The 72089-nt window shown below is 41.5% G+C and overlaps 1 protein-coding gene across 6 annotated transcripts; it reads right to left on the bottom strand.

The window, feature by feature from the left end:
• Window positions 1–47913: 47913 nt before the first annotated feature.
• MACIR (macrophage immunometabolism regulator) lies at window positions 47914–70922 on the bottom strand. 6 transcript variants are annotated; one of them, XM_024994461.2, is made up of 4 exons: window positions 67572–67642; window positions 64647–64722; window positions 62054–62143; window positions 47914–50395 (listed from the first exon to the last, which is right to left on the bottom strand). In XM_024994461.2, exon 4 carries the CDS (start codon window positions 50370–50372, stop codon window positions 49749–49751), a length of 624 nt encoding a protein of 207 aa, XP_024850229.1. In that variant the 5' UTR covers window positions 50373–50395; window positions 62054–62143; window positions 64647–64722; window positions 67572–67642; the 3' UTR covers window positions 47914–49748.
• Between the last annotated feature and the right edge of the window lie 1167 nt (window positions 70923–72089).

The following is a 72089-nucleotide window of genomic DNA, read 5'->3' as shown; positions in this document are numbered from 1 at the left end:
CTTCTCCTCTTGCCCCCAATCCCTCCCAGCATCAGAGTCTTTTCCAATGACTCAACTCTTCCCATGAGGTGGCCAAAGTACTGGAGTTTCAGCTTTAGCATCATTCCTTCCAAAGAAATCCCAGGGCTGATCTCTTTCAGAATGGAATGGTTGGATTACCTTGCAGTCCAAGGGACTCTCAAGAGTCTTCTCCAACACCACAGTTCAAAAGCATCAATTCTTCGGCGCCCAGCCTTCACAGTCCAACTCTCACATCCATACATGACCACTGGAAAAACCATAGCCTTGACTAGACGAACCTTTGTTGACAAAGTAAGTCTCTGCTTTTCAATATGCTATCTAGGTTGGTCATAACTTTCCTTCCAAGGAGTAAGCGTCTTTTAATTTCATGGCTGCAGTCACCATCTGTAGTGATTTTGGAGCCCAGAAAAACAAAGTCTGACACTGTTTCCACTGTTTCTCCATCTATTTCCCATGAAGTGATGGGACTGGATGCCATGATCTTTGTTTTCTGAATGTTGAGCTTTAAGCCAACTTTTTCACTCTCCACTTTCACTTTCATCAAGAGGCTTTTGAGTTCCTCTTCACTTTGTGCCATAAGGGTGGTGTCATCTGCATATCTGAGGTTATTGATATTTCTCCCAGCAATCTTGATTCCAGCTTGTGTTTCCTCCAGTCCAGCGTTTCTCATGATGTACTCTGCATATAAGCTAAATAAACAGGGTGACAATATACAGCCTTGACGAACTCTTTTTCCTATTTGGAACCAGTCTGTTGTTCCATATCCAGTTCTAACTGTTGCTTCCTGACCTGCATACAAATTTCTCAAGAGGCAGATCAGGTGGTCTGGTATTCCCATCTCTTGGACTATTACTCCTCTATAAAAAAGAATGCATTTGACCTAGTTCTAAGGAGGTGGATGAACCTAGAGCCTACTACACAAAGTGAAGTAAGTCAGAAAGAGAAAGACAAATGTCGTACATTAATGCACATACATGGAATCTAGAAAGATGGTACTGTTGAACCTACATATAGGGCAGCAAGGGGGATGCAGATATAGTGAACAGGCTTTCGGACACAGTGAGGGAGAGGGAAGGTGGCATGATTTGAGAGAACAGCGTTGAAACATATACATTACCATAGGTAAAGCAGATAGCCAGCGAGAATTTGCTGTTTAACACAGGGGACCCAAAGCTGGCGCTCTGTGACAGCCTAGAGGGGTGGGATGGGAGGGAGGTTTAAGAGGAAAGGGACGCATGTGTACCTATGGCTGACTCATGATGATGTATGGCAGAAACCACTATAATATTGTAAAGTAATTATCTTCCAATTAAAAATAAAAGACTGAAAGACTGTCAAAAATCTAATCCTTAAAAACATATAGCAAATTTGACTGGGCTAAGTAATGTTTTAAAATATAATTCAGGACTTATGATAGATTTTTATATGCTAATGTGAGGTGTGCATGTCCAAGGGAGAATACATCATGTAACATTAATAGAGCATCTATTAATTTTTAGTGGAACACATTTTGGGAAATGCTGCTATAAGATTATGCCACTGAGGATTCCACCAGACTAAAAACACAAGAGAAGGCATTTAATTTTGCTTTGAATGTGGGGACTAAGATTTGACAGTTTATTAGGAAATGTTCAGATTCTCTGTTTAATAAGCTGCACACCCTCATCCGGACAGGAGAGAGGAAAGAAGCTAGACTGTATCAATCATTCTTTAAACTTCAGATTCTTCATGTGAAAATAAATCTGCAGGAATAGATGATCTTTAAGTTCCTACTAAGAGGACTCTCTGACCCTAGTACTAATATATCGCAAATATGGTACTATTTGATGTTAAGAAATTTCCTCCCTTTGAATATTATCCTCAAAAAATATCTTGAAAACAATAATATACCTACTTTTCTCCCCTAAATATGCCAACAAGAACAGATCATGTCCTTTTTTCTTTTGGAAGTAGCCACTGTGAGCCAGGTTGGGAGCAGTTAGGTTAGTTCCTGAGCTAACAAAACACTCAGGTTGCAGTTAGGTTCTTAAAGACAGTTGTCCTGGTGAATGGGATATAAAATCTCAAATGGATTTCAGAAACTGAGAAAATGTTTATTGTTGGTTTCATTCCACTTAAACCCAAGATTTTTTTATTCACTATTTACCCTTTTTCTCTAGACTTCCTTTCATTAGCAGTTTAAAATATTGACCGCAATTGAAAGTAAAATCAGGATATCTTTTGTTTTATACCTGTTTTATGATTACGATAGCAAGATATACATACTAAAGAGACATCAAAAAATACTACAAAGTGTAGAAAAGATCTTTTGGTCACTTTTAACTAATTCTTATCTAAAGGCACTTATTCAACAACTCCATTTTTTTTTTGACAAAAGTTCTACATTTTAGAGCTTGCTTATTCAATTATTCCAAATTATGGTCAATCTTCAACCTTTTTGGAAATATAAGTTCACTGAACCCTCTGTTTCCTGTCAATACATTAGTTGCACATTAGGAGCCTTCTCTCTCTCTCTCTTTTTTTTTTTCTTGGCATTTCAAAACCGGCTTAAATACTCATCAGAGGGCCGTGCAAAGGGGGCTGGGGTGAGAGCCTGTTACATCTATGAATGGGGGTTGGGGTGCCCTGAGAGAAAAGGGACCCACCCATCAGGGCAGCTGGGGTGCCCTGGGATTAAGGAGCAGATAGAATTCCCCTCTGGAGGTCCCATGGGCCAGCTGGGAGCCAGCCCTCCCTTCGAGGCAGATCATCGGGGAGGGGACCCACGAGGAGCGCCCGCTGCGGCCGTGATAGGGGGTCACGTCCTCAGGGGTACTGCTGCTAACGGGGGTAGCCTAGGGCCGGGGCACCCTCCTTAGGGGGGACAGCTGGCTGGGGTCCTCCAGGAATGGGGGTGCAATGCAGAACTGCTGGGTGGGGTGGCGCGTGAGAAGGATGAGGGTCAGAAGGAAGCCCCCCATCATCACCAAGCCCCCCATGTTCAAGGGGCCACTGCAGACCGCCAGCACCGCCTGGGTCAGCACTCCACGGGTGGTGGAGCCCAGGAATCTTCCTTGGCCCGCAGCCACAGCAGACCGCAGGCAGCTGTGGAAATCAGCGCCCCCCTACACTCCGCGAAGCCCCCCGCAATCTGAAGGGCTGCGATGCTTACAGCTGTGACAATGCGTCTCCATCGGTGCCCAGTTTCCACAGGACCGCCAAGAAGACCACCGCCGGTCACACCCGCGGTGAAGGTAGCACCACGATCACCCGCGGTGAAGGTACCCGGCAATCACTCCCAATTCGCCACGTGCAAGGCTCCCCGAGCCTTCTCTCTCTCTCTCTTTTTTAATATATGCATTCAGCATCAGTTTCTCGGTCCATCATCACTGAAAAATTCCCGCCCATGTTCTAAATTCACTTGCTTCTCACTGGTGGAGCCAAATCCCACCTCTGGGGGTTTTCTCTCTCCCTTCCGTGAGTGACCGAGCCCGGCTTTTGGAAAAAGTCCGCCGTCAGGGCCGAGGAACGTCACCATGGATTCATAGCAGCAACTTGAAATGAGCTCCACCGACCACCTACAGAATTCCTCAGGACCTCGGGGTCACTCGCTGAAATGACTGGCACCACCTTCCAAATAGTTGCTCAGACTGGAAACCTAGGAGTCCTCTTCAGTCTTCCCTGCTCCTTCATCTCCATGTATAAGCCATCATCAAGTCCGTTTCATGGTTACCCCCTAAATATGTTTTGATTCCATCCCTTTGATGCTATGTCTCCACCTTCATCTCCTTAATCCAAAGTACCATCACCACTGACCTATTCTACTGCCATAATGCCCTGGCTAGGTTCTCTGACTGTGCTTCTCCTCCTTCTAATCTCTTTTCTGCACTGCAGAAGAGGATGAAAATTTTAAAACACAAATACTATACTATGTTCCTTAACCCCTCTTCCCATAACACCACACTCATCCCCTGTCTTCAACTGCTCCATCCTACCACAGGGCTTCTGAAGTGCTGTTTCTCTGTGAAGGATGCTCCCGGTCCTCCTCCCCACGCACCTGCTAAAATCTCCTTCCCACGCACCAGGCTTTCATGCACTTGTCAATTCTTCCATGAATTAAACCCCACATTATGCTAGGCTCCCTGTCATGGGGGCTCTCAGTCTCCTTCCTTCTTAGCACTTATCCCAGTTGTAGTTTTATACTTATTCATGTTTTTTAAAAATTAATATGTCTTCTCCACTACGTTAGAAGCATAATGATGACAGAGGCTATTTTATGTTTGCTCACTGTTGAATGAACAGCTCTCTAGTATAGTGCCTACCACACATTAGGTTTTAACAAAGGCCTGTGACATGAATCAATTAACAAGGAAGAAAACAAATCACTCAAAATCCCAATGCCCCCCAAAATCAGTTATATTTGATGTATTTCCTTCCAATAATTTTAATGCTTGATATGTTGATATTTTTATATCTGGATAGATATTATAAACATAATTGTAATTATAATTCTTACATCAAATTCCAAGAATTTTCTAATATCTTTAACTATTCTTCAAAAACTCCATTTTTAATGGCTGCATATTATTCCAACTTCTGAGTCTAGTCTAATACTTTTGAGCACTCTGCTATTATTAGGATTTCATGAAAGCATTATTCTTATAATGTCATAGCAGCCATTTTGCACATTTTATGCATTTAAATTTATGGCCACTTGCACAGGACAAATGCCTAAAGTAATGTAAATTCTTAAGTTATGATGCATAGATTTTGTTAAGACTTGGGAATACCTGGTATTATAGTGTTTTCATATTTCTATGTTGAAGTATATTACTCCAATTTAGATTGCAAGGCGTGGATAGACTAATCAGTTCATTGCAAGCATTTACTCCACTTTTAAAACTATACCTTGTACACAGCTTACTCTAGGCAAATACTGACAAAATATTTTGCAGGATGACTTATTTTTCAGCACTCTGCCTCAGTACCCTGAAAAGAACCCATTGGAGAAAATATTTTCCCAGTTGGGGATTATTTTTTCTGCTTACAAATCTAGACTATTGATAGACTATTGTACGACTATTGATAGTTCAATGGGGTCCTTCACAATATTTTCCAGTAATAGTTACACTTTACAAAAGGAACATAAATACATCCTAAAGACTCTACTAATTGTATATGCTTAAAAGTTGTTCCAAATATTTCTTTAGATACATTAATCAAGGACCAGTGTTCTGACATGGGGTAAGATATCAATTAAAACACCAGGCACTAAGGTTTCAAGAAGGTTAAATTATCTGGAATGCTGTATATGCTCTCCCTGCTTTCTCCAATTATAGGATTTCCTTTTGGGAGGTTTCCAGACAAGAGTCTCAATTAGAAGAGTCCATTAACAAAAACAAAGCCTTCTAGACAGGCATTTTTTGCAAGACTATTACATTCAAAACAATTGCAGCAATACATTCAATAAATGTTTATAATTTTCTGATGCTTGATATGAATGTCAGAAGCATCCATTTTTCATTCTGAGAAGATTCAATTCTCAGTCTACTATGTGAGCACACATCAAGCTAGGAAAAGAAACCCATGCACAGCATGACCTATTTCTGATGTACTGAATTTCTTCTTGAAAAGAATTAAAAACTGTCATTAAAAAATCTAGACAGAGAAGCATGAATACAATGGATGTAAAAGCATATTTCAACCTAGTAAGAATGAGTTGTATTTCTCATGAGGTTCTACAACAATAATGTTTAGGTGTATTTTGCTGTCATATGCATGAATGTAAATCCTCTCAGTTTTCGGAATATACTTAAATTCATAGTCATATCCTTAGTTGCCTACTCCAGTAAATAATTCTTTTTGTAATTAAAAGAGCAGCCTTTATTAAGGTAGATTAAATTTTGGTGCTATGACTATCCATATTTTTGTCATACTATTATGTTTTTCATTTAGACATGCTCAGAGATACTCTTGCTTCTACAGCAGAATTTTTACTTTTGTTATCTAACTCTTCTGCTTCTGTTATAAAATGCTCTAGGATTTAAAAAAATTTTTTCTAACATTCACAACTCCATGATATATGCATATATACTTACTTTACAGATGAGGATATCAAGGTTCATAAATAATAAATAATCTGCCTGGAATTCAATAACTAGAAAAGAATAAAAGCAGAACTGGAACCGAGTTCTTTTGGGCTCTGTACCTCCGCTCTTTCCACTACATCAGGTAACAAATCACACGACCGTGATACCTATAGTTCTGAGCATCACTGATGATATAATTTGGGGCCTATTTTTGGCATTCAGCAAATGACACCTACATGTTGTCATCACCACCATTTTTATAATATCATCTATATATGAGCATGCCTTACCAGAAAAATATGCTATCAAGAAGGCCTCTTCAACCAGAGCATTTTCTTTTCCTCGCCTATGCCGCCCCTCTATTACCTCATGAATGAAATACAGTTCCACTTTTTCTCCCCTACACACACACTTAAGGACAGTAGCAGTAGAGCAGAAAGAACACAGGCTCTTGAGTCATCTAGACCTGCATGTGACTCCCAACATCACCACCTTCAGCTACGTAACCATGGACAGTTACGTAACTTCTCTGAGATGAAGATCTTTCCATCTGTTAAGGGAATGGTGATGCCTGTCTAATAGTGTTTGCACATTAGCAGCAATACACGCACATAGCAGGCACTCTGTCAGTAAATTCTCACAATACCCTATGCTTTGGTTAAATCAGACCACATACCACCCCCCTACCCTACCATCTGTGCTTTGCCACAGCATCGGCCTGTAATTCTTTCCCACTGTCCTACGATTCTTAATTCAACCTTTACTCAAAAGTCACTTCCATTAAGCTTTCCCAAGTCCTACTAACCAGAAAACAGCTCTCCTCTATAGCTTGCTTATTAGACCCACTGTATCTTGTGTCATGAATCTGAGCAAACTCTGGGAGATAGTGGAGGACCAGAATCTGGCTACAACCCATGAAGTCGCAAAGAATTGGGCCAAAAGGAACTGAACAACAATGACATCATATATCATAATGTTTATATTTGTCTATGTCATTAAACTGTAAGAACTTGGATTACATGTGTAACCATTTAATCTTCTCCGTTTTCTCCAAGTACCTAGCTAGGATCTGACACTCAACAAATGGATGAATAAATCAAATATATAAAGTTTTTATGGAATCTATATTCTATCTTTAATCATCTCAAAATCTCTTAATTTAAAATGTGCAGGAACTCTTAAGAGTTTTAGACATACGACCCATTTTTAAAGTGATTAAGTCAAACTTTCTGTTCCTTGACCCTTCTCTAGAGGACATTCCTTTAAGGATGGGTGTGAAGAAGGCTGAGCACCAAAGAATTGATGCTTTTGAACTGTGGTATTGGAGAAGGCTCTTGAGAGTCCCTTGGACTGCAAGGAGATCCAACCAGTCCATTCTGAAGGAGATCAGCCCTGGGATTTCCTTGGAAGGAATGATGCTAAAGCTGAAACTCCAGTACTTTGGAGTACTGGAGTTCCAGTACTCATGCAAAGAGTTGACTCATTGGAAAAGACTCTGATGCTGGGAGGGATTGGGGGCAGGAGGAGAAGGGGACGACAGAGGATGAGATGGCTGGATGGCATCACTGACACAATGGACATGAGTCTGAGTGAACTCTGGGAGTTGGTGATGGACAGGGAGGCCTGGCGTGCTGCGATTCATGGGGTCACAAAGAGTCGGACACGACTAAGTGACTGATCTGATCTGATGAATAAACTCGGAGAAGGCAATGGCAACCCACTCCGGTACTCTTGCCTGGGAAATCCCATGGATGGAGGAGCCTGGTAGGCTGCAGTCCATGGGGTCGCTAAGAGTCGGACATGACTGAGCAACTTCACTTTCACTTTTCACTTTTCACTTGCATGCAGTGGAGAAGGAAATGGCATCCCACTCCAGTGTTCTTGCCTAGAGAATCCCAGAGACGGGGGAGCCTGGTGGGCTGCCGTCTATGGGGTCACACAGAGTCAGACACAACTGAAGCGACTTAGCAGCAGCAGCAGCAGCATGAATAAACTGGAATTTCCAGAAGAGCCTTAAGAGCACTGAGGCGCACTGTAGAAATGCAGCCTGAAACAAAAGGGATGGGAAGATTACAACAGTGTGGTCTAAAATGGGGAAGTGATGTGGAAAATCAGATGAAAAGAAGCGATTCTGATGAGAATGAACATCTTTTGGTCAAGAAAACTTAACGTATTTGTGAGAAATCAAACAATTTTGTTTATTATTGACTCTTGTACTAGGGTTCTCCACAGAATAGAACTAATAAGTGTGGTGTGTGTGTGTGTGTGTGTGTGTGAAGTAAGGAACTGACTGACGTTTATGGAGGCTGAGAGGTCTCACAGTCTGCCGTCTGCAAGCCAGGGTCACTCACAGGAGTGCCCGTGGGGTAGTTTCAGTCCAAGTCTGAAGGCCTGAGAACCAGGCGCCTCAGTGGTGTGAGTCCCAGTCTGAGGGCAGGAGAAGGTCAATGTCCCAGCTCAAGCGGTTAGGGAGAGAAGGTGAGGGGGAGGGAGGGAGGGAAAAAGAGAGAGAAATCGAGACTGAGAGAATTCTCCCTTCCTCCATCTTTTTTGTTCTAATCAGGCCCTCAAGGCACCGGATGATGTCCACCTGCACTGGGGAGGAAAATCTGCTTTATTCCATCTACTGATTTAAATGCTTATCTCGAGACACAATCACAGACACACCTTAAAATAATGTTTGCCCAAGTATCTGGGCACCCTATGATCCAGTCAAGTTAACAAATAAAATTAACCATCATAACCCTCGTGTCTAAAAAGATGTCATTTCAGCAAAAACAGGAAATTCAGCAACCCAAACCAGGGTGGCAAGTAGTTTGTCCATCTGTTGCTGATCACAGGCAGCAGTCTGCGGATGAATCACAGCAGGAAAGCCCTGGATGAGCGACATGGCAAGCACCGAAGCTCATCAGGCGCTCTGCCTGCCACGCCCTACCGTGTGGTCTGGGGGAAGGGTGCCTTTTCCACATCTGCTGAGGAGCTAAAACCCTAAGGGTTACAACAGGATACCGGGGAAGTTGTTCCAAACTGTCTCCCATGGTCAACAGCAGCCTGTCCATAAACCCTCTGGGTCCATATCCACTAGGGAAAAGAAGAGGCAAACTTTTATCAGAATGCCAGAGGGTTTATCAACAGGCTGCTGTTGACCATAGGAGACAATCTGGAACAACTTCCCAGGTCCCCTATATGTAAAATAGACAGCCATCGGGAATTTGCTGTGTGGCTCAGGACACTCAAACAGGGGCTGTGCTTCAACCTAGAGGGGTGGGGTGGGGAGGGAGACGGCAGGGAGGTTCAAAAGGGAGGGGATGTATGTACACCTATGGCTGAGCCATGTTGAGGTTTGACAGAAAACAGCAGTTACCCCTCAGTAAAAAATAAATAACCTGCTTGTGGACTGGGGCTATAAATGCTACAAGGTTCCAAATGTTCAGTGTGGCAAGACTTCACCTGTGCTTTCACTATAGACGAGTTATTTGAGGGCAAGGAAAACACCTCAAAGTCTCCGCTCCCTCAAAGGCTGGAACAGTGTGGACAACTGCACAGGTGGGAACACGGGACAGAACAGGCTGGAGAAGCAGCACACAGCTCCTGTTCCCTAGAGAGCGCCGCTCTTCAGCCTATCCTGATGGGACTTCTACCCCCGCTTAAGGACCTGGTGGGCTTCCAATGGCGGGTCAGATGGTAAAGAATCAGCCTGCAATGTGGGAGACCCGGGTTCAGTCCCTGGGTTGGGAAGATGCCCTGGAGGAGGGCATGACGACCCCCTCTGGTATTCTTGCCTGGAGAATTCCATGGACACAGGGGCTACAGTCCATGGGGTCACAAAGAGTCAGACACTGAGCGACTACAGTCCATGGGTTGCAAAGAGTCGGACACTGATCGACTTCTTTTTATTTTTTTTGAGCGACTTCTTTTTAAGGACTGGATAAATAACTGCCCCTCTAGGAAGGCCTGCCTAATCTTCCTCTTCTTTCTTTTCCCTCCTTCTCCCTCTCCTCCACTAGGACATGCTGAGATCTCAGCTTGACTTCCTCAGTAATACCAACTCATAACCAACCCATACTGCACTTAGCAGTATCTGAGTGTGTCTTGTTCACTGTGGTGGGATCTTTGCGTGTTTATCTCCCACATAAACCACCGATGACTTGAGGGTGGGACGGAGCCTCCTTCATTCCTATATACACCCAGCACTAGGCATATATACTGTGAGGCATATATCGGCCCTCCCATGGGCGGCCCCACCCGCCCAGAAGACATTTCCCTGTTCCTGACCCGCCCACCAATCCTTGAACCGACCACTTCTGAAGAGGGAGCCATTCATCACCGCACTGACCCACCCGTGAGGAGCTCCCGCAAGGACAAGCATGACCTTTGGTCCCGCTCTGACTCACTCCTCCACCCGAGGACAAGGCGTGCCACGTGCAGGGTTTGTGAAAGGGGAATAAGTACACCCAGTCCTGCCCTTGTCTTATTCCTTATTCTGGCTTTCACAAGCTTGTATTCTGGTCTCCAATTTTGTTTTCAGTCTTCAAGCATCAGTTCAATTCAGAGGCGTATTAGCAGACTTACCTGATTACATATGTAAACCATATCCTAAATTGTGTCAACAATAAGCTGACATTTGGATTTCCATCTGTCTGACTCCTTTGTCTTTCTCTCAACTGTTTCCAAGCAGGAGTGGGTGCTATGTACTGTCCACCTAATATCTTCATACTCACAAGTCCTACTCCAGATTATAATATTTCACTTCCTTGGAAACTCTTTCCTGACCACTGAAACATGGTTGGGTCCTCCTGTGCTATATATATATATATATATATATTTCTGTCATGGAACTTATTTAATAGCATATTTGTCTGTAGGACTGCTTTCTTAAACATTTTATTATAGAACATTTCAACCATACACAGAAGTAGAGATCCCCACACATCCATCAATCAGTTTCATCAATTGTCTACTAAATTTCATTTCACCTACACCCCCATCCTGCTTATTTAACTTATATGCAGAATACATCATGAGAAACGCTGGGCTGGATGAAGCACAAGCTGGAATCAAGATTGCTGGGAGAAATATCAATAACCTCAGATATGCAGATGACACCACCCTTTATAGCAGAAAGTGAAGAGGAACTAAAAAGCCTCTTGATGAAAGTGAAAGAGGAGAGTGAAAAAGTTGGCTTAAAGCTCAACATTCGGAAAACGAAGATCATGGCATCTGGTCCCATCACTTCATGGGAAATAGACGGGGAAACAGTGGAAACAGTTTCAGACTTTATCTTTTTGGGCTCCAAAATCACTGCAGATGGTGACTGCAGCCATGAAATTAAACGACGCTTACTCCTTGGAAGAAAAGTTATGACCAACCTAGATAGCATATTCAAAAGCAAAGACATTACTTCCCCAACAAAGGTCCATTTAGTCAAGGCTAAGGTTTTTCCAGTGGTCATGTATGGATGTGAGAATTGGACTGTGAAGAAGGCTGAGCACCGAAGAATTGATGCTTTTGAACTGTGGTGTTGGAGAAGACTCTTGAGAGTCCCTTGGACTGCAAGGAGATCCAACCAGTCCATTCTGAAGATCAGCCCTGGGATTTCTTTGGAAGGAATGATGCTAAAGCTGAAACTCCAGTACTTTGGCCACCTCATGCGAAGAGTTGACTCATTGGAAAAGACTCTGATGCTGGGAGGGATTGGGGGCAGGAGGAGAAGGGGATGACAGAGGATGAGATGGCTGGATGGCATCACTGACTCGATGGACGTGAGTCTGAGTGAACTCCGGGAGTTGGTGATAGACAGGGAGGCCTGGTGTGCTGCAGTTCATGGAGTTGCAAAGAGTCAGACACGACTGAGTGACTGAACTGAACTGAACACCCCCATCCTCCCCTAAAAACCCAGACAACTTTGAAGAAATTATACCAGACATCACATCATTTTATCTGTAAATATTTTAGCATATACTTCTGAGAGATAAACGCTAATCTCTGTTAGTTTTTCTTACTTAACCCATTTCTGGGATCATTTATTTTGATGACTGTTTCTACACATACTCAATTCCTCCCATAGGATTACAAATGTCAGATATATTGTCCATTTTATCCCGACTGTAAACCCAGGTAGCACAGTGGTAAAGAATCCACCTGCCAGTGCAAGAGACGTGGGTTTGATCCCTGGGTCAGGAGATCTCCTGGAGAAGGAAATGGCAACCACTTTCATATTCTTGCCTGGAGAATCCCATGGACAGAGGAACCTGGCAGACTAAGGTCCATGGGGTTGCAAAGAGTCGAACACAATTGAACAACTGAGCACATATGTAAACCTGATACGTCATAGGTGCTTGATAATGAAAAGTAAAGGAAGAAATTTCAAAAGAGAATGCAGAAAACCATTTGTAACTAGGGGGCCAGTCAGCATCTATTCTCCTTCTGTTAGTAACCATACTCAAAATTTCCCTCAACTCTCAGTTCCTATGATTCAAACAGTATTGGCTACACCCCCAGCTCCAGGGGTATGACCCGTGGCTTGGATCTGATGAACCAGAGCAATGCAACCTCCTGGTCAACAAAATTGGCTCACTGATGAGCTCAGGTCCCAATCAAAAACAAAGCAATGATGGGAACTTCCTGGGAAGCCAGGAGAGGAACGCATTTTCTCCAGCTGGACCTGAACCTGGAGAATGAGAGGCTCGTGTCACTGCCAGGACAGAATGTATTTGAAAACGGGTCTTTCACAGAGGAAACAGAACAAGAGGTGGCGGCAACAATCAGGTCCTGCAGAAAGCACGGAGCACCTGAGACAAACCTCATGGGAGTTGCACCTACTTGTGAATTTTAAAGTTTTTTTTTTAACTCAATAAACACCTTGTGGGCTTAAATAAGCTTCAATTACATTTTTTCTGTAACTCGACTGAAAGTTTTTGTCTGATGACAAAGGAAGAGGGAAAAGATAATGAGCAAAGAAAAACTCCAAAACCACTTGAGGGATAAAATATATTCTTTTTCAGTCTAGTACTGGCTCTAGTATGTATATATCCTGAGTCCTCATGGCAAATCAAGCCTCTAGGGCTCCGATCCCTCATTTATAAGAAAAAGGGAACTAAGTGGTCTCTAAATTCCCTTTGACAAATTCTGTGAGTTCAGTGGGGAAAGCCTGGGAAAGTACATGAGGGATGTGGACTTCCTTGCTGGAAAGAGCATCTGCTTACTTGCCTATCATTTTTTTGGTTTAATTAATTTTTAAAGCATTCTATATCTTCTAGGGGAAAAGAAAACAAAACTCCCAAAATGAGAAAGACTCCTGCTTAGCATTTCCTTGTTAGGCAGTACATACTTTCTAGGAAAAATAAATCTTTTCTCACTCACTATGGCCCAAGATTGTATGATCAGCATCATGAAAACACATTCAGATATTAGATATGGTCAAGGGAGCCAGAGACATGCATTTGAAAATTTTCCCCAGCAGAGACTCTGCCTTCTGCAGAGAATAAGCTCGCCTTAGCTGCCATGGAAATTGCTTTTTTCCTCTTAAATATGTGTCTTTATTTCAAGCGCCTCTTTTTGGACTAGTATGAAAATGTTCACCTGGTTGAGAGACAAATCTCAGGATGCTTAAAGGAAATAAAACATTCAGCTATATTTAGGATTCTCTTGGCTTTAAAGTCTGACATGGTTCTTAAATTCTTTTAGGTGAAAATACATGTATAGAATTGCATCCAGGAATTGACTTTCTTAAAGAGGGTCAGAATAAAGTGTGGTAGGAAAAAATGCCCTTAAGAAGCACAGAGACAGGTCCTTGGCTAGAGGCCTCCCTGTGCTGCCTGATTTCCCACTGTTTCATAAGGAAAGATACCTAGACAATGAAAGAGCCCATTTCCCCTTTATATTCTCCTCCCCAAGAAGACACACCTCCCTTGATTTCACTGTATTTACCCAAATTTTTAAATGTAAATATCCATGCAGTCGTTCTAGGGGGCAGTTTGACAATATAGGCTTCAAAGCCCTACAAGTAGGTATACCCTTTGCAGCATAGAAAATGGCTCCCGTGGTCTGCGCTGCCTGTATCCAACCCTTGGTGCAGTTCCCTGCCACCAGGAAGTCTGGGTATGAGCCTGCATTAGCACCCCATGACTGCTGTGATAAATTACGAGAAGTTGAAAACAATACAAAGTTATTATCTTAGAGTTCTGGAGGCCAGAAGGTCAAAATGGACCCCAGTGGGCTAATATCATGGTGTTGACAGGGGTGCATTTCTTTGGAGGCTCTAAGGAAAAATCCGTGTCCTTGCCCTTTTCGCTATCTAGAGGCTACCTGCATGTCTTGGCTTGTGGCTTCTTTCCAGATAGCAATCACATCAGTCCAACATCCGCTTCTGTAGTCACATCTTCTCTGACTATAATTCTGACCTCTTGTTTTACTTCCCTGGTGGCTAAGACAGTAAAGAATCTGCCTACAATGCAGGAGACCCGGGTTTGACCCCTGAGTTGGGAAGATCCCCTGGAGAAGGAAATGGCTACCTATTCCAGTATTCTTGCCTGGAGAATCCCATGGACAGAGGAGCCTGGCGGGCTACAGTCCACGGGGTTGCAAGCAGTCGGACACGACTGAGCAACTAACACATTTCACTTTCACTTGTTTTACTTATAAGGACCCTTGCAATTACACTGGACCCCCCCCCCCCCCCGGATAACCCAAGATAATCTACCTAATTTAAAAATATCTGCAAATTCCTGTTGGTATTAACAGATAACATATTCACAGGTTCTATTGTTTTAGGACAACTTTGAGGGGTCATTTTTCGGCTTATCACAGAGAGCTATGTAAAATGGCAGAACTAAACAGTGTGTTATTCCCTCTATGAGGTCATGAAAGGCAATGCAACTTCTGTCTCGCTTTCTGGAATGTTTTGTTCTGAGGAAGTCAGCTGCCACGTATGAGGACACTCTGCAGCCCTGTGGAGAGGCTCACGTGGAGCAGAACAAAGCCTTCCTACCCACAACCAGCACCAATTTACCAGCCATGTGCATGAGATACTCCATCTTTCGTCAAGCTTTTAGATGACTGCAGCCCAGCCAACATCTGCCTGCAACCTCAGAAAAGACCATGCCTAGCCACTCCTGAATCCTTGATCTAATAAGAAAAGATTTTTTTCATTTTATGTCTCTAAGTTTTGGGGTGATTTATTCTGTGGCATTATAATTAATACACCATTTATCCCAACTATTTCACTTCTAGGAGTGGAATCAGTTCTATGTGGAAAAAATTTTGAGGGATGAATCAGTTATATTGCACAAAAAATTATAAGTGCAAAAAATTCTGAATAGAAAAGATCATCTGAGTTGTTTATTAGTGAAACATTAAAAACAGCTTAAACATTCAGCTATGGGAGATTGGCTAAATAAAGAAAACACATAATGGATGAATATGCGTCCATTATGTAACATTATGTTACATAATGTAAATAGTCATGTTGTCAAATAATGGTTTTAAAATTATTTCTAGGTAGAACCTCTTGTTTAAGTAAAAAAAAAAAAAAAATTAAGAGACGCCTGTACAATAAAAGCTGAGTCTTTCAGGTTTAGGTTCAGGTTGAGGTAGGCGAGTTGCCCTGAGCCAGAGTCTGGCTCATGATGGGATTAGTGTCCTCAAAGAAGCAGAGAGCAGAGACTTTTCTTCCTCTTATGACCATGTGAGTTTGTACTGAGAAGATGGCTATCTGCAAGCCCAGAAGAAAGCTCCCACCAGGAATGTTTTGTTCTGTGGAAGTCAGCTGCCACATATGAGGACACTCCGAAGCCCTGAGGAGAGGCTCACACGGAGCAGTACAAAGCCTTCTATCCACAACCAGCACCAATTTACCAGCCACGTGCATGAGATACTCCATCTTTGGTCAAGCTTTTGGATGACTGCAGCCCAGCCAACATCTGACTGCAACCTCAGAAAAGACCTTGCCTACCCACTCCTGAATCCTTGATCTAATAATAAAAGATTATTTTCATTTTACATCTCCAAGTTTTGGGGTGACTTATTCTGCAGTACCTACTGGTATCTTGATTTTGGACTTCCCAGAAATAAGAGAAACAAATGTCGATTTTTTAAGACTGCCAGTTCATGGTATTTCATTATAGCAACCAAAGGCCACTCTAATGTTGCCACCTAACAAAGGTCCGTCTACTCAAGGCTATGGTTTTTCCAGTGGTCATGTATGGATGTGAGAGTTGGACTGTGAAGAAGGCTGAGCACCGAAGAATTGATGCTTTTGAATTGTGGTATTGGAGAAGACTCTTGAGAGTCCCTTGGACTGCAAGGAGATCCAACCAGTCCATTCTAAAGGAGATGAGTCCTGGGATTTCTTTGGAAGGAATGATGCTAAAGCTGAAACTCCAGTACTTTGGCCACCTCATGCGAAGAGTTGACTCATTGGAAAAGACTCTGATGCTGGGAAGGATTGGGGGCAGGAGGAGAAGGGAACGACAGAGGATGAGATGGCTGGATGGCATCACCGACTTGACGGACATGAGTTTGAGTGAACTCCAGGAGTTGGTTATGGACAGGGAGGCCTGGTGTGCTGTGATTCATGGGGTCGCAGAGTCGGACACGACTGAGCGACTGAACTGAACTGAATCTTAATTACTTCTTTAAAGGTGCTATCACAGTCACATTCGAGGTACTAGGGGTTAGGATTTCAACACATGAACTTGGAGGAGGACGAAGTCAACCCATAATATCATTATATAACTATCCCAATTAAAAAAAAATAATGAGCTAAAAAATAACGAAATGAGGCTATGATTGCTATGGTCCATGATATTGAAGAATGGCATTTTATGATATTACATGTTCATACTGGTTACAACAGACTTTTTAACATAAGTGAAAATACAGCTTTCTTAAGAGTGGCTATCTACTCTTCAAAAAAATTAATTCAAAATTTATCACAGACATTTTGTAAAATTCAAAACTATAAAACTCCTAGAAAATAACATAAGAGAAAGCCTAGATGACCTTGGGTATAGCAATAAATTTTTAGATATAATACCAAAGGAATAATTCATTAGAGAAGTAATTGATATGATGGGCTTTGTTAAAATCAAAAACTTATGCTCTGCAAAAGACAATGCCAAGAGAATGAGAAGTCAAGCCACAGACTGGGAGGAAATATTGGCAAAGCACACACCTGACAAAGGACTGTTATCCAAAATAGGTAAGAACTCTTAAAACTCAACAATAAGAAACAATTCAATTAAAAACTGGGCCAAAGACCTAAACAGATACCTCATCAAAGGAAATAAAACAGAAATCAGCCTATGAAAAGATGGTCCATATTATATGTCATCAAAGAAATGCAAATTAAAACAAGATCCCACTACATAGCTACTGCTGCTGCTGCTGCTAAGTCTCTTCAGTCGTGTCCAACCGACTCTGTGCGACCCCACAGACGGCAGCCGACCGGGCTCCCCCGTCCCTGGGATTCTCCAGGCAAGAACACTGGAGTGGGTTGCCATTTCCTTCTCCAATGCATGAAAGTGAAAAATGAAAGGGAAGTCATTCAGTCATGTCCAACCCTTAGCTATCCATGGACTTCAGCCCACCAGGCTCCTCCATCCATGGGATTTTCCAGGCAAGAGTACTGGAGTGGGGTGCCATTGCCTTCTCCGACATAGCTACTAGAATGGTGCTTAAAAAAAAGGCAAACAAAAAAACACATACAACAACAAAAGGTTGAGGTTATGTCAAAAGCACACCAAAAGCCACCTGAAAGAGTTCCCAGTTGCCAAAGGGAGAATGTTTTAAGCAATAAAATAAAGTAGTATTGGATTATAACCCATTGTATACAATAAATATACATAGATAGATAGAAGAGACAACCCTTCCTTACAAAATTCCAAGGAGTATACGCAGATACACACCCACTTCAAGAAGTGAAATTTAATTCCCACCTTGTTCCCTTGAATGTTGGCTGGACTTCGAGACTCCTTTCTTTATAGTGGCTGAGTGTGGCAGACATCACCTTGACCATGTGCTGAAGTTTAACACTACCAGCAGCATGTGAATATCATGTTCCCCCCATATGATATGACACAAAGGGCACTTTGCCTCTAAGACATTCTTTCCAGAAATCCATAACCATTGTATAACCATGAAAAAAAGAAAACCAGATAAATCCAGACTTGAGATAGTCTATAGGCTATCTTGGAGAAGGCAATGGCACCCCACTCCAGTACTCCTGCCTGGAAAATCCCATGGATGGAGGAGCCTGGAAGGCTTCAGTCCATGGGGTCGCTGAGTGTCGGACACGACTGAGCAACTTCACTTTCAATTTTCACTTTCATGCATTGGAGAAGGAAATGGCAACCCACTCCAGTGTTCTTGCCTGGAGAATCCCAGGGACGGGGGAGCCTGGTGGGCTGCCATCTATGGGGTCACACAGAGTTGGACACGACTGAAGTGACTTAGCAGTAGCAGTAGCAATAGGCTATCTATCCAGTATTACTCAAGACTGTCAAGGTCTTGAGGGGAAAAACACAAAGACTGAGAAATAGTCCAAGACCAGGAGAGCCTAGGGAGAGGAGTATGAAAGGCAATATGGTTCTCTGTATTGTATCCTGGAACAGAAAGATGACATCAATGGAAAAACTGGTAAATGCACATAAAGTCTAGAGTTTGGTTTTAAAGGAAAAAAGTAAGAAAAGACTGTCAAGAATAGAAACTATATTCTGATATCTAACTCAGGGGGGAAAAAATTCTCACTCCCTAGAAGCAGGTAATTCATTTTCTCAATACAGGAATGGCAAATGCGGCAATAACATCATCAAATCCACAAAGGAAGTCTCTATTACTGTTACAATTCAAAGCAACTTGTTGGAGTCCATGTTTGTGCAAAGTGTCCTTTAAATGCAGTACTTTTATGGACGTACTTGGGAACCTTATTTATATGGTCTACAGCTTAATAGTAATTTTTTATTTGGATTACCTGCATTCCTTTTAACACATAATTCCACCACGGAATGCACTTCATTCAATGAGAAATGGAAAATAGAAACTAAAAAGACCAGTAGTTTCATAGAATTTGTTCATGAGGAGGCCAGGGCTTAGTAGATGATGCTTTGGTCTTAACACTGAACTCGGAGAAAAAGGCTGATTCCATCAATTCAGGACACATTGCCCTTTGGAGTTAAATGACTACCTCACAGGGGGATTTTCATCTTTAAACTGACTCCTGTTGTCAATAGGGATGCAAAATCACATCCAGCACCTTTTATTTAGGTGGTGCTTTAATTTTAAAGCCAATAGCTCATTCCATTAACATGTGATCCTACAATAATTGGGATACAAAGGAAAATGGCATTAGAAGAATGTACAATGTTGTAGTGGGGAAGATAAATACATAAGTAGGCTAAACACATGATATTCTAGTAAGTAATTCTAAATAGGAAAGGTGAGGATTCTACGAATTTTGTCATCTTACTACAGCCCTTTTGAAATTCCTTGAGATAAGTAAGGAAGACATCGCTATCTCCATCTGACCGAGGAGGAAACAGCCCCTCTCTTGAGAGAAGGGCTTTGCCTGAGGTCATGCAGCTATTGTCGGCCTCGCTATCGCTGACCCCTCTGTGGGTGCTCTGTGAACTTTGTGGCACTGACCCAAAGGACAACCCAGTATCTGGCATAGAAATGCTCTGCTTCCACAATTGCTATACAGTTGGTTCAAAGAAGATGCTAGCCGTCAAAAGCTGGCCTGTTAAGAGCTTTCTCTGATGTGAATCAAATCACATTTTGGAAGGCACATTTCAGATGGTCTCTAAATAAGGCATTCTTGGGGTTTTGCATTTTCATTAAAAAGGGACTAAAAAAAAAAGTAACATAGAAAATTTGGCTCTCATTCTGTGTACATTAGAATCCTCCTGATGATTCTTGTAAAGATATATTAGAAAAATAAATTCCTTTCCATTCTCCCTTACACATGCCACAACCAGAAAGCCAATTCAGTTATAAATTATATGAGAGAATATTATTATTTACTTACAAAAAAACTTCAAGTTGAATTAATGGAAATCTGAAGCTATTTACACAATATGCCCAATGCTAATACAGTTTTAATCCCTTTAAGGAAGACTGTCAAGAGGAACAAAACTTCTAAGAAAAAAATGAGCTAATGATTTAACAAAAAGTCATATATAATCTTATATAAGCATATCAGAAGAGGCATTCTTATGAATTTAAACTAATAAGCAAAATAATATTCTTTCATTTCAGGGGTACTATAAAAAGCCACCAAATTTAGAAACTTTTCAAGGATACTTTCAGGGAGGGAGGGAGCTCCTAAAAAACAGAATGCAAGTATATTGTCTTTTGCTCAGATAATCCTTTACGTCATGCAAGCTGCTGCCCTCCTTTTCTGGCCTTTTCCCTTTCTAATTCCTTAAATCTATCTTTCTCCTGCATCTAAAATCAGAGAGCAAATCAGAGGGCGTGTGGCCCCACCTTTTATGGAAATATCTATACTCCTATTTGCATATGTTTGGACCATTACAGCTGCCCATAAAAGCAGCAGAGTGACCGTTCCTCCTTGTTATCCGGGCAGATTCTGTTCAAAGCCAAAGATTAGAACTGTGCAAATGGTAGAAAATAGCTTTTTTTTCCTCTGAAAAATACAAGAGCAGTTTAAAGTGAATAGAAATTAGTGGATCAGTGAACTGGAAGGAAACGTTATTGCCTCTGAAATAGCCTTGCTCCCACTCAACTTTGCATAACAATATTCGGTTTGCTATTATGCAGCACAACTTCCAGCCCACTTCCCAGCTCAGAGCAGAAGTTCCCCCTCCATACCGTTAGATCGGTGGGAATGAAACACACAATGTGACCAAACATAGTTAAACCTTTCAGAGAGGGCATTTTTTTTTCATCTAAGTAATTATTTCTGGTATTAACAGGTGTAAAATGTCTTCTAATAAGAAAGTGCAAAACAGCAAATGTGCTTTTGAAATATGCAGCACAAGCTGCATATAAATAAGACATTCTAGGAGCCTGTCTGCTTCAGTTTTATAAAGCAGATGTCTGCTGTCCTAAGCAAATAGTGCAAGTTGTTTTCAAAATATGGAGGCGAAAAGCAATAGAGGCACCATTTACACACTCATTAGTAACAGAGGAAATGCATCTGCTTTGGAAAATTGCTGCTCACTAAAAAGCAAGTTTCCCTAGCAACGGGTACATCACAAAACTCTGAGACCACTTCTAAGCTATGAGAGAAATTATAGGAAAATAATGATTTTTTTATCAAATATAGTTTATCTTTGCCATGGGAACACTTCCCCTAAATTTAGAAGTACCTAGGGAACTTAAAACTTTCTTTGCATTAATTTAAGAAAAAAGATGTATATAGTACCACCTCTCCTTGGGGAAGGGTAAATCTAAGGGCAAAGAGAAGAAAAACCCTCTCCATCATCAGGAGACAGAGAGAGGGAGGCGGGGAGAAGTGAAAACAGGGAAATGGATGGGGATAAGCTCTACAGCGATCTCAGTGTGGAGTAAGTTGGTCTGCTGACCTCCGACTCCATTCTTTTCTCTGTAGCTTTGCTGATTTCCTTCATTAGCCAAAGAACTGTTAACAATCAAAGAGTTTCTAACTGGATGATAACAGAGTCAACAGGTAGAGGCTTTAATCCCATAACTCTGTTTATAATTAGTTCATTACACTCCCTGCCCCAGGCTTACACACAGCTGCCAGCGGTGACATCAGCAGAGGAGGTGGGCATCTCTGCTGTCATTCCTACATTTAAAAGCTTTCATTACTCAAAGAGGCATTTAGGATTCTCTCACAATTCATAAAAATCCAATCAGGAAGAAAAAAAAAACCAACCTATAAGTCTTTTGCCATGAGTATTGAAATATGTCTAAAACTCAAGTGGGACATCTGAATTTGCCAACATTTCCGGATGGTTCTGACTTGTATGTGCTGTTTTGTGTGAAGCCACGTTGGTGCTCACATCGGCAACCTAAGGTATGACTAAAGGCGTGTTTCAGATGCAGGGTTTTTGAAACCCGGAGATGAAGTGATTCGGGTGACACCACATAGGAGGAAGCAGAAGATATTAAGAAGAGGTGGCAAGAATACACAGGAGAACTGTACAAAAAAGATCTTCATGACCAAGATAATCACGATGGTGTGATCACTCACCTAGAGCCAGACATCCTGGAATGTGGAGTCAAGTGGGCCTTAGAAAGCATCACTCCAAACAAAGCTAGTGGAGGTGATGGCATTCCAGTTGAGCTATTCCAAATCCTGAAAGATGATGCTGTGAAAGTGCTGCACTCAATATGCCAGCAAATTTGGAAAACTCAGCAGTGGCCACAGGACTGGAAAACGTCAGTTTTCATTCCAATCCCAAAGAAAGGCAATGCCAAAGAATGCTCAAACTACCACACAATTGCACTCATCTCACATGCTAGAAAAGTAATGCTCAAAATTCACCAAGCCAGGCTTCAGCAATACGTGAACCATGAACTTCAGATGTTCAAGCTGGTTTTAGAAAAAGCAGAGGAACCAGAGATCAAATTGCCAACCTCCGCTGGATCATGGAAAAAGCAAGAGAGTTCCAGAAAAACATCTATTTCTGCTTTACTGACTATGCCAAAGCCTTTGACTGTGTGGATCACAATGAACTGTGGAAAATTATGAAAGAGATGGGAATACCAGACCACCTGATCTGCCTCTTGAGAAACCTATATGCAGGTCAGGAAGCAACTGTTAGAACTGGACATGGAACAACAGACTGGTTCCAAATAGGAAAAGGAGTATGTCAGGGCTGTATATTGTCACCCTGCTTATTTAACATATGCAGAGTACATCATGAGAAACGCTGGGCTGGAAGAAGCACAAGCTGGAATCAAGATTGCCGGGAGAAACATCAATAACCTCAGATATGCAGATGACACCACCCTTATGGCAGAAAGTGAAGAGGAACTAAAAAGCCTCTTGATGAAAGTGAAAGAGAAGAGTGAAAAAGCTGGCTTAAAGCTCAACATTCAGAAAATGAAGATCATGGCATCTGGTCCCATCACTTCATGGGAAATAGATGGGGAAACAGTGGAAACAGTGTCAGACTTTATTTTTTAGGGCTCCAAAATCACTGCAGATGGTGACTGCAGCCATGAAATTAAAAGACGCTTACTCTTTGGAAGGAAAGTTATGACCAACCTAGATAGCATATTCAAAAGCAGAGACATTACTTTGCCAACAAAGGTTCATCTAGTCAAGGCTATGGTTTTTCCAGTGGTCATGTATGGATGTGAGAGTTGGACTGTAAAGAAAGCTGAGCGCCAAAGAATTGATGCTTTTGAACTGTGGTGTTGGAGAAGACTCTTGAGAGTCCCTTGCACTGCAAGGAGATCCAACCAGTCCATTCTGAAGGAGATCAGCCCTGGGATTTCTTTGGAAGGAATGATGCTAAAGCTGAAACTCCAGTACTTTGGCCACCTCATGCGAAGAGTTGACTCATTGGAAAAGACCCTGATGCTGGGAGGGATTGGGGGCAGGAGGAGAAGGGGACGACAGAGGATGAGATGGCTGGATGGCATCACCGAGTCGATGGACGTGGGTTTGGGTGAACTCCGGGAGCTGGTGATAGACAGGGAGGCCTGGCGTGCTGCGATTCATGGGGTCGCAGAGTCAGACACAACTGAGTGACTGAACTGAACTGGACTGAACTGAACTGAACTGAACTGAACATAGGAGGAACAGAAGAATTGAGACCCAAACCCAAGTCTGTCTAAATCCAAAGCCTGTGTTCTTTCTGTGCATTTCTATTCACCCCTCCGGTAGCAGGAGGTGCGTTAGTCAGCAGTTCCTTTTCTCCCTTGGACTTCTCAGCAGGGGTCACAGAGTGTTGAGGCTTTCTTTTCCTTAGGGGAAGGGGGTGGGTGGGAAACAGTTTTATTTAGAAGTGTGAATGAATGGCCTATTTTAAAGCCAACAGATTTCATGTAAAGATCTGGGGTTTCTCCTCAAAAAGAAAAGCATCAGGAAGATACGGCAGCATCAGGATTCCCTCCCAGCAACTGACAACCAGGACTGGCTGTGCTTTCTTCAGGGCTGACTGTGTCCAGCTCACCCCAGCCAGTCACACACAGCTAAGTGCCTGGCCCCAAGGAGCTTCTGACCCTGCCATCTCCGGGTGAGTGGTATCAAGTCAAGTCACCTAACGCTCACTGAACAGTGTTTACAAGCAAGGCCTTAAAACTGGGGAACAAGTGCAGGGGGAATGGCTGGGAGCTGCAAGACACAACAGAGGAAATGGGTCTGAAGAGCCAGACAGAATCTGTGAATTCATGGGGACCTGATCACGTTCTAACCAAGGCAGACAATAGGTCAGGGCATTTGGAAATTAGTCATAAAAAAAAAGAAAAATCTGTCTTCAGCTGAATAATGATTTCCCTTGAATTTTAACCAAGATGATTAAAAAGGAACAGAGGTCCAAGAATCCCAAAAGTAGAATTCTCCTATTCACTCAGGCACTAATTCCTTTTTCAACCTGTAAGCAGCGCTAAGCCTTGCCTGGCTTCAGGTTCCATGTCTGTACAAGGAGACAAGAGGACTCCTGTGTGAGCAGCAGCCGCACTGGTACAGAGGGATGAAGCAAGACCGCGTGATGGGGGACGGGGTCCGCCATAAGGAAAAGGGCAGCGGCTGGTCTATCCTAGACTGCTACCTCCAGGAGGACCTGCGCTCGGGGTTGCCAGGCTGTTCCCACTTTGCCAGAGCAGCCAGAAATGTGTGCATGCTTTAATTTGAAATGTCTGACTTTCAAAAATATGATGGACTGATTCAAAATTCTAAAACCACCACAGAAGCCACCCTGGACAGTGAAGCACAGTATCTCTAGGCGACACTGGCTCTCGGGCCCTCCGTTGTCATCAGGGTTCTTTTCTTTTAAGCACTTGAGGAGATGTGATCATCTTTGGGAAGAAGAGAGCGGTGTAGGTGGATATGTTTCCAGTGGAAAGGCTCAGAAAGATCAGCATTCGCTGAGTGGCCCGCTGTGCCAGCCTCCTCGGAGTTTCGTGTTTTCGGAACATGAAGCAAGACACGTGGGCAGACGCGCTATGCCAGCATCACTCACGGAGACTGAGCCGGAAGGAGCTGCTGGGGAGGAGAAAAGGGAGCACGAGGTGGGGTTCCTCTCCAGGGGAGGAGGAGAATTACACCCGTTTCCAGGAAAGCCTAAGAGGAAACAGGTAAGAACATTTTGAAGACATACTATGTGACAGCTGCTTCCTCTGTCTCATTTAGTGCCTACATCTTTGAAGGCAGAGGCTGGGATCACCTGTCTTTAGAGTGGAAACAATTCACTGTGCGTTCTTCACGTACCAAGTGCGGTGTGTGCCGGGCTTACAGCGACAGCAGCTGACCGTGCACTGAGCGTTTTTCATGTGCCAAGTACAGTACAAAGGGATTTAAATTACATCTTATCAGCACTGTGAGATTCTCTTATGGCCATGAGAAAACTTAAGACGAGAGGGACACAGCACCACGGCCCTAAATCCTCAGGTAATTAATTAGCAGTGCGATTCCAACTGCGGTCTCTGTCTACACAGCACTCACTCATCACATTGTTCTGCTTCTCTAAAAACGTCAGGGGAAACTGATGCAAGACCGCGCTACCAGAAAGCAACAGTAGAGTGGAGATTCCATCACCGCTTGGAGCCCTCGGGGCCTCTGGCTGCTTATCCTACTTATCATCCCCAGAGGACAAAGCCCTTGACAACTGTCCTCCTGAACTTTCTTCGATTCACAAACTTCTATCCTTGAGTTTTCATTTCTGGAACATGGCCTACACAATCCCTGGCTCCCCCTGAGAGTGAAAGCAACACTGGGCCAAGACACAGAACGTTTAATAACCCACGTTTTTCCTTCCCCAAATGAGGCAAAAATATTGGAGGGTGTGAATGTCGCAGTACTGAAACACCAAACAAATGTCAAGCATCCAAAAAAGAGTGCTAGTGCATTGAGTATATTTTTCTACTCAGTTTGCCACTTGCTTCCAGCATGAGAAAAATATTAAGACGTTATTTCCCAGTACAAACAAGATGCAAAAATACGCTAAGTATAGAAATCTGCTTCGAGCTAGGTAGATCCCACACCAGCACCAACAATGAGCCCGTACTGTGTGCCAGACACTATTCTAAGTGCTCTGCTTGTGTTATCTCATTTCACCCTCACCACGGCCCAGTGCTCAGATGCACACTATGGGATACGAAAAGGCTAAAGAGCCTGCTCCAAGTGGCACAGTTAGTAAGAGATGGATCCAGCTTTTAAGCTCAGGCCTGTGCTCCCAGCTCTTTAACAGCCTCTCAAAATTGTCAAGTGGCAGAAAGTGAGGTCTCATTTTGCTAGCTACATCATGATTTGTAGAATTTAAAGATTCTTCCTTTCCTTTGGTCCCGTCCCATTATCCTACAGCACATAATTCACCTAGAGTGATTCAAACAGATGTTCTTAGTACTTAAACCGTACCTGTAGCGATCTTTTTACTATGTGTTAATTCTCATATATTGGTAGGGACCTAATGAACACAGACACTGAAAATCACAAGAGGGTGTTTAGAACTGCACATTTAATAAACTGTTAACTAAATGGATATACTCAGAAACCAAGACAGGTATTTATATGAGGCAGAATCGCACAGTGTCTTAATATCTGGTGAATGAAGGAATGAATATTGTATCTTTTTAAATTAATTTATTTATTCATTCAACAAATATTTATCTGGTGTTCCAGGCATTGTTGTAGGCAATGAAGACACAGCACCAAGCAAAGCAGACAAATACCTACCCTCATGGAGTTTACATTCTGATAGAAACAGAAAATAAACATGTTAGATATTTAATATGTTGCTGCTGCTGCTGCTAAGTCACTTCAGTCGTGTCCGACTCTGTGCGACCCCAAAGACAGCAGCCCACCAGGCTCCCCCGTCCCTGGGATTCTCCAGGCAAGAACACTGGAGTGGGTTGCCATTTCCTTCTCCAATGCATGAAAGTGAAAAGTGAAAGTGAAGTCCCTCAGTCATGTCCGACTCCTAGCGACCCCATGGACTGCAGCCTACCAGGCTCCTCCATCCATGGGATTTTCCAGGCAAGAGTACTGGAGTGGGGTGCCATCACCTTCTCAATTTAATATGTTAAATATATACAAAAGAAAAAAAAAAACCTGAGAGAAAAAAACAAAGCAAAGAAAGTGTACTGGGACAGTTGAAAGTAGTTTTGCAGTTTTACGTAGGTTTGCAAGGGAAGGCATCCCTGATATAAAGAATGAGTGCTTTTTTAATTTTTTAATTGAAATATAGTTGATTTACAACATTGTATTAGTTTCTGGTTTATAGCCAACTGATTCAGATATATATATATATATATATACACACACACACACATACATATTTTGAGCATTACTTTACTAGCATGTGAGATGAGTACAATTGTGCAGTAGTTTGAGCATTCTTTGGCGTTGCCTTTCTTTGGGATTGGAATGAAAACTGACCTTTTCCAGTCCTGTGGCCACTGCTGAGTTTTCCAAATTTGCTGGCATATTGAGTGCAGCACTTTCACAGCATCATCTTTCAGGATTTGGAATAGCTCAACTGGAATGCCATCACCTCCACTAGCTTTGTTTGGAGTGATGCTTTCTAAGGCCCACTTGACTCCACATTCCAGGATGTCTGGCTCTACGTCAGTGATCACACCATCATGATTATCTGGGTCGTGAAGATATTTTCTGTACAATTCTTCTGTGTATTCTTGCCACCTCTTCTTAATATCTTCTGCTTCTGTTAGGTCCATACCATTTCTGTCCTTTATCAAGCCCATCTTTGCGTGAAATGTTCCCTTGGTATCTCTAATTTTCTTAAAGAGATCTCTAGTCTTTTCCATTCTGTTGTTTTCCTCTATTTCTTTGTATTGATCACTGAGGAAGGCTTTCTTATCTCTTCTTGCTATTCTTTGGAACTCTGCATTCAGATGCTTATATCTTTCCTTTTCTCCTTTGCTTTTCATTTCTCTTCTTTTCACAGCTATTTATAAGGCCTCCCCAGACAGCCATTTTGCTTTTTTGCATTTCTTTTCCATGGGGATGGTCTTGATCCCTGTCTCCTGTACAATGTCACGAACCTCCATCCATAGTTCATCAGGTACTCTATCAGATCTAGTCCCTTAAATCTATTTCTCACTTCCACAGTATAATCATAAGGGATTTGATTTAGGTCATACCTCCAAGTAGGTATTAGAATTTAGGTCAATTCTCCAAGCCAGGCTTCAGCAATACATGAACCATGAACTTCTAGTTGTTCGAGCTGGTTTTAAGAAAGGCAGAGGAACCAGAGATCAAATTGCCAACATCTGCTGGATCATCGAAAAAGCAAGAGAGTTCCAGAAAAACATCTATTTCTGCTTTATTGACTATGCCAAAGCCTTTGACTGTGTGGATCACAATAAACTGTAGAAAATTCTGAAAGAGATGGGAATACTAGACCACCTGATCTGCCTCTTGAAAAATTTGTATGCAGGTCAGGAAGCAACAGTTAGAACTGGACATGGAACAACAGACTGGTTCCGAATAGGAAAAGGAGTTCGTCAAGGCTGTATATTGTCACCCTGTTTATTTAGCTTATATGCAGAGTACATCATGAGAAATGCTGGGCTGGAAGAAGCACAAGCTGGAATCAAGATTGCCAGGAGAAATATCAATAACCTCAGATATGCAGATGACACCACCCTTATGGCAGAAAGTGAAGAAGAACTAAAAACCCTCTTGATGAAGGTGAAAGAGGAGAGTGAAAAAGTTGGCTTAAAGCTCAACATTCAGAAAACGAAGATCATGGCATCCAGTCCCATCACTTCATGGGAAATAGATGGGGAAACAGTGGAAACAGTGTCAGACTTTATTTTGGGGGGCTCCAAAATCACTACAGATGGTGACTGCAGCCATGAAATTAAAAGATGCTTACTCCTTGGAAGGAAAGTTATGACCAACCTAGATAGCATATTGAAAAGCAGAGGCATTACTTTGCCAACAAAGGTCCATCTAGTCAAGGCTATGGTTTTTCCTGTGGTCATGTATGGATGTGAGAGTTGGACTGTGAAGAAAGCTGAGCGCCAAAGAATTGATGCTTTTGAACTGTGGTGTTGGAGAAGACTCTTGAGAGTCCCTTGCACTGCAAGGAGATCCAACCAGTCCATTCTGAAGGAGATCAGCCCTGAGATTTCTTTGGAAGGAATGATGTTAAAGCTGAAACTTCAGTACTTTGGCCACCTCATGCGAAGAGTTGACTCATTGGAAAAGACTCTGATGCTGGGAGGGATTGGGGGCAGGAGGAGAAGGGGATGACAGAGGATGAGATGGCTGGATGGCATCACTGACTCGATGGATGTGAGTCTGAATCAACTCCAGGAGTTGGTAATGGACAGGGGGGCCTGGCGTGCTGCGATTCATGGGGTTGCAAAGAGTCAGACACGACTGAACGACTGAACTGAACTGACACATACATATATATATAGCTTTTCATGAACTTCCCTGTTGGCTCAGATGGTAAAGAATCTGCCTGCAATGCAGGAGACCCAGATTCAATCCCTGGTCAGGAAGACTCCCTGGAGAAGGAAATGGTAACCCACTCCCATGTTCTTGCCTAGAAAATTCCATGGACAGAGGAGCCTGGTGGGCTAGTCCATGGGGTCACAAGGAGTTGGACACGACTGAATGACTAACACTTTCTTTCATAGCTGTTCATATTCTTTTCCATTATGGCTTAGTATAGGATACTGAATATAGTTCCTTGTGCTATATAGTAGGACTTTGTTGTTTTTATATATAGTAGTTTGTATCTGCAAATCCTGAACTCTTCATTTATCCCTCCCCTACCCTCTCTGGTAACCATAAATCTGTTTTCTATGCCTGTGAGTCTGTTTCTATTTTGTAAACAAGTTCATTTGTATCATACGTTTAGATTCTGTATAATGTATTATCATATGGTACTTTTTTCTTTCTGACTTACTTCACTTGGTATGGAAATCTCTAGGCCCACCCATGTTACTGCAAATGGCATTAATTCATTCTTTTTATGACTGAGCAGTATTCCATTGGGTGTACATATACCACATCTTCTAGATCCATTCATCTGGTATTTCCATACCATGGCTATTATAATTAATGTTGCTATGAACATCAGGGTGCATGTATGTTTTTGAATTAGAGTTTTTTCCAGATATATGCCCAGAAGTAGGGTTGTTGGATCATATAGAAACTCTATTTTTAGTTTTCTAAGAAATGTCCATACTATTTTCCATAGTGGCTGCACCAATTTACATTCCTACCAATGGTGTAGGAGGGTTCCTTTTCCTTCACATCCTCTCCAGCATGTTATTTGTAGACTTTTTAATGATGGCCATTGCCTGGTGTGAGGTGATATGTCACTGTAGTTTTGCATTTCTCTAATAATTAGTGATGATGAGCATCTTTTCATGTGTCTATTGGCCATCCATATGTCATTATTGGAGAAATGTCTATTCAGCTCTTCTGCCCATTTTTTCATTGGGTTTTTTGTTGGTGGTGCTGTTGTTACTGAGTTATATGCACTTTATTTTTTGGGAATTAATCCCTTGTCTGTCATATCATTTGTCAATGTTTTCTCCCAGTCTGTAGGTCATCTTTTTGTTTTACTTATGGTTTCCTTTGCTATGCAAAAGCTTGTAAGTTTGATTAGGATTTGTTTATTTTCACTTTTATTTCTATTGCCTTGGGAGACTGAGTCAGTGCTTTTATGGTATGGGGAGGGAGGTGGGAGGGGGGTTCAGGATGGGGAACACATGTATACCTGTGGTGGATTCATTTTGATATTTGGCAAAACCAATGCAATATTGTAAAATTTAAAAATAAAATAAAATTTAAAAAAAAATATTGGCCTTGGTAACTATTTTTAACTGACTATTAAACATTTAAATATTTAGTTCCCCTATATGTGTGGTAAAGTCAGGCTAATCATATATTCAATTAATAATGCTGGTTATTTGTTATGCTATGTATGGGAGATGTGATTTTTCTAGATTCTTCCAGAATAAATTGTGGAAAATTATAAAGCATGATAGAACATAGGATAACTCACAAACCACTAAAGACAGGTCCAGCTCATTATGTTTTGCCTATTTATATCTATGTCTGATGCATCAAAACTGGATGTATCTCTAAATCAACTCTAAATAAATAAGTAAGACGCCATCTGGAGCCTCCTTGAAAATAATCCACCCTTGCAGATTCTTGCTGTCCTTGTGTGACCCCCGTGGAGTCTGAGTAGCGTTTGAGGCAAAGACTCTGTAAGATGGTCTGTTACCCACACACAACCCTCCCTAGTGTCAGCAAAGCAAATCATGGCACAAAGCGCTCATGACCACCAAGCAGAATAAGCACTTTTGATTTTTTTCATCTCTCTCTCTAAAATATGAAGATTCACTAATTAAAAAAAAAAAAAACCTAGCACTAAATCAAAATGATTTCACAATATCAAGGCCTTGAAAATGGATATTATGGAACTTGGGTTATGATTGGGGCTGTGATTATCATTCAAGATACAACCATCTGCAGCTAATTCTATATGAACGGTGAGAAAAAGCCTTATGTACCTTCTCAGGGTTCACCAGCCTTATCAGTACTTAGTACTGTGAAATTTCCCACTGGGCTTGGCAAACATACCTAAAAGGCTTTATTTTTTTCCATTTTTATTATCATTTTATTTGTCCACAGAGAAATTATCAAGCTTTCAGTCTATGAATTTGTCTTCATTTGTTCATTGCTTCCTACAATATGTGTCCACTTCAAAAATAAGTATTTGAAATTGTTTTGTTTTTTAAACCAGGTGGTGAAGTGATAAAGAATCTGCCTGCCAATAAAGGAGACACAAGAGATGTGGGTTTGATCCCTGGGACAGGAAGATCCCCTGGAGAAGGAAAATGGCAACCCACTCCAGTATTCTCGCCTGGAAAATCCTATGGGCAGAGGAGCCTGGCAGGCTACATACAGTACATGGGGCTGCAAAGAGTCAGACACGACTGAGCATGCACGCCTGCATGCAAGCATTAGTTAACAGTGTCTCCCTTTGTCATGCATTGCAGTTATCTTTCTGATTTTAAACTCACTTTCACACACAATATATGGTTGTGCTCTAAGAACGGAAATGTGCAACTTGGATATTTAAAGATATATCCTAAACCTAATAATCAGAACTGTAAGCCTTTTAAATCTATTTGAACATGTATATTTACCACTTAGGACATCTAAGTTCCTGATTTATAATTTTACAAATTGTAAATTTATAATTTTTATAATCATTCATAATTAGGCCACGGAGAACTACCCAAATTCATTAGTAATGAAACCATTCAAGTACTTAGCCCTCATCACTTCAGCTCTACTCAAGATATTTCACTCCAGTCTCTAATAGCTAAATGTCACAGTTCCGTGCCAAACTGCATCAAGGACTTTGCTGGCACCAGTGTGCCTGCTTTAGAATGAGCAATACTTCAGAGTCATCAGAATTAACCATCCACTAAATTCAATTTAATAAGGCTACATCATCCTCCGTGTCTCACCTTCATGCACAATTTATTATAATTTTATATGAAAAGCTAAAAGCTCCGGACACACATATGCTATCTTGTTCCTGAAAAGACAGCCCTTTTCTTGAGCACTTTTAAGAGACTGGATAGCAATTCAGACCGTAATTGGGTACCTTCTCAGAGCATCTGACAGACTGCACGTTGAAAAAGAGATTAAAAAGATGAAATGTCAGGATATTCCAATTGTGAGAAGTCCCTGAATTCTCCTTCACCCCTTCAGCCCTGACAGAATGAGAAGCCTCAAATGAGGACTCCCAGGGTTTTTCTGAAAGGAGACACAGTCCCTGGCTCTCCTCCAGAGCACCTACCTCAGAGCTAGGGAACATGTGAACTGCCTTATGTGATTTCAGAGTGAGCCTGGAAATGCATCTAGTCTGCCTGTATGTCTTTTCTTAACTTATTTTTTTATTACTTTCTTCTGTTTTGCAAGGAAGGAAGACAACAGATGCTACAGTGCACACAGAAATTTAAGAATTCTTTACTTAAAGAAATAAAGTAGTGAGTGTCCACTACTCCCATATTTCTGATCTGTCCCTCTCCTACTCCCTCGTCCCTTTGGTAACCATGTTTTGCTTTCTGTGTCTGCCAGATTGTTTCTGGTTTTTATACTGATACATAAAATAGATAAGCAAGGATTTACTGTATAGCACAGGGAATTATACCCAATACCTATCATGGAATATATTCTGCCAAAAAAATAAATATGTTATATACCTGAAACTAACACAATATTGTAAATCAACTCTACTTCAATAAAAAAGGATGGAAAAGAAAAGAAAGAAGCAAACTATAAGTAAGGACTGTCAAGAAAATCTATAGTGGAGACATTAAGAAGGATGTAATATCTTTTGTTGACCTCTAGGTAAAATGGTGCATCTCAGGTTATTTTAAATTCAGGGTAATGGCTACCTTGAGACACGCTAGTTAGAGGTAAGTGGTGCAGATACAAAACTCCTACGTTTAAAAAACAGAAACTCTAAGGATGGGGGAACTGAATCTTTTCTATGCTGACCTAATTTATTAGGTCGGTCACTTGTTACCAACTAGATACACAGGTGTGCACTGATCTTTTTAAAAGGGCTGTATTTTCCACTGGAAAAGCAGAGACTAACCCCAAGAGAGTCATTTTTCCGACAGTACCAGTGTGCAAACAGGTATCTACAGTGGGCAGGTCAGCAGCCGCCACGCAGGCCCGAGGTCTCCAGCAGTGCTGCTGTGGTACTCGGCCTAGTCTTACACATTGAACAATAACTCAAATCCATCACAAGATCACTTGTCAGTCCTCCTCGGTTAAAAGGGTCTTTATTTTTAGAGAACAATGGGAATTATAGGAAACTGGGAGGCCTTACATCACAGAGCTATAAATAGTTGCTGTTAAATGCAGCCTCAATGTTTTTGTTTTTCAATTTCAAAATGAAGTTGATGTTTGAGAGGGGTTATTCTTCATCGGCTGAACAGTTTGTGATGTCATCTCATCTAGGTGATTAAGGACCTATTTAGTTTTTTCAATCAGACAAATCACTAGCTCTCAACGGGAATTTTAATCAGAAAGATTGCTGTGCTGAGATTGTCCCCAGCTGAACAGAATGCTACTGACCTTTCCTTCACAGGAAATTTAAATTTGTATCATTTGGCTGGTTAGGATTTCTGCCATTTCCCTGTGGATCAAGATTAGGGATGAACTTTCAGGTTCAGTCACACATTAAAAACACAAACACATAAGCTGTGAAAAGCCAGAAGCAGAATGATGTCTTTCCCCTGATGCAAAGGTCACTGCTGTTATTTCTCATTCATTTCAGCTGACCACAGGCTTCTACACTTACTGCCCCCATTTAGGGAACTCAAATTGGAAAACGATCATACTTATGGGCTTTCAGCATATTCACTGCATTAAGATTACCTGCTATATTTAACTTGGCTCTCTCATTTGTATGTTAAAGGAAAAATTTTTTCCCTTGTGATAAACTAAACAAGACATTTTTTAAAGTGTGTAAATGAGGTTATATTTATTAGAAGGATTCTGTTTTGGTCTAGAAAGTTCCTGCCTTGTACCATCAAGGGGAAAAGAAAAAAATATTAAGTAAATATTTCCTAGAGAAACCTGCTCCTCTCAGTATAAGCAATTTTAGGGTACAAACTCATAAAACTGCCATAACATCAAATTATTAAGTAGTTTAGGAAATCACACAGAAAACAGATCCTTGATCCCAAAAGGGGCAATAAAAAGTAACTTAGGAAAGCTAGTTACCATGATCTCCAATTTAAATTTGCAACAGCTTTAATATTTCCAAAAGTGAATTCATAGGTATATAATTATGAAATACTGCAATCCCTTCAGATTAGGTCAGATCAGTCACTCAGTCGTGTCTGACTCTTTGCGACCCCATGAATCGCAGCACACCAGGCCTCCCTGTCCATCACCAACTCCCGGAGTTCACTCAGACTCACGTCCATCGAGTCAGTGATGCCATCCAGCCATCTCATCCTCTGTCGTCCCCTTCTCCTCTTGCCCCCAATCCCTCCCAGCATCAGAGTCTTTTCCAATGAGTCAACTCTTCGCATGAGGTGGCCAAAGTACTGGAGTTTCAGCTTTAGCATCATTCTTTCCAAAGAAATCCCACGGCTGATGTCCTTCAGAATGGACTGGTTGGATCTCCTTGCAGTGCAAGGGACTCTCAAGAGTCTTCTCCAACACCACAGTTCAAAAGCATCAATTCTTCGGCGCTCAGCCTTCTTTACAGTCCAACTCTCACATCCATACATGACCACAGGAAAAACCATAGCCTTGACTAGACGGACCTTAGGATCCTATAAAACACTAATTAATGATTTAGGACTAACAGAGAAAAGATTAAAAAGAATTATACTAAATTATAAAGGAAGCAGATTTAATAACCAAAAAAAGGGCCAAGGACCAAAGCTTTATTGTACCTTATTTAAAATGTTGTTTGAAATCAAGATAGCTTACATTTATTTCTACCTCAAACTGAGCCTCTAAATAAAATTTCAACTTAAATCTGTTTATCTACACTATGATAACTGATTCCAAGAGGACATGCATTTAAGTATCACTACATGTCGGAAAACATTAAGAATATACTTAAGAAGTCCAACCTATTATAACTAACCTACAGGTCTATACTATAGGTAGCAATTTAGATATGCCTTTTTAAAGTTTATCTAAAAATTATGTAATTCCATTAATTTTGCAATTTTCATAAAAGATGCTTTGTGGTTTAGTCATGGAAGGGCAGGGGTTTTCTGTTTTTTTCTTAAAGAAATTTAAATCAGTGAGCTAGAAACTGTTTCATCTTAATAAAAACATTTGATCATGTATTGTTTTTATAAATTGACTTCACTATTAAAATAAAGCACACAAATTAGAAAGAGGAAAGTCATTTCAGCAATCAGCTAGGATTAAATGCACAACTTCTTGATATACTTCCTAGGAAACGGATTCAGATTTGACATCAGCCATATCACTTCTATTGTACAATAACATATATGAAAGATATCGTGAGAGAATAATTTTTGCTTCATAACAGAAGAAAATGCCCCCAAACTGTTTTTAAACCTAGTTTTCATGGTCTGTGACACATCATGGCATTTTTTTATTTATAAAAAATAAATACAAGAAAATTAATAAAAGTCAATAAAAATGAATGACGCAAACATCCTTAATTACATGCCAAAGGCAAATTGATGTCTGTCTGTTTATCCTAAGTAAGCTGGGAAAAAAAAAAAGAGTATTGCACCATACACTGTGCTAAGCGGTTACATGTTAACCTGGTTCATATCCTCCACAATAAACTTTTTAAAACTGAGTCTCCAAGACAGTACCTCAAGGTCATACAGCTGCAAGTGTCAGAACCAGGGTTCAGCTCAGAATTCAAATCCAAGTTTTATCTTAGTTCAACCCCCATGTTCTTTCCATTGCATATTCTGCTGTTTGGTTTCAAACTGACCTGGCTTCTTACAGTCAGGCAGCTTTCAATGCAATGACGGACCTCAGCAGCACTGTACAGCTAAACCGCATGCAGAACCAAGATAACTGCTTCCCTAGGTTCACCTTGCTCTTTCCCTGGAGGTTTCCTCCCACTGCCCCACCGTGGAATTCTGGGTAGGACACTCTGGTCCCTCTCTAAGCGATTACAAGTGCCAAGCTAAACAGTGCGTGCAAAGAGATTTTAAAGTCATTCTAGCAGAATTACCCTAATCAACAAAAGCCAACTACAGCTCAATCAAAGTCTTGAGAAGAAAAGCTTGTGTGGGAGTTAAATAAATTATAGCGGTAAGGTCAGGCTTTTATAAGACGCTCTAGATTCTATCACCTTGCTCTAATTCTTGCCTATTTCAGCAGTCACTTTTGTGTGTGTGTGTGACTGCTGAAATAACAAGTCATTTAAAAAAATCCCAGGATGGTTACAAAAGTACTGTTAACACACACTGTGCATCCACATATAGCCCATAGCACTGAGGACATTGGAATAAACTTGGAACTCTGCAATTGAAAAGTTATTTTTAAATCTAAACCAGGCGATAATTTTAAAAAAGGGTGGGAGGGGGTAAGTGTAACTGAAGCAACTTAGATTTGTTTTCTGTTTCCATATTGTTTGCCTTGCTCCTTTCCTTTCTGACACTACCAGTGTCATATGGGTTTGAACAAATCTAGACCAATTATTGGAGAAGGCAATGGCACCCCACTCCAGTACTCTTGCCTGGAAAATCCCATGGACGGAGGAGCCTGGTAGGCTGCAGTCCATGAGGTCGCTGGAAGTCAGACACGACTGAGCGACTTCACTTTCACTTTTCACTCTCATGCATTGGAGAAGGAAATGGCAACCCACTCCAGTGTTCTTGCCTGGAGAATCCCAGGGATGGGGGAGCCTGGTGGGCTGCCGTCTATGGGGTCGCACAGAGTCGGACACGACTGAAGCGACTTAGCAGCAGTAGCAGCAGACCAATTATTCAGAAACCCTCACACAGGCTCACTTGAACATTCTGAGGCCTTTTATTCTGAGGCCTTTTATTCACATTATTTCAAATGTTAAGTGAAATTATTTACCTGCAAAGATTCTCTCTTTTCAGAAAAATAATTTCAAAGATTCTTGAATAGTGCTATTCAAGATCAGCACAAGAACAGCACATCAATAACAGCATATAACGATTATCAAGCTGTTGCACCGATGATACAACTACAATGACAACCCAAGTCTGTGATACTTTTGGTTATATGTACACGAAACAAAGAGAATGAACTATTTAACTAAAAGAAAACTCATCTTCTGAACATGAACTGTTATCTTTAAGAGCTACCTAGTACCTGATCTGCTTCAGAGTCACAACACTGTGTGTACACAGTAGATTCTCAGTCAGAACTTGCATAAACCTAATCTAGGAAATGGCCAGAGTAAATAAATGTACTAACCCTATAACAGTAACTGATTTCAAAACAAAACACTGATAGAATGAGTATGAAGCATGGGCAAGTATGAGGCAGACATTGAGAAAGGGCAACAAAATTTCCCAGGTACACTGAATGCAGACTGTGAATGGGGAGTTATTCATTAACCAGCCCACATAAAGAGGCTTGTTAGTACAAATTTTTGTGGAGCAATCAACTGCACAGAAGGTTTTTATAAACTCTGATTGTGTATCTAAATTTGTATGAATGGAATACTGCTTTGAAAAGCCTTTAGGTACAAAATGTTTTGAGAATTTCTGTAATTTCTAAAAGGTCCAATCACACACTCAGCAGAGCCCTCTTCCACAGCCAATTTTCCATTGCCTCAGCTGTGTTTATTAAAACTAGCAGCTACAGAGGAATAGTGAATGCAGACTTAAGCTAAACAGGCTAATCTGCCTTTCCATTTGCAACCAAGTAAAATTTGATTGTTAAATTTTTTTGCCAGTTTGGCCATTTTTCACATATATCACAAAGTCTCAAAGGTAAGAATTGATATCATTTTGGGGGCTTCCCAGGTGGTACAGTGGTAAAGAATCCAGCTGCTAGAGCCACAGAACACGCAGGCTTGATCCCTGGGTCGGGAAGATGCCCTGGAGAAGGAAATGGCAACCCACTCCAGCATCCTTGCCTGGAAAATTCCATGGACATAGGAGCCCGGCGGGCTACAGTCCATTGGGTAGCAAAGAGTCAGACATGACTGAGCACAACAATATCATTTTGAAGTTTCGTCACAGAATGAAGAATTCTACAGCTGTGCATAAAAAAAGACAAATTTGCTTTTACTTTACAAAGTATGAAAAAGTAAGCTGCACTAGCCATAATAGATTTTTGGACAAGATATCAAAAGATGGCTAACATGTTTCTATAGGAAAAATGAAGATAAGCTGAATTCTCAACAGTCCTTGTCAGTTTGCACAGGGGCTAGATGACAAATAAGGGCATTGTTTGCAACTCAGGAAAACTCCAGCAGAAAAAAAATTGAAAATTTCCCCTCTGGGTTCTCAGCGTGTCATAGGAAAAGCAAAAACAACCCTAAAGAACAGAAATACACACTAGAAACAGGAAGGGGCGTTGAAATGACAGCCACACAAGTCTAATGGAGAGATACAAACATGCAGGTATGGTACATGCAAATATTTTCTTCCTCATAAGGAGAGTAAAGAAACAACGAAAATGGATCTCCTTTCTTATTAAGTAGAACTAACATGTATGCCTTACAGAAGGTTAACTGGGCTGTCTGTAGCTAACTGCAGCAAAGTTAACTGCAGCAATACAGTGATCCCTCTTATCCAAGAATGTATTTCAAGACACCCTCCCCCCCGCCCATGAATGCCTGAAACCTTGGACAATATCAGACCCCATATGTACTGTTTTTTCCTATACATGATTGCCTACGAGAAAGTTTAATTTACAGACTAGACACAGAAAGAGATGAACAATAATAACTATTAACTACTAATAAAAAATAACAATTATAACAATGCTGCTGCTGCTAAGTCTCTTCAGTCGTGTCCGACGGACTCTGTGCGACCCCATAGACAGCAGCCCACCAGGCTCCCCCGTCCCTGGGATTCTCCAGGCAAGAACACTGGAGTGGGTTGCCATTGCCTTCTCCAATGCATGAAAGTGAAAAGTGAAAGTGAAGTCGTTCAGTCGTGTCCGACTCTTGGCGACCCCATGGACTGCAGCCCACCAGGCTCCTCCGTCCATGGGATTTTCCAGGCAAGAGTACTGGAGTGGGGTGCCATTGCCTTCTCCAAATTATAACAATATACCCTAACAAAAGCTATGTGAATGAAGTCTCTCTCAAAACAGCTTACTGTGCAAATTCCATGCCTTTCCATTTTAACTAAAAGCACTTATCATGCCATCACGACTATAACTTTTGCCATTTGCAGTGTGACAGCAAAGCCAGCAAGCTTCTTTTTCCTTATAATTTCACCGGTAGAAGATTTGCTCTTCCCATAGATCTGTAGATCTTAAGTCACCTCAGTGTATGATCTTTTTTTTAAAGTCAAGAACTTTAACCGTTTCACTTGAAGGCAGCACTTTACAGCTTCTGTCTGGTGTGACTGAATCGCCAGCATCACTACTCTTGCATGTTGGGGCCATTACGAAGTACAACAAATGACATGAACATAAGGACAGCAACGCCTCCCGCCCTTTAGTGCAGGTAGCCAAGATGGCGGCTGTGTGGCTCACCCGCGGGGCGCTGGCAAGACCACGAGAGAGTTCGTCACGCTACTCAGGACAGCTGTGCCACTTTAAACACAAGAACTACTTTCGGAATTGTCCGTTTAATATTTTCGTATCTCAGGTGACCTCTTGGGGTGCCACTTTAAATGCATGATCTACTTCCAGAATTTTCCACTGAATAGTTTCGTACCTCAGTTGACCTCTCAGTGAAGCTGCAGAAAGTGAAACCGTGGATGAGAGGAACGGCTGCAGTTATTTCCAGGGTACATTACATTGTAGAGTGTGGGGAGAGCAAGATGGTTGTAAAGATGGACAGGACAGTGTGGGTGACCTAGAGAGACCACCTGGGACCACACATAACTCTGCCCCGAGCTGTAGCAGCTGAGCCTAGAGAGGGTGCGTGTTAACTCCGTCTCTTAGAAGTTGGAGCAGCGTCAGGAAGGAGAGGACAAGGAGCTGGAGAGCGAGAAGGATGGGAGGAAGCAGCCACCTTCGAGACACTGGCTGTCACTGTTACTTAGCCCTTTTGTTGCCGAAATTCCTGAAAACAAAGTGTATCAGAACAGACTCCGGTTTTACTCTCTCTTCTTTTTATTTCAGGATAGGACCATAATCATATGAATAATTTAGCTGTCACTGCCAGAGATGACCGCTGGGGAGACATATTCTGTAAGGGTGTCACACACCAATGAGATTAGGAATTCTGCCAATCTTTTGTAAAAAAAAAAAAAGATCTTCAAATTATCAGACGGCTGCCTGAAAGAACTGGGGGATGCAAAGGAGAAAGCTCTGCAGGGTAGAGCAGTATCATATTCTTAAAAGACATGACTAACAACCATTACCAAGAACACAACCTCATTCGAGGCAGATACTCAGCAAATAGTTCACTGCATAGTTCAGAAGTCCCTACGCCAAAACATCTTGTGTGCACAAGGAAAAGTTTACAGATAGAAAGTTCAGAAACCTATCTAGGTAGGTGGGTTCTCTTCTACTTTCTTTTCTTCCCCAAACTGTATCAAGACCTCAAATTAGAAAGCAGAAAGCAAATTGAATAAATTGAGGAACTTACTGCACTGGAGAGAAAATTACTAGCAAAAAAAAAAAAGAAGAAGAATCAAAATAACACTGTCCACAATTATTTCTAAATGATCCTTACTTTTCAACTTTGCTAAATCTCAAGACTGTGTTCAAGCATTACAGATAAAATTCTAAGAAAATGTCTTGGCCTCAACAAGAATTTTCAGGATATAATGGATGTGACTGTTTAGTTCGGTGCTTTTCAAACTCATGGTCATGAGTTTAAAAACAAGTTTAAAAAAAAACTGAATTGTTATCTCCAGTATAATGTATGCTATGCTATGCTAAGTCACTTCAGTCGTGTCCGACTCTGTGTGACCCCATAGATGGCAGCCCACCAGGCTACCCCATCCCTGGGATTCTCCAGGCAAGAACACTGGAGTGGGTTGCCATTTCCTTCTCCAATGCATGAAAGTGAAAAGTGAAAATGAAGTCGCTCAGTCGTGTCCGACTCTTAGTGACCCCACGGACTGCAGCCTACCAGGCTCCTCTGTCCATGGGATTTTCCAGGCAAGAGTACTGGAGCAGGGTGCCATTTCATATTTCATGCATTTACTATTATATTGGCAAACTATATACATAATGTATACAACAAATAAAGAGGTTTGGGGGATAAAACTTTAAAATATTTTAAAGGCAGGTCCAGCCTAATATTTCCTTCCCTCACTCAAGTGGACCACGTTTGCACCACTTGGGATGTTAAAAGTTCAGAAGACACCAGTTAACTAATTGGATGTGAGGGGCAACATATGTTCATAACTTACACTCACACACACATTGGAGATTTTGTAGTACTTTATCCAAAATACTTAAATTTTAAATTTTAATATAACATACTGCTTTCTAAAGCAGTTGTGAGGTGAATAAAAATAAAGCAAATCAGGGTTTCAAAGACTGTTTTATTCCTGCCCATGGCTGCACTTTATTCAACAACTATTATGTGACAAGCATTTTATATTACATATATATAATCCTTACAAGAACTATAAAGTAAAATTATTTTTCCCATTTTATCTAAAAAAATCAAATTAAGGTTCACGATCAACCAAATCCTGCAAATAAGTGGTGGAACCAGGGTAGGATCTTTAAAACCACAAAATCAAGATGTTCACAATTATAGGACCTGATGTGAAGGGCCAAGAATTTTACCTGTTTCAGTATCTTGTTTACAGCTGACTTCTTGAAGCAAAGAGAAGGGAACTGAGAAATAAAATGTTAAAAATTCTTTAGAGTAAAAAAAAATAACAACAGCTCCCAGACATTTCCACCTGCTTCTTGTCCAGCAAACAGCACTTTTAAGTCCTAGGAAGAGGCCTGCAGAAGAGAATTCCAGGAGTGGTTACAGTGGCTAAGTTTCCACTGATGGAGTTGCCCGAAACCTCAGAGCTTCAGATATTGTTTCCCAAAACAATATCCTTTAATCACAAAAAAGAACTTAATAAACTTTTTTTAAATTTATGGCCACAGCAGTTCTGAGAACTTAGCTCCCCAACCAGGGGTTGAACCCTGCATGGAGTCCTAACCACTGGACTACAGAATTCCCTTAGAAGAGAATGTATTAAGGGTAAGTTTTGGAGCTTGCAGAGCAGGACATTCATTCTGTCCTCAGCAGGACAGAGAAAGCAAGCTGGCTTCCCTCCCGCCCTTCTCAGCAGGCTGGCTGCGCGGAAGGTCAGTCTTGGACTTCCAGTCAGTTTCCAGCTATGTTCCCAAACAGGGCCTGAAACCAGCTACAGGGCCAAAATGCTTATCCCTCGTCCAGACCCATATGTGGCTAGCTATGAAGCCTCTGGACCAACAGAGTCTCACAAAAGATGAGAGAGTCTACCAGCCTGGGGAAGCTACTTTACAATAAAAAGTGTGTCAAATTCAAGTGCTAAGTGTAAAATTTTGTTTGCCAGTTGAAATACCATGATTTGAAATTCCACTGCTAAATTATTCACCAGAAAACATGGGTTAAACTTACAGTAGTGATTCAGCATCATTTCCTTCGCTTGAGATTTTTTAAAAGATCTATGACTTTTGTCCACACAGGCATTCTCGTCTGCCTAGGAAGGCCGCACCTCTCCTACTCACCTGGCAAACTCCTTTCCACCCTCCACACCCAAGCATGACTTCCCTGGTGAAGCCTTCCCCATATATAAGGTGGAATTAGGACCCTTCTCATCTGCGTGCTCAAAAAAAAAAAAAAAAAAACCTTAAATCTGTATTTAATTAAAAACATTTAGTTTCAACTGCAACTATTTGTTTTTGACTATGGCTTCTGTATTTACTCGCTTTGTATTCCCACGACTTATTCCTGTGCTGTGCTAGGCACATATCACAATAATATTTGGTAGATGAAGAAATGAAAGTTGAATCATGAATCTGAAAGAGCATTAATTCCAACAGATATAATAGATTGGTCTCAATGGTTCTCAACTTGTTTGCCTTTATACACCTTATATAAAATCCATCATAGTTCTTTGAACATTCAGGTTGTAGCCTTATGACTATATCTGACTATCAATATACAAAGGAAGCTTCTCACATTACATTACATTACATTACATTACATTACATTACAGGTGTAGCCTAGCACAAATGAGATAGCTCTTACAATTTTTCTGTTCACAAATTAGGAATTATTATCATTTGCAGCATTTTCTATAATCTCTAAACAGAGTAATCTGGGAGCCAGTGGGGAAAGTCATGTTTTCAATTGCCTGTTCTCTGGTATGTCTATTCTATTCAAAAGGTTCCTCAAAAAAAAAAAAAAAGAAAAGTTTAAAGAAAATCTGAAAGACAAAAACGCAATCTCCACCTATTTACTTTGAGGTATTGATCCAGCAAGCATTTTAAGAAATGAATTTCTGGTGGGGGGAAAAAAAAAGTAGTTAGGCAATGTTACACCAAAGGTAATGTGCCCTTTTTCTCTTAAAAATAAAAAAAAGTTAATCTGTCACATTTAGCAAGATTACATTATGTGGCCTACCAGAAAACAGTATTCATTCCTATAAATACCCAATCCCTTAAACATTTTCTCCTACAAATGCATTAGTTTCTCATTAGATGAGCATGCCACTAAAAATATATGTGATACGTAATAACAAAACTCAAACTTTATAAATGCTAGAATAAAACACAGATATCTACCAACAAACTCAGGGTTGGTGGTCATTTCAAAAGACAATCTGTGTTAGGAAACTTCTTGAGCGGAACACCATATACTAGCTTCATTTCTTAAACTATGTCAAGAAGACACATTTAAAAATATACTTCAGACCCAAAATAAACCTCTCAGTCAGCCCCACTCCACCCCACACCAGGATAAAGGGCAATGCAAGAGAAAGCCAATCACTAAAGTATCCATTTATTTATTTCCTTATGGCTCTCACCTCCCCAACCCCAACTCCAATATTTCAGTTGTTTCACTACCCCTCCACGTTAACGCTTTCTTCCAGAAAGTGGGCCAGCCCATCTTAGCAGGCCACCAACAAGAAAGGTGGAGGTAACAACTGAACATTATTGGCATGCCCTGATCATTCTCAGATTGTGCCTTCTTCCCCTTATTTGTCATGTCCCCATACTTCCCCATAAAGGCACTTCTTTTCCACTTTCTACACAGATGAGCAATGTTAAATGAGCACATTAGGTATATAGGCCAAGTTACTAACAGAAAAATGAATAAGACAGTTCTCAGATTTCAGTCTTGCAAGATTTAGGCTCTTCTCTTAAAGTAATATTTATTCTACAAAACATTCACTTGGCATACATCTTATGCTACCCTGCCCTTCCTCTCCCAGTAACAGGCATGTCTTTGGAGGGAAAAATCCACTGGAATCCCTTTTGTCCCCAGAATGCCTGCATGTTCTCAGTAGGGACCTTGTGGGTGAATTCTGCTCTTGTTAGAAGACTGGGTTCCAAATGGTCTCCTCAGAAACATTCAGATTATTTTTAAATTCGCACTATAACCCATCGCAGAGCGTGTGGTGTACAAACAGGTTTTATCTCCACAATAATGTTGAAATTCACTAGCAGCTGCCTAAAGTGCTAAGAAAAGTACGGAGGCCACATCTGGACTGAGAGAGAGAATGTATACTGAAACTCAAGGGTTAGTGACGTCTGCCGCATGCACAGATGAGAAACATGGTGGTATGCATGCTCAGTATTCGCCATCTCGACTCTAAATCCTGAGCCAAGGTCTGAATTCCACGAAGTTCAAGTATTTCTTACTGCCTAAGTTCCTTTCCCTAACTGAAGCATCAGACCACGGACAGATAATTCGAGGTTCTTCTAAATATACATTTCCATGTATAATCCTTTTATGTAAAAGTTTGGTGAAGAATATTCTTCCGAGTGAATTAGACTTAAGGTCAATCACAGACCCAATGTTCTCTTCCTCTTTGAACTAGCACACAGTAAGAACCCTTTCCCAAGAGTATCTGTAGCAACTTTTAAACTTTTCCAAAAAAGCAAAAGCATCAAAGCCACTTAAAGATGCCACTGTCTGTGCAGCGACTCTTTTCTTCCAGTAGATGCTGCGATCTTCTGTTTAAAGAGTTCCCTTTTCTCATCCTGTGCTCTCCCATAAATCGGTAACATCCCAGACAACCCCAAATCGGGGTGACATTTGGCAGACTTGGTTTCAGACTCTTCCTCTGAAACCATTTAACAAAACCTGGCACAAAGTCCTTTTATGATGGCGAGAATACAAATTCAACATCCAGCCCCACTCCTAAAGTGACTGAGGGGGTCCAGCAAACTCAAAATAAGAAACCAAACCCCTTCTTCTTTTGGTTTGTTTCTAGGAGTGTTCTTCCTCAGCTAGAAAATTCCTGAATGTTTCTCTAAAGTATCAGGAGATCCATTTCATAATTCTAAAAGCACACTACAAAACAGAAGGTGCGTCCGTAACGGCTGACAACCTCCACTCGTAGCTTTATAATCATATTTATTATATTTCCAAGGCAATCTTCCTCATCAATGTCCACTCCCCTAATCAAATCACATTGTTTAAAAAGGCAAATTCACTTATTACTTGCTGCCCTCTCTCCATTACAGTAGCACACGCCTTTGCTGTCTCTCCGCCCCACCTCTTCTAGAGCATTTATGCCTGACAGTCACCTCCTCCTTCCTGTAACAGACCACTTAGGCCAGAGTCATTTCAAAGTTCCCTTAAAAAAACTTGATGCTTATAATGGAAGAAAAGCCTTCTCAAGACAGAATTCTGTTAGAATGAGAAAATAAGTAAAAACAGGTTGCTTTTCTCAAGATCTCAAGTAATATTCTTTCTTTAGTGAAAGGTCAACTTGCCTTTTAAAGTTAACTTAGAATCTTCCAAAAGTTCCCAACACCCCCAGTACTGAAATCATTTAAACAGACATCTCAGGGAGGGAAAAGACGCAGTGAGCCAAGTGTGGGCATCGAAGGGCAGAAGGGGCAACGACAGGCCTCAGTGGGTCTCAACCATAGCCTGGCTGAGCCCGAGTCAGGAAGATGTGGGGCTCTGAACAGGCTTACATTTCAGTCCATCCCCACGGTCTTCTCTTCCTCGACTGCTGACTCTGGAAGCCCTGGAACCAGAGGTACAGGGCAGCCAGATGGAAGTCAGGGAGCAAAAGGAGCTCACCGGGGACTGAGGCAAGGCTGAAGCTTATTACTGCTTCAGTGCATCAGCAGAGCCTCTAAGAATGGTATTTTTGCTAAAAAAAAAAATTATTAAAAAAACACAGTTATGTGACACTGCAGTGTATTTTAAGATAATGTCAGCAGGTATATGATGGCCAAAAGTATGCTCTGTTTAGTACAGAACAGCGAAAAAGGAGGGAAAGAACAATTTAAAAACAGAAATCATGTTAAAAGGCTAAAGGAAAATGGGATTTTTGTGGGTTTTTTTCCAGCTGAAAAAGATCTAGCCAAACCTTTTTCTTGATAGGATAGCATTACCTACTACAGGAGTACACGCGCTCAAGGACAGGGAAAGCAAGACTGAGCCAGTGAGGGCGCTCTGCAAACACAGTTTGAAAACCACTGACCCTAAGTTTTGAAACTCTTTCCAGGACACCAACTTTAACTTATATATATGTACTTAATCAGATAATAGTAAATATATCACATCTCAAACTTTAACCCCTTTCATTTTTGTCACAGAGCTTCACACCTGTTTTTAAGGAGAAACAAAACAAAACAAACTGCTATATATTTTTATTTAGCTTAAATAATTATGTAGGTGCATGGACAGAGACAGACCTCAGTCACACAGCAGTGTGACCGAACACACATCATTGCCATGAATACATCCTTTACCTTGAAATGTGAATGAGCACCAAAGGCAAAATTATTATATTTTCTTTAACAAAAATGGAATCTAAAAATAAGTGCTTCAGCGAATCCTTGAAAAGTAAACTGGCTTGTTGATCAAAGTGGACTTCGTTAAAGCACACCACCACAATGTGTGTTTACATCACCCTTTTATTTCATAGTTAGAAATAATACAGTTCCACAGGGTAAATCATCAATAAATAATGGTGTTTAATCATTAAACGTAAAAATCCCAACTCTTTGGCATCTGACAGGATTCTATTTCTTGTCAAACTAATAACTGTATAGATATAGTTAATCTTAGTGATCATCCGTTGATACAATATGTTACAAAGGTGCAATTTACTTTAAAATGTACAACAGCTGAAAATTTCCAGCCCACCAAGAAATCTGAACAACTCTGTAAGATATGGGCCAACTTCCCCAAGGTTCTTTCACATAATCTGCCTTAGTGGAAGTTTACTAAATGTTGATTAAGAGTTCCTAGGGTTTTCTAATACTTATTCTGCCCTATATAGAGTCTTGTCATTCATTCTGTTTAAAGACAACTGCACCAGGAATGACCCACTCATTTAATTAAAAAGTGTTCTTATTTTATAAGCAAGATTGCTAACATCTTAGAAACTGACAGCCCCTAAAATAAAATTTAAAATAAGCAGGTCTATGCTGCCAGAAATGCCAATTCAGTAATAAATTGCACCTTCAAGAGTCAAAAAAGAAAAAAAGAAATATCAATAGAAACTTTTACAAAAGTAAGTTACATACATGTTTTTTTCAAAATATATTCAAGAATAGTTGAGCTGTATTTGTTACTAAAGCCAGGGCATTATTTCTTTAGCAACAAATTAAACCAGTGCAATTGACATAAATTGTTAAGTAATCCAGGATTAACCCATTAAAACTGTAGAAGCACTTTAGGCTCCTGCACTAATCCTAGAAACTAGAATTTCAACGAGTGCCTGTGCTGCACAGAACTAACACTGGAATGATCTGATGACATGCTGAATGGTATCACTTCATACTTAGTTTAAGCATTTGATAGTAGAAATCATGAGTTTCTCTATAGAGTTCCATTCACTTACAGAACATTCAGATGCAAACAGTATTTGCCTATAATCCACAATTTAAAGAATCCTTTCCATTTTAAAGTTCCAGATGAATTTTAAATTAGAAAATAAGCACTAAAGAAACTTTTTCAACTTATGGAAACTTCATATTGGACTCTTTCCGGTAAAGCTTCCCCCCACCCATTGTAAAATAAATACTTTGTATCCCAAATTTAATTTTATTAAGACACACTTTAATAATGCTATAAAGAAATATTTTACAGCCATAGAGATCAATAACTTTCCATGCGGAAATAAAAAATTCATTGCTCAATAATATTACTGAGGCAAGTGAAGAAAGATTATTCTCTTGTCAATCTGAAATGTTAATTTTTTCAGTGCAAAACCAGTTATAAAATATTTAAACTCAATATTTAAAAATAAAAAGTGGTCCAATTTAGCAATGTTCAAGTTCTAAATTTCATAAAACAAATCATTACATACATTTTATAGTAAAATACAGAGATTAAAGAAGTACTTGAGTACTTAAGATATAAATTTCTAATGAATCATACCAAGTCAGCAACAACCAAGCAGATACATTTCCAATTTGAGTATCAGAATTTTAAATATGATATTACTGTACCAAAGCCTTTTTTTTCCCCCTAGCTAAAAAGCTATACAAACTAATGGTCAACCTTCTCTTTTCCTTGCAGTTGCATACTCTAGAATGATCTCCCCTCAAGTACCTGTGATTCCATTCCTGTATTCAAATTTTGATCCAGACAATTTGTATGTTCCAGGAACACTTAGCTGATTTAACCATCTATAATGTAAAGAGTCCTGTACAGAGTACAACAGTGGAATTTTCTAGCCAAGTATAGGCTGACCTAAACTGGTTTACACTCTCTTACAAGTCCCTCATGTATTATTCCTAGCAAACACACGGTCCCCTCTGAGGGTTAGGTGTTGAAGCTGGTACTGTAGCACTTCTGTGTCAGCTGGCTCCTTGATGTTCATTTTATCTAGATTGAGGTAGTCCAGAGATTTGGAGTGAGCCCTCTTACCTTTAAGAAGACAAAGAGGCAGAGGCCCATGGAGGGCTTTATAAGGTTCGTACGGTAAAGATTTAGTGCACTTGTCTCCTGAGCTGGGCATCCGCCTCCGCCTCCTGCCGTTGACAGCTGGAATCTCGTAGGGCTGGTAGTACCTACTTCTGGTTTTGTACAAACGAGAGGAACGAGCAAGTCCCACATCCAGCTGTTTGGAGCGCAGGGAAGGCACGGCTTCTCCCTTGCTCTCCTCAGCTCCTGTGCACTTCTGAGCTAACTTCAGGAGCTCCTCACCAGTCGTGAAGCCAACCAAATAGTTCGAGTCCATGTGGAGGATCTGGTAGCCTGACACAGTCCGGCGCATGGGCGAGCACGGCGTGCTGGAGCAGCGGGGCTTCTCCGCCTCTGCCTTGCCCGGGGAGCTGGCCTCCGCAACTGGCAAGGGCAGGGTGGTCAGGGCACTTCTGGACTCGCCATTAACATCGACTTCCATTTTAGGCACCCGTCTACACACTCCTGAAAGCAGATAGACTCAGATTAGAAGGGTATAATGCCCAGAACCTCGGGCCAAGCCGGATCGTTTTAGAAGGCTCCAGGAGTTTGAAATCACATGGGCCTGAAAAACAGCCAATGTACAACTGGCAGATTTTTATGTATGTCTGTTAAACGTTCCACAGCAGGCATGAAATGACTGCTACTTCTTTGCCTTTAAGAACTCAAAGGCAGGTTAATATCATCTCATGGAGAAGCAAAGAGAAAGCAACAATGCTTCTCTAAATGCAGTGCTCCATTTAACCACACAAGTTTTATTCCTTGGTGTGATTATTCAGCAAATTAAATATGGATCCCAAATGAAGCAAATAAAAATAATCATGCACAATTTCTCAAGAACCCACAAAATATTTCCAACATGAAAGTTAACCTTTAACTTCTCAACTGTGTTTAAGGGCATACAGTAAAAGATAAAAGTTGATCAATTTCTCCAAAGAATCCAGCTTAGACCTAAAAAAGTTTTTCAACGTATGGTGGAGTCTTAAGGGAAGGTTCCCACAAACCTTATCAATGTTCCTTCTTCCATATCTCCAATTATTTAAAGGTAATCATTTTGTAGTTTAAAAGTTAATCCTAAATCCAATAAATCAGGCCATTTTTAATATTAAACATATATAAAAATCAGATGTTAGTTGACTTTTTAATCATAAAATATACCATAGATTTGACAGCTATTTTATTCTGCAACACCTAAGACACTGAACTTTGGAACAGTTTAGTAAACAGCAGAACAGTTCACAATAAATATTAATATTATTCATTATAATGATCATATTACATAATTTGGAAAGTCTCAGCAACAAAAAGTATCACACACAATGACCAGCTTCCTAGAAACTCATAATTAAATCAAATTTTGAAAAATAAAACACAAAAGGAAATTGACAATGTCACTTCTGATAAACTTTATTTCTTCTTGATCTTCAATCAAAAGTAGATAGAAGTTTTAAAAGTCTCAGATCACTAATTAAATTGATATCAACTAATAATGTCAAAAAATAATGTGATTTTAAGATTAAATATTTATTGAAAAAAGCTATTATATTAAGCAATTCTCACAAGTCCCTCTGTAAAACAAATAACCTTTTCCTAATTGAATCATTTTCTAAAATTTGGTTTAAAATCCAAGCAATTAGAAAGCTAAAAAAACAAAAAACAAAAAAACCCCAACCTTATCCCTTCATTTACATGCTGTGTTTCCTTTTTCCTTCATTGGAAAATAAATAAATCAAGATTATGAAGAATTGCCAGATGCTATCCTAGTCTCATTATGGTCCACACATTTCAAGTACAACTGAAAACTAATATCAAGAATGATTCCTGGGATAAAGCAAACACCACAGGGGATCCATGTAATTTTGCTTACTTACTTTTTACTCTAAATCTTAGATTATTTCCAATTTTAATTTAACCAAATTATCTTAGTCCCTCTTAACACTTCTAGATTTAAAGTAATTGGCTTTATTCTGTTTTATTGATGTAAAAATAAATTTATATTTCATCATATCATTTATTTCTCTATTGAGAGGATGGAAATAGGAGGTGACTGCCACCTGCTTTGACATGTATGCAAAAGTCTAAAGATTTCTCATCTAATAAAATTTAAAGAACCATATGAAGCCTCATCAGATAGTATGCTGAACAAATGTTTACTCTAAGCCGAATGACAAATTAATCCTTCCTTTCTCGCTAATTCTGCAGTCCAGAAAGAGCACAGGAAGACAGATGCAAGGCCTCCAATATACCTAACCGGACAGGAAGCTACAGGCAAGAAGTCATTCTGAAAGAGAAGGAGAGGAGGGTTCAGTGAGACTTAAATAATCAGGGCTATGGCGGAGATGGAGCCCAGGCACCCCACCCGAGGAGAGGCACGCAGGTGGTGACACTCGAGCCATCGGTCCTCACAGAGCAACACACTGCTCTAGGTTTCTTCCGTGCCTGGCGGTCCATGACAGCCCATGCATCTCCACCAGTCACCTTTCCACATCCCTATCTGGCACCTTGTAAACTCTCTAACATCCATGATTTCACACCCCACACATTCTGAACTGGAGGATAATTCAAAAAGAGACTAAGAAGCTGGAAGTCACCCTATTAGCCCCTTAGTGTAAACACTGCTAAGCAAGCTGACAATGTACAAAGTCACAGTCAAGAAGAGTGAGTGCAGGTTTCTCTCAGCAATGCAATCATCACAGATTTGCTCCCTCATTAAGTCAATCCTGCTGCATCATGGTGGAGAAGGCGATAGCACCCCACTCCAGTACTCTTGCCCGGACAGTCCTATGGACGGAGGAGCCTGGTGGGCTGCAGTCCTTGGGGTCTCAAAGAGTTGGACATGACTAAGCGACTTCACTTTCACTTTTCACTTTCATGCCTTGGAGAAGGAAATGGCAACCCACTCCAGTGTTCCTGCCTGGAGAATCCCAGGGACGGGGAGCCTGGTGGGCTGCCGTCTATGGGGTGGCACAGAGTCGGATACGACTGAAGAGACTTAGCAGCAGCAGCTGCATCAAGGAAGACCAAGAGGGATCTCTTAGAATCTCTATAGAGGGTGAGGATAATGGATGGCAAGATACAAAGATTTGAGAGAAAAAGAAAGTATACACGAGCTTGAAAAATCAATACCTAGGAAATTAGAAAAGTGAAGAAAGTGAGTGAGGCAAAGTATAAAGGTCAAAATTTGATGTGACAAAAAATAGACAATACTTTTAGATGAGTAACTATGACTGGTTAAGTTCCCATCAGCCAAAACACCATAAAAAATATCACTTGGCTTGGGCAAAACTATCCCACAGGATCCTCAGACATCTAACCTGATAGAAAATGATTTAACCTAGACTGTCAAATAGAAGATGTGGCTTAAGAACTCTGGAAATTTCAACCAAGCAGCCTACTATACTTTAGCCTACCATATGTAAGAAAACCTACTAGACTTTTTAAACAACACACCCCCTGTAGAAAACACTACTTAACTAAAAAGTTTAAAAAAAACAATGCATTTCTAATGTCCCCTTGGGCTTCCCTAGCAGCCCAGTGGAAAACACACCTTCCAATGCCGGCGACCTGGGTCTGACCCCTGTACTGGTAAGAGCCCCTGGGAAAGGGAAGGACAACCCACTCCAGTATTCTTGCCTGGGAAATGCCATGGACAGAGGAGCCTGGCAGATTACAGTCCATGGGGTCACAAAAGAGTTGGACGTGACTTAGCGACTAAACAACAACATCCTCTTAGAAAAATATTTAACCTAGTAACTAAGGATCAAATATGCAGATGACACCACCCTCATGACAGAAAGCAAAGAGGAACTAAAGAGTCTCTTGATGAAGCTGAAAGAGGAGAGTGAAAAAGCTGGCTTAAAACTCAACATTCAAAAAACTATGATCATGGCATCTGGTCCCATTACTTTATGGCAAATAGATGGGGAAACAGTGGAAACAGTGACTGATTTTATTTTGGGGGGCTCCAAAATCACTGCAGATGGTGACTGCAGCCATGAAATTAAAAGATGCTTACTCCTTGGAAAAAAGCTACGACCAACCTAGACAGCGTATTAAAAAGCAGAGACATTACTCTGCCAACAAAGGTCCGTTTAGCCAAAGTTATGGTTTTTCCAGTAATCATGTATGGATGTGAGAGTTGGACTATAAAGAGGGCTGGGCACTTAAGAATTGATGCTTTTGAACTGTGCTGTTGGAGAAGACCTTGAGAGTCCCCTGGACTGCAAGGAGATCCAACCAGTCCATTCTAAAGGAAATCAGTCCTGAATATTCATTGGAAGGACTGATGCCAAAGCTGAACCTCCAATACTTTGCCCATCTGATGCAAAGAGCTTACTCATTGGAAAAGAGCTGGGAAAGATTGATGGCAGGAAGAGAAGGAGATGACAGAGGATGAGATGGTTGGATGGCATCACTTACTCAATGGACATGAGTTTGAACAAGCTCTGGGAGTTGGTGATGGACACGGAGGCCTGGAATGCTGCAGTCCACGCAGTCGCAAAGAGTCGGACACAACTGAGCGACTGAATAACAAGGATCGATACTCTATGTAAAACTTCTGAATGAGAGTGTTGCCATACTGAAACATGAAAGTGCTCATTTTAAATATTACATGCATAATAGCTGCTACCTGCTGAACCTCTGATGACAATTCTAAGGGCTGGAAAACTGAACTTTTTAGTTGTAAAACATCAGTACTTCTCCAAACAACTGAGTATTCTCAAAACTAACAGCTCTTTGAGGTGGTTTCATGGTCTCTGCAGCATACTGTCTTATATACAAGAACATCTTCAGACTTCGACATTTATGTAGGAGCATGAATGATACAACCAGGACCCTGCAAATTGCTTAGATTAAAAAAAAAAGAAAGAAAAAGATCCTTTTTACTTACATGTTGCCCTTCTAAAGATGATCTACTGTGTGGCACTAAGAAAGCGATGTAGAGGCTAGTCGATTGGCAAGTAAACATTCCATTTTTAGCTGGGGAGAATGCTGACTAAGCAGCATAACCTTTCATCCTTCAATGTGACCAGAAACAAAACTTTTTATGTTATTAAACTGCCGAGAATTTCCTGACGAGATTTAAATACTGGAGCAAGATTCTGAGAGCCCTCACACAATCCGTGGTTAATTATGTTTTCAATGGGCAGAAGTGGTGTAGGTACCGTCCCATCTGAAGAGGGAGAAGTACCCCGATTCTAAAAAACAAGGATGACACAAAGGACAGCGAAGACTGAAAGGTCTCCGAGTCAGCGTATAGGAATTTCCAATAATTTTCACTGCAAAATTTCTTCTTAAAAGGCAGTCATCAGGAAACTCGACTACCCTGAGTACATCAGACATAATCTGTGTTAGCAGGACATTCTTCATAAACTGCAGTGAAAGCTCTGTTTATGGGTTTGTTGTTATTAACAATATTCATGACAAAGCATTCTGTTATATTCTAAGATAAACTTTGTATCCAAAAAACATACTGCCAAGATAAACAATCACAAAGCACACTCTGTAAATACTGCAGGGGTGCGGACCAGGCACCACGCCCACTGCATCAGTAAGAATACATGTGAACCCAGAAACCAGACCCAAGGCTAACTTTGGAACCGCAGAGCACTACAAATCAGAGACCAACAACAGAGACCCTTAACAGCTTCCATTAATGCCTTTCACATGTAGTTTAAAGCAAAAATAAAAACCGCAAACAGAAAACAGAAAGTGCTGTTATGATACCATAAGCAGCAATATTCTGTGGAATAGAGTCGAACAGAAAATGCAATATGCGTAAAAAAGTCAACGTGTAGGTGAACAAGACTTTTAAAACCGAGTTTCATAAACAAGTACCGGGAACAACAACAAATTTTAAAATGACACCTAAGGTCTTCAATAGCAAATTCCCTCACAATCCAATCAGTAACAGAGGCACTGAAGTATATTTATACAGCATACAGAAGACCCGGCAATGTTCACAGGCCCCACTCTGTTTCTTTGAAATATGACTGATTTCATGTTGAGATTTCACATAAAACAACAAAATTCTGTAAAGCAATTATCCTTCAATAAAAATATAAATTAATTTTAAAAAATGAAATATATGAGATTCAAAACTAGACAACGCTAGACAAGGAAACCGGGCTTCCCTGATATTTCAGTTGCTAAACAATCCGCCTGCAATGCAGGCGACTCCGGCTCAATTCCTGGGTCGAGCAGATCCCCTGGAGAAGAGATAGGCTACTCACTCCAGTATTCTTGGGCTTCTCTAGTGGCTCAGCTGGTAAAGAATCCACCTGTAATGAAGGAGACCTGGGTTGGATCCCTGGGTTGGGGAGATTCCCCTAGAGAAAGGAAAGGCTACCAACTCCAGTATTCTGGCCTCGAGAATTCCATGGACTATCCATGGGGTCACAAAGAGTTGGACACAACTGAGAGACTTTCAGTCAGTCAGTCAGTCAGACAAGGAAACACTTTATTTACTAGGAAAATGCGCACAGTGTACATTTTGAAAACACTGGGTACAGCATGCATTTGTGAAGTATGCTGCTGCTGCTAAGTCGCTTCAGTCGTGTCCAACTCTGTGCGACCCCATAGATGGCAGCCCACCAGGCTCCCCTGTCCCTGGGATTTTCCAGGCAAGAACACTGGAGTGGGTTGCCATTTCCGTCTCCAATGCATGAAAGTGAAAAGTGAAAGTGAATTCGCTCAGTCGTGTCTGACTCTTAGCGACCCCATGGACTGCAGCCCACCAGGCTCCTCTGCCCATGGGATTTTCTAGGCAAGAGGACTGGAGTGGGGTGCCATTGCCTTCTCCATTTGTGAAGTATAGCTGAAACTAAAACAAAGGTCCAAACCACGACACACATGTAGGAAAACTTGGTGCATCAAGAGCAGCCCATTCACAGACTGTGACTGCGTGGCAACTACTCAGTTCTGAACGCCCTCCAAGACACCAAACTTCCTATACATTTGGCACCAGGAATAACATTTTGAAAATATAACTGAGATGCCTCAGCTCCTTAGACTAGCTCTGAAAAGAGCTGGTAAGTTTCACAACTACTATACGAATAATTCTTTTTTGAGAAGTACTGCATTCCAGGAGTGTAATAAAATCAGGCTTATCAAAAAAAAAGTCATCCTCAATAATCAAGAAACTGCTCCAACACGCTTGAACTGTTTTTTAGCAACACTATTTAAGACAAAACAGATGTAACATAACTGTTTAAATATACAGAACAAAAATACCATGTGAATAAAGGAAATCAGTCCTGAATATTCATTGGAAGGACTGATGCTAAAGCTGAAGCTCCAATACTTTGGCCGCCTGATGCGATGAACTGACTCATTGGAAAAGACCCTGATGCTGGGAAAGATTGAAGGCGGGAGGAGAAGGGGACGACAGAGGATGAGATGGTTGGATGGCATCACCGACTCGATGCACATGAGTTTGAGTAGGCTCTGGGAGTTGGTGATGAACAGGGAGGCCTTGCATGCTGCAGTCCATGGGGTCACAAAGAGTCAGACACGACTGGGCGACTGAACTGAAAATCCTTTTCAAGAGGTACTTGAAATGAACCACTCAGAATAGAATCATTCCTTGGGAAATAGATTCCTTCCTAAGGATGACTAGTATCAGTCCAGTGGTATCTAGAATCACCTAGTTTTAGTGCCAGAATCATCTAGGAGTTCACCTACGTGGAACTTCTGATTACAGAGAAGAGGACATGTAAGCTGTTAAGCAGGGACCTGCCCAGAGCCAGGAGTGCAGGCCCAGGTGTCCCAGCTCCGAGCCCGTGGCTCCTTCAATGCTATCATACTGTGCTGCTAGCTCATGGTTCCCAAATGTGTCTACACAGTCTACACAGCGACACACCCAAGGAACATCAGTAAACACTGATGTCTGTGCTCCACCCCAGATCTGTGATGTAAATCATCTGGGATATAGCCTGGGCTCTGAAATTTTTAAAAGATCCCTCAAGTGATTCTGATATGCAGACACGTTTGGGAACTTGTCGGATAGAACTTATCTGAGAGAAGAATTTCACTCCTGTTAAGTTCCTGCTTTCTTTTTCCTAATCAGTAATTACAGTCACATTAGTGAATATCATTTTTGGCTGCTTCCAACTGCTAACAACCTATCCCTAAGGCCTTCTAATTTCCTGTTTCTAATCCAATGCGTGCTAAAAAAAACATCTGCTAACCAAACTTGTTAAAACTGGATATAAAATATAAATAAATCTGCACTGAATGAGAACTGGGTTTCTTCATCTGTACATACTTTGCTATAGTTATTTCAGACTCTTAGATGCCTCTGTCAGGTACAGCCGCTTTGGAACATAGTTTGACAATTTCCTATAAAGTTAAATAAATGCTTACAAAACAATCCACCCACCTTACTTGTAGGTATTTACCTAAGAAAAGTGAAAATATATGTTTATACAAAGACCTGAACATGAATGTTTACAAGTTTCATTCATAACCCCACACATACACACACAAAAAACTGGAAGCAACCCAAACATCCATCAACAGGGTAATGAATAAAGAGACTATGGCCCATGCATAAAATGGAATATCACTCAGCAATGGAAAGGGGCAAACCAGGATTACACTAAGTAAAAGAAACAGAAAACCTTATGCACTGTGTGATTCCACTTATATGACATTCTGGAAAAGGTAAAACTATTGGGACAGAAATCAATCGATGGCTGCCAAGAGCTGAGGTTGGGAGGAGAGGGCAGACTGCAAAGGGGCACAAGAGAATCTGGGGGATGAAAATATCATATGCACAGACACTGCACAATGGATACACTTGTCAACATCACCAAACTACACCCCTTAAAGGGATGAGTACGAACATCAGACTTCAATAAACTTGAGTTTAAAAAAAAGCCTGTCACACCAAAGCAGAGACATTACTTTGCCGGCAAAGGTCCCTACAGTCAAAGCTATGGTTTTTCCAGCAGTCATGTATGGATGTGAGAGTTAGACCATAAAGAGGGCTGAGCACCAAAGAATTGATGCTTTTGAACTGTGGTGTTGTAGAAGACTCTCGAGAGTCTCTTGGACTGCAAAGGAAATCAAACAATCAATCCTAAAGGAAATCAACCTTGAATAGTCACTGGAAGGATTGATGCTGAAGCTGAAGCTCCAATACTTTGGTGACCTGATGCAAAGAGCCGACTCACTGGAAAAGACCCTGATGCTGGAAAAGATTAAAGGAGGAGGAGAAGGGGTCGACAGAAGATGAGATGATTGGATGGTATCACCAACTCGACGGACATGAGTTTAAACAAGCTTTAGGAGATGGTGAAGGACAGGGAAGCCTGGTGTGTTGCAGTTCATGGGGTCGCAAAAAGTTAGACATGACTGGGACCACCACCACCACCAAGGTTTTGATGGACCTCCAAATTTTTAAATTCTTTAAAACAGTTCTGGGGACTTCTCTGGAAGTCCAGTGGTTAAGACTCCTTGCTTCCAATGCAAAGGGTCAGGGTTTAATCCCTGGTCAGGGAACTATAATCCCACATGCTGTACAGCACGGCCAAAAAAGAAAATTCTTTCTGATACTGTGTAATCCCAGAATCTGAAGGAATCTTTTTTAGTGAAGAGAAGTGAAGTGTTAGTCGCTCAGTCATGCCTGACTCTTTGTAACCCCATGAACCGACCAGGCTCCTCTGTCCATGGGATTCTCCAGGCAAGGATACTGGAGTGGGTTGCCATTTCCTTCTCCAGGGGATCTTCCTGACCCAGGGATCAAACCCGGGTCTTCTGCACTCAGTTGTTCAATCTATGTTTGAACATCTTCAATGACAGGTAACTCACTATCTCTCTGGTTGGTTCATTTCCCCTCTGGCAGCTCTGTTAGTATGTCTTTTTATTTACATATATGCCAGGGGTTGGGGGGTGGGGGTGTGGCTCAGTCATGGACTCTAGCCCACCAGGTTCCTCTGTCCATGGGATTCTCTGGGCAAGCATACTGGAGTGGGTTGTCAGTTCCTTCTCCAAGGGATCTTTCTGACCCAGGAACTGAACTTGGATTTCCCACATTGTAGGCAGATTATTTACCATCTGGGCCACCAGGGAAGCCCCATTTATCTATATAAGTACATCTATAACTATGCATACATACATATGTACACATATATGTAAACTGTATGGAGAGAGGCGGACATACCACACACACACACACACACATTTCTGTAGCTTCTATTCATTGCTCCTTGTTTGTGCTTTCCTTCAGGGGAATGAGTTAATGACCCAGTCACATCATTTCTTATTCAATAATCTCTAAAAGTACTTTCTACTTATAGTTCTCAAAATTTTTCTCTTTTCCTCAAAATCTCCTGAAAATTTTAGTTATACTTCCATTTTTCAATGTCTTAAAATACATTTCATAAATTTGACAGGTTGTATCTATTAAATGAAACAGGGTGTTTGTTTTTCCCTATCCTTCTTTTGAATCATTCTGCTATTAACTGCTAATCTGGAAATCACTTATTTTGAAACTGCTTTTTCAAAAGCTTATAAACACTCTACGTGTTTCAAAGCAAAGACCTACAAAGATACTGACCACGTAGAACAACATACCAAAGTATGAACTCACACTAATATAATTTTTAAAATGCTAAAATCATTAAAATTTGTTCCCTTCAAGGACTTGGAGCCACAAGGACAACAATGTCAGTCCAGATATACAGACACACTGGAAAAAGACAGCTGAAGAAATAGACATTTCTCCAAAGAAGACATACAGATGGCTAACAAACACATGAAAAGATGCTCAACATCACTCATTATCAGAGAAATGCAAATCAAAACCACTATGAGATACCATTTCACACCAGTCAGAATGGCTGCGATCCAAAAGTCTACAAATAATAAATGCTGGAGAGGGTGTGGAGAAAAGGGAACCCTCTTACACTGTTGGTGGGAATGCAAACTAGTACAGCCACTATGGAGAACAGTGTGGAGATTCCTTAAAAAACTGGAAATAGAACTGCCTTATGATCCAGCAATCCCACTGCTGGGCATACACACTGAGGAAACCAGAAGGGAAAGAGACACGTGTACCCCAATGTTCATCGCAGCACTGTTTATAATAGCCAGGACATGGAAGCAACCTAGATGTCCATCAGCAGATGAATGGATAAGAAAGCTGTGGTACATATACACAATGGAGTATTACTCAGCCATTAAAAAGAATACATTTGAATCAGTTCTAATGAGGTGGATGAAACTGGAGCCTATTATACAGAGTGAAGTAAGCCAGAAGGAAAAACACCAATACAGTATACTAACGCATATATATGGAATTTAGAAAGATGGTAACGATAACCCTGTATACGAGACAGCAAAAGAGACACTGATGTATAGAACAGGCTTATGGACTCTGTGGGAGAGGGAGAGGGTGGGAAGATTTGGGAGAATGGCATTGAAACATGTGAAATGTCATGTATGAAATGAGATGCCAGTCCAGGTTAAATGCACGATGCTGGATGCTTGGGGCTGGTGCACTGGGACGACCCAGAGGGATGGTATGGGGAGGGAGGAGGGAGAAGGGTTCAGGATGGGGAACACATGAGAAATAAAGGAATATAAAAAAAAAAAAAAGAAAGAAAGACAACAGCACTGCCTGTCTTTAACAGTTTAAATTCCGGGTGCGATAAAAGGAACGTCAAACACGCGGTGAACTTGGGAACAAGCACCTGAAAATGGCATTCCTTTCGGTCACTGTTGGCCATTCTTTACACACAGTGACACTGAACCAAACTTTCTGCAAGCTATCTCACCAATCTTTGGAGATTAACATTTTTTAAAGCTTTCCTGAAATCAGAGCAACTACCTCTTAACTACTATATTTCAAAATGTTACTCTACAAAACCTCCTTTATAAGAATAAAAAAAGGAAAATCTACTTGATCAAAATGTCAGACATCTCAAATATAATAGCATTAGCATTTCGTAATAATAATTTCAGTTCTCACCATTGAAAATTTCAAACCTATATAGTATACACATTTATAACAATATACTGACATTTCATATTCATCTGGTTTATACAGTCTTTAAAACACAGTATAATATTATGTTCATACAACTGGTTAACAAACAGAAAAAGCAAAATATAACTCACCAGCCTAAATCCCAGAAGATGTCACTGTACAATTTCCAGTGAGTCCCAAGGGAACACAGGCATAATAATTTTTCTGCTCTACTCCAGATACTAAACATGAAATATAAAAATAAACCTTTAATTTAACAAGTAACACAACTTATATAGCAATTATAACAATTCTAACTGCAAAACAGGATGAAACAAGCAGGAGGTACCAATACCAGGTACAAGGTACATAGAACAGAATATTAACTTCAAGTTTGTTCAGCTAAACCTCAAACAGTGTATCACGCTTGTTCCCCTGTGTTCTGTTGCTTAAATTCTATCTGGAGACTAATAGTTGCTAAGTAGGTTAAATAAAGGGCCAAGAAAAATTAGGGGTTTAAAAGTGAGTTCCAAATCCTATTCATGTGCTCAACAGATGCACAGTATACCATGGGAAAAAATAATGCTGAGACTGGGTCAAAAGAAAAGCTCCTAGGCCTTGCCTTACTATGAACTCTGCCCCTTGACTTTGCATAAATAGCAATTTTTAAAATGAGGACAAGCCCATCCTTCCTCCCTCATAAAGTTATTATGTGGATGAAATGAGAGGTAGGTGAACATGTTTTGCATGGAGCAGAGCCCTTAGGAATGTGTGATATTATTATGCAATTAATTTTTGGTGTCTACTCCTTTTCCCATAAAACAGCAACAATCCTCCCTAAGACTGCTCGAGGAACATGATTGGAAGACTCATGGAAAACACTTAAAAGAAAGCAACCTGAAAAACGCTTCTTGAGAGTTATTACCGTGCTGACAAGTTTCTAACATGGTTTCTGTGCCTTTCACCTCTTATCTGGGGAGGAAATGTGTACGAAAATCTGTCTTTATCTCCTACCTCCCCAGTTAACTGGGTTAATTTCTTGAGATCAAGAAAACTCAAAAGTTTCTTCCACCTGTAAAATGTCTTTGGTTGTTGGGCTTTCTGCGGTGTTGAACTTGTTAGGAGCCCTGGTGGCTCAAATCGGCTGAAGAGATTCATTTTACCTACTTAGGTGCACAAAGCCTGAAGAAGTGGCAACAGTGCAACTTGTTGCCCAAAAACATTTGTTACTTTATTATTTTCCTTATCATCAGGGAAGAGATTGACCCAAAGGAAATGGATTATTACTGAATCAGCAAAAGTATTTACCAGAACTATCATTCTCAGAAAACAATATGGTTACCAACCTTTGGAACTTCTTTAATTTACAGACACTTTCTCTTTCATTTATTTTTTCCCATAAACTATTTTCAAACTGGATAACCAAGAAACCTAGATAATTAAGTCTGCTTCACAAATGAAGTCTCTGGTTTTAACATAAAATGAATTACAATGTAACAAAAATTGTTACCTAGTGATAATTTTTTTATTTAATACAATTACCCTAAAGAATCTCCCCCATCCTAATGTTACAAGGTTCAAATTGATTTCTTATTTAAGTAAATGGATTTTTAATGGAGAAGAGAAATTTTTAGAACTTAAAAAAAATTTTTTTTAGCACTTTCTACAAGTCAAAACCATATGCCATTTATATCACTTTAACAACTATATACTCCTATCAGGAAAATATTACCCGTTTTTAAAATATTTAATCAAGTAATAGTATTTAGGAGTCAGAGCAAAAATTCAAACCCCAATTTGTGTGGCTCCAAAGCCCACTGACATAGCTTTATATACATAATGGCTCTGTTTAGCGATAAGACCAGGTGTGTAGCTTTTTACACAATACTCGTGTTCCTGAAAAATGTGCATTAATTTCTGTAAGTGGAATCCTATTTTAAATATGTGGAGGGTTATTTTATTTAAAACCTGTATTGCCACATTTGTGACATGGTTAGAGGGAGGTAACTAATTACTAACTCGAGGGTTATTTTCAACATGAAAAATGTTAGAATTCTAAAGCATATAGAGGACAGTCTTATACAAAACCATTCTAAATCATGAACCCTTCCTCCTCGGAGCTTATATTTTTTTTAAATCAAAAATTCCGAGGCAGGAAAAAATGTATCAGTCAATGTTTGCTGGTTATGTGGCTGGATGCCACATACAGAAACATATCTCCCCTTAATTTTTCAGGACTATATCTATCACAAAGTGAGACAGATTTCAGTTAGACTTTTAGAAATCTTCACTGAAAGCCCATAAATAGGTACATTAGAAAAATCAAAAACTGTTTAAATTTTAAGTAAAAATAGTTTTAGACAACAGTCTAAAATTTCAAACTTTCATATAATGTGCACCATATTTCTGGTGATAGGTTCTTCTTTTCAAGCTTTCAAATGCTTCAGAAAAACATATTTTCCAATATTTTTTCAATACCAAAAGGAAAACCAACCTAAAACTTAATTCTGGATTTGAAAGCAGAGGAGCTTTAAAGTAATTATCCAACTCTTGCACTAGAGCTGATGTGGAAGTCTAGGAAATGGTTGGTAATTTCATAGTAAATAAAGTGTAGTAACTGATTATCCCTAGTAAGCCAGTGCCAAGCTAAAAATAGAATACAAACAGAGTCCAAGGAGCAACACAGGGCAAAACCAAGGTGCAGGAACTCTGTTCCATTTTTTACTCATTTCAGACTCTGCTTACTGTTTGGGGTGTAACTGCATGCTTTCCGCACAGGTGCTAAGAGGACGATGAAGATGATGAAAAAGAGGAAAAGAATCTAAAATAGAACAAGGTCAGAAACTAGTATAAGAAGATAGCTTCTTTAAGAGATTGCCTATAAGCAACTACACTCCAATAAAAAAAATTTTTTTAATTAGAAAAGAGATTACCTATAAAGGAACCTAGTAAAAATTTAACAAGGATTTTACTATCATCTCCCATTAGAAACAACTAAAAAACTATAATCCAAAAGTCCCCAAAATACAGACCTCCAAAATAACACTTTAGAATACCTTAAAATCTATAAATCTCAACACTTGCAATTGATTTTGGCCAATGGTTTGAACATGAAGCTTTGGCAAGGTATCAATGGATCCTCTCTCAAAAACAGACAGAGGGAAATGAACTCATGGGAAATTCTTACAAGATGGAATAAATACTGCATAAAAAAATGAACGGAAGTAAACAGAGCAAAGGTTAGAGTATATAAACCTTCAAGCTATAAGCAGTTGCTACAAACAGAAAGTCCTGTGACATTATCCTGTAAGCAATGAAAATAGGATAAAGTAAGCCTGGCCAAGAGCTACCCATAGGCCTCTAGGTCAAGGGTGACTAAGCAAAAGACACCCATAATATGACTGCAAATGAAGCGTCTACAAACAGAAAAGTTTGCAAATATTAACTAGCAAGTGTGTCACGTTTTCTCAGGCAAGGTGACAGATACCATCACAAGAAAAAAAGAAGCATGTTCTTCAGAAGTAGGGTTGACCATATGTCTCAGTTCAGAGCCAGTACCCTGGGATAACTATTCCCAGCACTGTCCTTTATCTGTCAAATGTGTCCCAGTTTGGTAACTATATTGTTATCCTACTCAAAAGTAATATATAACAATGGAACGACAATGAATTACAAAAGAAAGACCCTTCTGCTCACACAGTGGCTTTCCTTATAGTTCCAAAGAGTATTTCTTTGGGTGTATCCACTCAGCCATTCAACTATTCATTTACTCATTCAACAATATTTCTTGGGTCTTACTGTGTCCCAGCATTGTACAGGTACTGGTGCAAGAATAAAAAGTGAAGCCTGAGACAAGAGGGGAGGACACACAAACATGGAAATATATAAATCTAATACATGTAACAATAAACTTGAATGGCATTGTAAATCTAAAGAAGGGAGTGATTTTCCCAAAAATATAAAAGCTCCAAATGGAAATTTTCAAGGCCACACAAAATTCCTACACACAGAAAAGCCACAAATCTCCGACTTCACCATAAATCTATTAACAAAATAGCAATATGAAAAATTTTAACAAAATGTAACTTCCAAAAGTCATAAGGTTGTAAATATCAAGGCCAACATATAGACCTCAAGAATTTTGGTAAATAAATCTCACAAATCATTAAAGATTACATTATGAAAAGCAAGATAAATTTTAGGCAAAGAAAACTGGCAGAGCAGAAGTCATTGGTTCTAATTCTGGCTCCCAAAACAGGAAGAAAAAAAAAGAAAATGGAAGCAGGCAGTTCCCTCAGAGTGGCTATGTGAAGAGAGATCAATAATGAACAAGGACTTGGCCAAAAAAAAGAGCAACTTTTAAAAATTCTATTCAAACTAATGAAAATATTTTGCTACCAATGGTCTCAAAAATTAATAATAAAAAAGATGACTAAAACATCTCTCAAGTAACAAAACACTGAGCAGAAATAAAATGGTTTAACTGCCTAAGCACAATACTCACAATGAAAGTAAAATGCTTAGCTATACCTATATGCTCATCTTAAAAGGTTACTTTAAAATAATCTTTCTTTTCTATTTGCAACTTATAAAAACTAAATCATCAATCATTTTTAAGAAGAGTTGTTATAGTAGGGTGTGACTTTTCTGAAACCATCCTTGACCTTACAAACAAATCATTAACCACACAAAACTAGACAACCCATAATTGGTTCAGAAAGAAAAATATGTGTTTCTCTTTCTAATATCAGTTCTTTTAATAGCAAATTCCTTCAAAGGCAGCATTCATTTTCATTTTATTTCTACTAGTAGAAATTAAAACTAGATTACCAGTGTCTTATCATTATGTGAAATCATCTTTCTACTTTTAGAATTGTTTCACTACAAATATGACTGACAGTAACCGAACCATAGGTCTACATGCAGTCTTTACAAGAAATTTCCCCTTCAGGAAACACAACTGAATTGGGACAGGTGTACACTGTGGAACTGCCTGACGTTCCAAATAAAAGCTTAAAACCAAGAACTTATTTTGATAGGAATGTGAGGAAATCAGAGCTTTCTCTGGAGGAAAAGCCGATTTCCCCCCAGAGAATATAAATCAGGAAGGAAAAAAAAAAAAAAAATCCCGTATGTAACGTTGTGTTACTCCCACGACACTAAATACTTTTAAGGGTTAATGTGCCCACTAGCTCTTCAAAGTATACAAAATGATACACAGAAAGTAAACAAAATCACTGACCATTATATAAGGTCAATAAACACCTTCTAGCTTACATCTTGGAACAGTTACTACTAACAGTCTCATTTACACTTAAATAACCTAAAACGCAGGCAGAAGCATATTCTAAACAGCAGTTCTCATCAAAGCAAGAGGTCTTTGGGCTTGTTAATCCTTGTATTATGCCCTGGTCATTTTATTGAGTTTATAATGCATACACAGTTACATAATGAAAACACTGAGAAATCTGTCAAATATTCATTAAGTGTAATTGCGTAAGCATAAATTACGATCTTGAATTAAGAAAGTACCAAAAAGCTTCACCATAATAACCAATACTGTATTTTGAAACGACTGGGAAAATAAACTTGGGGAAGAGGTCATTTCTATTTCCCTAGCGTCCAATCTGCTCCACAGGGTTAAAAAAATAAATAAATAAGGCAACTTACAACTCTAAACTGCAGTGTGGCTATCTGAGAAAAACAATACAAAATGAAGGGTCTAGAAACGTCAGACACGTTGTGCAAGAAACTGCTCTTTCGGCTACGAGTAGCAAGCACACGATAAAATGCCTGCATTCTTCCTCTCTCCTCGAATGATGAGAAAGTTCCCAGCCCCAGTTCTACCTGAGCGCCCCAGTCGGACCACAGACACAACTCGAGCATCTCGGCTCGACAGAAACCAATCGGTAAACTACCCGGGTGCCAACCGGCGCGGCTGGAGCAGCACCGAGACCCTGAGGATGCGGAACACCTGCAAGGGGCCGGGCCGGCGGCCCTCGTCCCCGCCGCGCTCCCCATCTCCTCTCTGGCAGAGACGCGCAGATTCCACCACTAGAGAGTTTGGCAGCTTCACAATGGGGCCCGCCTCCTCGAGGTCTGACCGCCGCCCGCCCGGGAAGCCCTTCCCTCCGCTTCCCGCCGGGCCCAAAGGCGACAGGTGGGGCGAGGGCAGCGATGCCCAGCGCCGTCTGCCGCGTGCACCCCCCGCCGTCCCGGCTCCCGGGCGGCCTCGCCACCTCGCGCCCCCTCAGACCGCCGAACGGGCCAGGCGGGCAGGCGAGATAAGGCCGCCCCGGCTCGCCCCGAGGCGCTATCTGGCCCGGGCAGTCGCACCCGGCGCGCGGCCCGGGCGAGCGGCCAGAGGTGCGGCAGGCCCGGGAAGGGCGCCGCTTCTCCCCGGGCCCGCACGGCGGCGGCGCCCACCGCCCCTCGCACCTCCCCGCGGGCGCACGCCGCGCGCACCCGGACGCACGCCGCCGCCGCGCCCTCCTCACACGCGCGGCGCCCTCGCCGCGGCGCCGACCCCACCCCGGGGCCCAGGAACGGCGAGCTCCCGGCACCCCGCCGGGGCCCCGCGCCCCGCACAGCAGCCCCCAGGCCCCTGCCCCGGGGCGCCGGGGAGCGGGGAGGGGACCCGACCGCCGAGGACAGGGCGGCGCCCACCGCGGAGGCCGCCCGACCCCGCGCTCCTCGGCGCCCGGCCCCGGGCACGAGGCGGAAGGAAGGGGGCGGCGCCGCCGCCGGGCGCTGAGGAGCCAGGGCTGAGGCAGCCTCCCCCGCCGTCACCCACCCGTCCCCACCGCTCCCTTTGCCGCAGCACAAAAGGCTGCAGGAGGAGGCGCCGGCCCCGCGCAACCTACCAGCGGCCCCAGCTCCGCGGTCTCCGTCGTGCCCCGGGCCGCGGAGACCGAGAGGCGGGCGGCACAGGCGCGGGCTGCGGCGCTGAGGCGGCCGGTTCGAGCCTGCCGGTGCCCTCTCCGCGCTCCCGGCGCGCTCGGCGCCAGCTGCCGCCCGGCGCAGTCCCCGCCTCCTCCCCGCCGCCGCCGCCGCCTTCCCGCCCTCCTCCCTCAGGCCGCAGAGGCGCAGCCCCGTCAGCGCCGAGCCCGCCTCCCGCGCCCGGCTCACACGCCCTGAGGAAGGGCGGACCCGGGCGAGAAAGGCGCTGAGGCGCTCGTGGCGGGGTGGGGGGCGCGGCTGAGGGGATGCGGGGTCTGAGGGGAGGTTGAGGGGGCGGCTGAAGGGGTCTGAGAGGGGGAGGGGGCTAAGGGGAGGTTGAGGGGGCGGCTGAGGAGCTGTGGGAGGCGGCTGAGGGGGTCTGAGAGGGGGCGGGGGGCTCAGGGGGGCGGGAGACGGCTGAGGGGGTCTAAGGGGGAGGGGACTCAGGGGGAGGGGACGGCTGAGGTGGGGAGGGGGCTGAGGGGAGGCTGAGAAGGGGAGGGGCGAGGGGGGCAGCTGAGGGAGTCTAAGGGGGAGGGGGGCTCAAAGGGGTCGAGGGGCGGCCGAGGGGGTCTGGGAGGGGGGCTCAGGGGGGCGGGGGTGCTGCTGAGGGGGTCTAAGAGGGGGAGGGGGCGGCTGAGGGGGTGTCCTCACAGCCCCTGCCCGGTCCAGACCCGGCAAGAGGATGCAAGAGCTCCCCCCTCGCAGGCCTGGCGAGGCGCAAGTCGCCCCACTTTAGGCGGTGTTCGTTCCGAGTCTCCGCCTTGAGGACGCGGCACTGAGCAGAGCTCGAGAAGAACTAGGAGAAACCCGTGGAACCACAGACTATAGGGTCAGCCTGGGAAAAATGCTGACTATCTGGTGAATGTGGGAAGGAGGGGCAAATTCAGATTCTCATTTGATGAGCCGCTCTTCACATCTTCAGGCTTGATGTGCTCCATGCTTGTAATAAATGCTCTCCTGTGATCCTTCTGTCCTATCCCCGAGGCATGTGCATCTTCTCTATCAAACTGGTTAATAGACTAAGAGATAAGAGTAGTTGCTGACATTCATTTGGCTCTCACTACGTGCCAGGTCTTTTTGCATGCATTTTCTGATTGAGAGTCCACAACAATTCTGTAAGAGAAGTGACCAATTATGAGCTGCATTTTAAAGATGTAGAAAATGTAAGTAACTTTCTCAAGGTCACACACACAAGAGTTCGTTGCAGAGCTGGGTTTGAACCCAAGCCGTAGAACCCGAGAATTGTTTTTAAGTGGTGCTAAATTGCGTTTCGGTCTCAATCCAAGAGAGCTTGTTGTCGTTTTTGTTTTCTTATTCCCCCCCCCCCCCAACAAAATGTCTTATCTGAACATAAAAAGCATAATCTTGGTGTAAATTAATACAAACTTAAACAAATGTTGATTCTAACTTGTTCCAAAATCTGTATGTGCCCCTGGAATGATAAAGACAAATCTGAAAACCCTTATTTCAACAGTAATGTCTGCAGCTAGAGCCCTCCAGCTCTAGCTGGCTGCTCAGCTAGAAGACATTTTATACTACCTTGCCTGAGCTGGTGCTAAGTCACTTCAGTTGGGTCCGACTCTGTGCGACCCTAAGGACTGTAACTTGCCAGGCTCCTCTGTCCATGAGATTGTCCAGGCAAGAATACTGGAGGGGGTTGCCATGCTCTCCAGGGGATCTTCTGGACCCAGGGATCAAACCCTGACGTCTTTCATTTCCTGCATTGGGAGGTGGGATCTTTACCACTAGTGCCACCTGGGAAGCCCTTATACTAGTTTATGTGCCCTAAAATACGTATGGGAAGATCATAGAACAATTTTAGGAAAACATAAATTTCTTTCTTTCTGATACAAATTATGTATAATTTCTCAAATACAGAACCTGGCATGACATAACATGCGTTGAATAAACAAATGAATGGACATTTCTTTCATCAGTACTTTAGGAGAATACCAAAAATTATTTCAGATTATAATATTTGACACAGTTGTGTATTGTTTCCATGATCATTCTCATAAAATCACCTCCAAAACATAGTATATTTTATATTCAGAAACTTACTTTCATTTTGTTCTGTCTGAAATCTTGTAACCTTTGCAGAAGAATGCCTTGTTCTTGCCCTTTGCTCTGAAAGGTTGGCAATGTTCTTTGGCCAGAGCGGTGAAGTTCTGATTTGCCCTTAAATTTATTAGGCTCAAGGCCAGCCCGCATTAGAGGGCGTGGTGTCCACATTGCCTCCCTTCCTGGCGGCACTTCGTTCTCCCACCCTAGCCCTGGCTCTTCACTCAATCGAAACTTCAGTCGGCTCTTGAGTGTCACACACCCAGTAAACCAATTCACCAGGCAGTTAAAGGCTGATCATAGCTTTTTATGTGTGGCTCCTTGTTGATGTGGGCTTCCCAGGGGGCACAGTGGTAAAGAATACGCCTGCGAATGCTGGAGACGCAGGATCCCTGAGTTGGGAAGATCCTCTCCAGTATTCTTGCCTGGAAAATTCCATGGACAAAGGAGTCTGGCAGGCTACAGCCCATAGGGTCACAGTCAGTCAGACAGAACTGAGCACGCAGGCATGCACTCATTGATGTGTCTGTGGCACCTAAGACTGTGGCTGGGTACTGTCTTAATTCAGATCAATTGTGGCTTGCGAGGGCTGTGGCTGAAGGGGGGATCTGAGGTGGGAGTAATGCTCAGAGCTTTTCTATGTTCTATGACGATCTATTCAATCTATAAAGAAAAATGAGATGCTAATAAAAAATTAGGTGCAAATGAAGATGGACCTTGTGTTCTGAAAGGCCTTCTGAAGCTGCGGGGTCAGACACTCCATCTAGAATGCCCGTTTTGTAAGTTATATCTTTGCCTCAAGGCACCTTCCCAAAAAATTACTTTAAAATGATGGTTGTCAAGAATTCCCTGGCTGGTCCAGTGGTTAGGACTCCCCAGGTTCGATCCCTAGTCCAGGAACTAAGATTCAATTAGGTACAGGGTGAGACAGGGAAAAAAAAATGATGGTTATCTGGGAAGGAGTATGCTGCTGCTGCTGCTGCTAAGTCGCTTCAGTTGTGTCCGACTCTGTGCCACCCCAGAGACGGCAGCCCACCAGGCTTCCCCATCCCTGGGATTCTCCAGGCAAGAACACTGGAGTGGGTTGCCATTTCCTTCTCCAATGGGAAGGAGTATACATTGGTGTAAATAGCATTGCCTAGCAAACAGTCAGTTTGAGAGATCAGGAGAGGTAGATTTGATAAC

This window comes from Bos taurus, chromosome 7 (assembly GCF_002263795.3).
Source record: "Bos taurus isolate L1 Dominette 01449 registration number 42190680 breed Hereford chromosome 7, ARS-UCD2.0, whole genome shotgun sequence".
Taxonomy (NCBI): domain Eukaryota; kingdom Metazoa; phylum Chordata; class Mammalia; order Artiodactyla; family Bovidae; genus Bos; species Bos taurus.
This window is presented reverse-complemented; position numbering and strand designations above follow the sequence as displayed.

What these genes read in the sequence shown, in the direction of transcription:
- MACIR (XM_059888322.1), bottom strand. Translation starts at nt 50,372, where the DNA reads ATGGAAGTCGATGTTAATGGCGAGTCCAGAAGTGCCCTGACCACCCTG.